Genomic DNA, 72,089 nt, shown 5'->3' on the forward strand with positions numbered 1-72,089 from the left:
GTGACGTCCACTTGTGAAAAGTAAATCCTAACAGTTCATCACTCATTTATGCTATTTTTAAATGGAGTTTGGATATCTAGTCTTATTTTTCTATCATTTACGTGATTAGTTTGAACTCTAAAGTATAAGATGTAATCCCATGTTATTAAAGTTTTAAATTACATTGTAACATTTATGTTGTGCGCGAGCAAAGAGTTTTATTACAGTAGTTTTTCGGGCGGTGGTTTTTTTTGAAAATAGTGACGGTCCGTGTCACCAGTGCTGTTTGCGGTTGTGGGCAAGGATTGTCTTTTGCTAATGGGTATACTTGGACGGTGGTTTAAAAAAATGAATTGAAATGGAATGAGTTTCCTTTTTTTTGAACAATGACTTTCTTGTGTGCTAGGCCAACAGACTCTTTAATTTTTGTGAGTTCCGTTGCCCCTCTGTAATCGGATTATGTTATCTTAACCGAGCCTACACTGACTTCAAAGTTTGATTTGGGCTTTGTTAGATTAACAGAATTAATAATCTTTCTTACACATGATAAAATTTAAACATCGCTAAAATACCCCATAAAATCTTTAGCATAAATACGGTTGCTTTCATGAACCTTCAATCAGTTAAAAAAAAAAATTGATAAACCATTACAAAATTACAAATGAACAAAAATCAAGATCACAAACAAAAACCAAGTACATAAAGTCATAAACTAAAATCAAGATCAAAATCAAAGAGACTGTATTTTAGGAATGAACAAATTCGGGACTGGTACTGGTACTGGTACCGGTAGCGGTATCGATTTGGTACCGTCGGTACCGAATCGGTACCAACGTTTTGAGTTTCGGTACCGGTACCGGTACGGTACGGGACCGGTATTTCCCGAAACTTTACCACTAATATCGGTCTCGTCCCGGTCCCGGTCCCGTACCGGTACCGGTATCGAACCGAATATTTCGGTACCTATACCGGTACCAAGAATCCGTGATTTTTGGGGACTGGGATTTTCGGGACTGGGACCGGTCGGTACCGGTACGGTCTCGATCTCATCTTATTGTATTTTATTTCCATTAGAAAATAGAATAATTTATTTTTCATCTTTTAATAATTAATTATTCAACTTTTGAAATCACGAAAATAGAAAAAGAAAAGGTAAAACACCCAAATTAGTATTTGGTCCCCATTAGAATGTGCTCCCAACCACAAAATCAGGAAACCTATTAACTATTATCACATGATGCTCTGATCAAGAACTTTTTGAATTTTTTTTGTTTCTTTCGTTAGAATCATTAAGAGGGAATATTCATTAACCAAGTTCTAATATATTATTTGTAAATATTATTTATTGCTTTAAGTTATAAAATAATGTGGTGATATATAATATTTAATTTATTGTTACAAAGTTTTTCTTATTATCTGAGTCACTATCGAGAAAATATATTATTTGATTACTATTTAGTTTAAACTTGATTAATAAGTAACTTTATAGAATCATTAGTGATATGTTTCTTAATTGTTTTAGGTATTAAAAACACCCACAAAAAAGGACGTAAAATGAAACTTTTTATTGTGTAAAACGATCTATTAGCATCATCAACTATGAAAAATATATAAATATAAGAACATAGATTATGGAGTTTATAGAGAGAAAGAGAGAATGAAAGAACTCATTCAACTTATGTGTGTATAATATTATATACAAGAGTCACTATTTATAGAGATAAAAAGTTAATACAACATGATGGTGTGATAAACCATATTAATAACACTATTGATATTGATAACCACTTAAATATTGTTTATATAGCAACCCCTTGGTTCTCGAATTAATGTGCTGAAGATGTTGCCTCATTAAAAACATTTTCTTAAAAATCCAGTGGGACAAAACCATGACTAAACTGCTAAAGGAAAAAAGTGCACCATGTGTATGATACTCTTCCTTATTTATACATCATTTAAGTGACATGTTTTGATCTTTTGCAAAGGTTTATCTAAGACTTTTCTAATTAACAATTCGCCACTTGATCTTAAAGCGCATAATTCCTTATGTCAAGTAATTATGTACTCTCTTCATGTATGACTTGTAGCTTTGTGACTTTGTTGTATTGCGTTCCCTGCATTATTACGACCAACAAAACATTTGTGTGGGTTAGTAAAATATAAATTCATATCTCTCATACCTTGGAGCACCGTTTTGAGGTAAATTTACATCAATAGACTTTATTCTTCTTCCGTTCAAAAACTCCAAAACCGTAGTTTGAAATTCAGATAAAATTTAATGATTTAAGGTTCTTTATTTTCTTTTTTTTAACGGGAATCCAATAAAAACAAATAGTGCGAAAAGTGGAAACGGTAATAATTTTCTGAAATGAGATTATTCTATCAAGAGATTAATAAAATTCAATTTTGCTATAGACAAATAATTAATTTTTAACTTTATACCAAATGAATATCAAGTGCATGCGCCTCTATTTCTAGTAGCTGTTTGTTTTGACTTTCATGATGGGATTGTATTGTCATGCTATAACTAAATCAATCATATAACGTTGAAATAAACAAATTCGGTACAAGTGTCCCATGTTATGTTGATTAGCGGTAAAGATGAGTTACGGAGTTACCCACATGAACACATGATTGAATCAAAGCCCAACATGGCATGGGCTCAATCTTAACAAGTCCAATGTGTAGTTTTGACTGACTTGAGCGTCGGAGCGGTACTGGGCTTCAACCCGATGAGCCCTCTAGCAAGGTTTCTATGGTTTCGGCCGGAATTATGACCCTAGAAGAGAAAACCGACACCAAATCCACACTAACACGATCTAAACTGGGTAAGTCACTCTCTTGGATTACTGCGATTTTTGGTAGCAAGAACTGGCGAATCCTAAATTATTTGTATCATTCTCATTTGAAAATATCTAATGATTCGGGTATCAAATATGTATCTATCAACAGTATCAACAACTATATAACAAATAAAAAAAATTAATTTGTATCTTTATATTAATCATTTTTTTCATTTTGACATTAAAAACAAAGTTGTAGTTGTTATTATTAGAGCTTTTAATGAAGTTTGGCAAGTTTTGGTTCACTCATAGCTTACGTGGTGTTTGTTTATTAAAAACTCTTAAAAACCTTTGACATCAGGATTAAATATTTTTAAACTTCAAATGGTCTGTTTTAATTTGTTTTTGATTTAGACGTTTAAAATGTGAAAAACGTGAAATAATTTTTTAGACCTTATAACATCTCTAATATACGATTGGTTTGATTTGTGATTTTGTATATATTTGTGTTATTTTAGTGTATTTATAAGTGGAAAAAAACTTGAAGAACATTTTCTTTTTATATTTTAATTTGAAAAAAAAACTTTAGCGATAAAATAGGAAGGAAATTTTGTTAGCATAAAGGGCATTTTAAGGTTTGGTAATTCGTCGTTAAAAAGAATATATAAAAAAATTAAATTTGTAAGTATTTTTTTTTCCTTTTTAATCCGAGTTTTAGCTTAAAGTATCAACAACAAGGTTTGCGGGAGGTCCAGATTAGGTGACAAATATGTAGACTTGAGATGGCGGCATTTTCTTGTTGTAGAGCATGTTTGTAGTGACGAGGTTTGCAAATACAAACATGCAACGGGCGAGTCTTTTGCCCACCACTATCACATCTCTCTCTCTCTCTCTCACACACACATTTGTATAACGTCATTTTTACTCTGTGTTAAGCCACTAAGCTTGTCAATCACAAATACCCAAGTTCAAGCATTGAGACATAATTACAACCCTCCATTATTAATTTGACGCTATATATATATATGTGTGTGTGTGTGTGTGTGTTATATTATTTTAATAGAGTTTGTGAAGGTTAGTTGTTGTGGATGCTCTTAATGAGCTCACATTGGACCAGTCTTGTTGTAAAAATTGGCCTAGGCGGCCGAATACTCGTCGTGTAGTCCTTGACTAGACTGAGTACACGCATCTCTCAATTAACCGACTAAGCAACACCTAGCGACTTCTGCAACCATGCTGATTGGACTCGCTCGAAACTCAAAATAAGCTCGTTCATGGTCATACCCGCAATGTAGTTTGATTGTAAGTTTACCTTTATGATATCAATACAATCTAGTTTGGTTATATGGATTTTTATAGTTTATTAGGATCAACTCAATAATAGAGGCATGGGCGGCTATATTCAGACTACAAAAACGACTCAACTAGAATGAATATGAAATCGTTGGGTGATTATTCAAGTTTTACCTAACGTAGAACTTAATTATGAATAAAAAAATTGACTAAATTATAACCAAGTACCCAATTTGTTATTTTTATATTTGGCATTCAGTTAAAGCAGTTATAAATAATAGAAATTCAGCCCATTTTCACGTAAACTGGGCCTATAGAGGATGCTACAATTTTTAAAACAAAATGGGTTTTTTCCTTTAGCTATTTGTTTTCCTTATATGTATACTTGTTATAAATGTTGGGTGCAACTTACACTAGCAATTAGGGAGTGTTTTCAGGTTTAGGCTTTTTCGGATCAGGTTATTCAGGTTTGGGTTAGTTTGGGTCGGGTTGTTCGGTTTTCGAGTTTAAATGTAAAATGAAAAAAATATATATTATTCACAAAATATAATCATTGTACTAAATAAATATAATAAAATTTCACACATCATATTATAATGTTCAAAAGTCCCCAAACAAATATAAAATATAATATTTTAAGGGAAAATATCATAAAAAACCAACCAACTTTCTTAATTTTCTCACAAAAGTCCTTCTACTTATTTTTGCATGTTAAAGTCCATACACTTGATATTTTTAAACAAAAATGTGAAGTTACCTGTGATAACAGGTTAATGACCCACAACTCATTTTTTATATAATAAATAAAAAAAATGACACTGTATAATTATATCTTCTTCTTCTTCCTCCGACACCTACACCACCGTGAATCCACCGTCTCCACCATACTTATAGAGGTAAGATACCAAAAAGACCCAAATACATTTAAGTACCACCCGCTGGTCACAAAGGAACATCTAATAAACCACCCGCGGGACATATGAATCACCCGCATATCACGGTAGAGGAGGGACGTCCTCATACCACGCGCGGAAGCATTCTGGCACCCTCAGAAGTCATCCGCAGAACAGGTCATCGGTCCGCCTAAAACAACTGGAGGACAGTGCCAGCGGGACAGCTGTCACCAATTAACTACTCTCTAGAAGAGGGTTCACGATTCTTACTTGGGGAATACGTGACATATTAACCAATAAACAAAGGACACCTGGCCAGGTTGTTATAACCGTGCACATGGCCAAGGTGTGATCCGCCCTATCACTAAGCGACACGTGTCCAGGTTGTTATACCCATGCACATGGGACGTATAGCTCAGCCTACCACAAGAGGACACGTGTCCAGACGGTTATCAAAGATCTTCTAGAAGGGGACAGCTGGCCCAATCACCTTCCTACATCCTTCAGCTATAAATACCTTGTCAAACGGTATGAGGTATTCATTCACTCACCTACATTCTGACTACACTTAGTCTTTATACTTCAGTACTTTCCTCACTACGAACGTTACTGATTCTCACGACGGAGGGTGGTTACAGGAAGACCCCCCCTCTTGTCCTTCCTGTAATGAGACTCATGGTGTCTGTTTTGCAGGTTCCAGTCACTGGACTTCGGGAAGTCTTGTTCATATCGTGTTAGTAGTTATTGTATTGTACCCTGTGACTCATTGGATCCAGGACCCATACCCGGGGAGTGGATCCGTGTTTCTTCATTGGCGCCATCCGTGTTTGTTGTTAGAACTGCTAAAGTTTTCGTTGGTTTTTTTTTGGTTCGCTTTATATGAGTAAACTTCCTGAAGGGCCGACGGGAACCCCTGCAACTGAGTCACGTGTAATTAACACAGAAGCACTTCAGGGTCTTAGTGTTTTTGCACGTATCACGACTCCAAGTGGCCGTACTCTTGAGCGTGTCATAGCTCCGGGGTCACGGAACATTGAGTAACACCTGGGGGTTTACCTCTAGAAAACGTCACAGCACCAACCAGTACCACCCCCCGGATATGGGATGGGCCTCGGCACCGGGAGGTTCTAATTTGGGCAACCTCAGACGGATTACAGAAGAAACTCGCCGAAAGCGGTCGGTGTTGGATCTGGAAGATGATTCAGGTGACTCTGACGTGGTGAGATCTCATCAACGTAATTCCAGATCTAGAGGACATTTAACTCCTGAGGAGTGGCTTCGTGTACAGCAACAAAGTTTGGTGGCCGAATATGAGCGCAGAAAACGTAACGAACGATTTCATGCTCGCACGTTGAATTATGAAGAATCTCCCGGGAAATCTCTTTCTCCTCCTCCAACAGTGAGAGAAAGTCAAACTCGTTACAGTCAACAGACGGAACAAGAGTTTGGCGAACTCCCGAGGTTACGCCCTCGTCCTCGCATAGACATGCGGATACCATCTTATTTGGACGAGTTCGACAGTTACGATTCATCTTACCACCCGGGAGATTACAGTATGTGTACCGGAGATAGTAGGATGAGCTCACAGGCGAGAAGCAGTCGTCCGCATAACATAGTCCGCCACACTGAGTACCATAGCAATGCGGAGCGAGACTTTACCAAACCATACCGCCTAGAAGCCTTTGCTGAGAAATCAAAGTTCATCGCAAGCATTGCTACAGCACCCTTTCCTGTTAATGCTAAAATACCTACATCGGTGGGTAAGTATAATGGTATGACTGATCCAAGTGATCATCTCCAGAACTTTATTGCGGTAGGTGGTGTTAGTGGTTGGACGCTTCCCTATTGGTGTCACATGTTTGCATTGACACTAACATGGGCAGCAAGAGAGTGGTTTGAAAAGTTACCTAACGGTGAAATTTCTAGTTGGGACGATCTGGTGAAAAAATTTTCCCAACACTTCAGCCAGCAGAAAAAACATACGCGAGACCAATCAGAATTTTAGATGTCATCCACCGTGATAATGAGTCTATAGAAGATTTTATCACTAGATTCAATGACGAAAGTTTGAATGTCGGCGGAATTAGTAAAGACATGCTTCGCGGTGCCTTCCGCAAAAACATCAAATGTGATGATTTAGTCCGCACACTTACTGGTAGGGATGGAATGCCAAAAGAGTGGGACGATCTTATGAATGCGGCAAAGGTGTATGCTAACACCGAGAAAACATTGAGGAATGGTAACCCGAAGCAAAAAAAATTTAAAGTCGAATTTCAGAATCCGAGACCTAATGGACAGGCGAAAGGCCCTATCTGGTCAAGGCTTCAGCCAAGTGCGGAAGTGTCAAAACCATTTGATACAAGATCCCTCATAGGCAACAAGAACAAAGCGGGACCCGCAAAACGAGGTCCCAACAATTGGAATCCTCTTTCAAAGACTCCCGATGAAATTCTCACTACAGAAAATATAAAATTCAGAAAACCACAGCCACTAACAAGAAGATCATTCTTGGATGCTACCAAGCACTGTTCGTATCATGACGACATTGGTCATAATACGAATGAATGTAGATCATTGAAAAATGAAATTGAGACGGCTGTGAAATCTGGAAAACTTGGACATTTGGTAAAAAAAGGAAAACTGGAAAACGGAAAAGCACCCGTTCGAGACAACCAAGGTCCGAGCAAAAAACAAGTCAAAGATTTGAATGTCCATATGATACAAGGCGGATACAGCACAGAGAAAAAGCGGAAAGAGTCTGAAGATGAGGAATGGAAGAATGAGCCAGTGATCTTTCCGCGGATCAAGGGAGGCCCGAACAATAAGAATCCCTTGATCATTACTGCCGTCTTCGGACATTATTGTTCCCAGTACGTCTTCTTCGATACCGGTAGTACATTGGACATTATGTACGAACAATGCTTTGAACAGCTTGACGAAGAAGACAAAGAAAGATTGAAACCCATTCATGCTCCAGTATCAGGGTTTGGAGGGGAGATAATGCATCCACGGGGGGTAATTTCCTTTCCATTCACTCTAAGTGACGGAACCCATTCGAGGACCGAAGAGGTTGAATTCTTGGTGTTGCCTGCGACGTCAAAGCATGATATCATCTTAGGACGAGAAGCAATTGGGGATTTCAATGCTCATCCGTCCACAGCTTACGGTGCAGTGGGAATTCCAACTTGCACTGGCATAGCAATAATTCATGTTAATCGGCATTGCTTTGCAACTGAAAGTTCAAAACCTAGCAAGATTCCAAAACAGTCTCTGAGGACCGAACCGGAAAAATGGGTTTTGAACAAAAAGTTTCCTGATCAAACTGTAACAATAGGACCTGCTAATTCTGAGATAGTACGGAATTTTTTGAAACAGTTATTATAAAAAAATATCGATATTTTCGCGTGGCAACTTGCGGATATGACGGGTGTCCCGCGGAACATTGCGGAGCACAAACTAACGGTAAACCCGTTGTTTACGCCAATTGTTCAAAAACAACGTAAGATGGGTCCGGAACAAACAAAAGCAATGAACGAACAAGTCCAGGACCTCTTACAGGCAGGGATCATCCGCCCAATCCGTTATCAAACTTGGGTCGCCAACCCAGTCATCGTTCCCAAAAGCAATGGGGCATGGCGGATGTGTATCGATTTCAAAGATTTAAATAAAGCATGTCCCAATGATTGTTATCCTTTACCCGAAATAGATCTCAAGGTTGATGTTGTGGCACCAGTCTAATTTAAGTGTTTCCTGGATGCTTACAAGGCTACCATCAGATCCGCATGGCAGCGGGCGATGAGGACAAAACAGCATTTTGTACCGATCAAGGCACCTTTTGTTACAAAATGATGCCTTTCGGACTGAAAAATGCGGGAGCTACGTATCAACGACTGATGGACATAGCGTTTAAAAGTCAAATTGGAAGAAATTTAGAGGTGTATATGGATGATCTCGTAATCAAAAGTGTTGAGGAAGACTAGATGTTGAGAGATATTGAAGAGACTTTCGAAACATTAAAAAGTATTAACATGAAGTTGAATCCGGCCAAGTGTTCATTCAGAATGGAAGAATGAAAGTTTTTGGGAGTGATTGTTACGGATGCGGGCTTCAAAGCTAATCCAGATAAAGTTCAAGCTATAGCCCGCATGCCTTCCCCGTCCTCCCTCATGGAAGTTCAGACACTCAATGGTTGCTTTGAATCGATTCTTGGCAAACCATGCAGTTAAATCTCATCCGTTCATCTCGACACTAAGAAATTGCCTTAAGAAAGCACATTTCAATTGGACTGCGGAAGCAGAACAAGCTTTTGTGGAAGTTAAAAAATGTTTAATGGAGCTGCCCACGTTAACAACACCCTGTGCGGGGGAACCTTTAACGTTATACCTATCAGCTTCATACATTGCCATCGGGGCCGTCCTGCTGACAGATCAAAAGAATGTCCAAACACCGATCTACTACGTCAGCAGAACACTGTCAGACCCAGAAACAAGATATTCCATGCTAGAAAAACTTGTTTTGGCACTAGTCTACGCTGCCCGACGCCTCCGCAGATACTTTCAAGGGCAACCCATTAATGTCCTAACCGGGTACAAGCTCAAAAACGTTCTCACTAAACCAGAATTGTCTGGGCGATTGGCCAAATGGGCCATCGAGCTAGGCGAACACGCAATAGAATACAAACCTAGGCCAGCAATCAAAGGTCAAGTGTTGGCGGACTTCGTCACAGAAGTTCCGCAACACAAAGAACAAGAATGTTTGATCGAACAACAACCCCAAGCACCGCCGGAACAAGGACAAGTTTGGTCATTGTTTACGGATGGAGCTTCAAGCAGCGAAGGATGTGGCGCAGGCTTAAGGTTAGTCAACCCTGAGGGGCATGAATTTACATACGCCATCAAGTTGGACTTCAAAAGTACCAACAATGAGGCGGAGTATGAAGCCTTCCTGGCAGGCTTGCGGATAGCCAAAAAACTTGGGGTTAAACATTTGGAAGCCCGAGTAGATTCCATATTGATTGCGGGACAGATCAATGGCACATACGAAGCAAAAAATAATATCATGGCTTCATATGTGTCACAGGCGAAGGATTTGATGCTCCAGTTCTCTTCTTGCAAAGTCATTTATATAAAGAGAAGTGAAAACAAATCATCGGATGCTCTCAGTAAATTGGCTTCAACAAACTTCGAACATTTTGCCAAAGACATCTGCATCGAAGTATTAGATCGCCCGTCTGTTCCGCAACATCTGGTTTTAGTGATCCAAACGGGAGTAGAATCTTGGATGACACCCATTATAGCATACTTGTCATCTGGAGCACTTCCGGAAGGAAAAGCAGCTGCCCGGAAGATAAAACACAAAGCCTTGAACTACGAGATACATGACGGTGTTTTATACCGACGTTCCTTCTTTGGCCCACTACTCTGATGTGTGGATGCCTAGGATGCGAATTACTTAATCAGAGAAGTTCATGAAGGCATTTGTGGTCTTCACGCGGGTCCGCGGATGGTCGTAGCAAAGGTAATGAACGCTGGATATTACTGGCCAGGGATGCATATGGACGTTGTACGTGAAATCAGGAAGTGTGATTCATGTCAACGCCATGCTCCTAACACGCTTCGACCAAAGAACGACTTAGTCCCAGTCACTTCAGCTTGGCCGTTCCAGAAATGGGCAGTTGACATAATGGGACCTTTCCCTGAAGCCCCCGGACGTGTCAAATTCCTGATAGTAGCCATCGACTACTTTACAAAATAGGTGGAGGCCAAACCAGTTGCTTCTATAACAGCAGCAAGTGTTAAAAAATTCTTGTGGGAATTCATAATATGCCGTTTTGGCCTCCCTCTAGAGCTCGTTAGTGACAACGGGACACAATTCGCGGACAGTGGGTTGCAAGAATGGTTAAAAGAGTTACACATTTCTCAAATCTTCACCTCTGTAGCCCACCCGCAAGCGAATGGTCAAGTCGAAAGAACCAATCAGACGATCAAAGAAGGAATCAAAATGAGATTGGGAACAAAATGAACGGGATGGGTGGATGAATTTCCCCACATACTATGGGCCTTCCGCACTCAAAGGAATTCCAGTAATTCCGAAACACCCTTCAGTTTAACATATGGCACAGAAGCCATGATTCCCACCGAGATTGGTATCCCATCCGCCAGAGTTCTTATGATTGAGGATAATGATCATGAACTCCGAATGAACCTTGACCTCCTCGAGGAAATGAGAGAAATGGCATCGATCCGCGAGCATAATTACAAACGACAGTTGCAAAAATATTACGACCCGCGGGTTCAAAGATGTGAATTCGATGCGGGAGACTTTGTCTTCCGCAATAATGAAGCATCCGGGCAAGAACCTCCGGGCAAGTTGGCCCCTACATGGGAAGGACCTTATAGAATCCATAAAGTTCTATCTAAAGGTGCCTACAAACTAGAAAGGTTGGACGGGACAAAGGTCCCTAGAACTTGGAATGGGGCCCAATTGAGGAAATGCTACATTTAGTAGGTTTGTCTTTTGGCCTGCGTGCCTAACTAGATGTTGAAAATCTTTGTAATTTCGTTTCTTGTAATTCGGCTTATGCCACAGTTATGAAAATTTTCCTTTCTGTCATTTGAGACTTGTATTATTATATAATCCTTTATTCGTACACAAAGAAGATCCTCCGAAGACACTTATATTATAAAAGAATATATATATATATATATATATATATATATATATATATATATATATATATATATATATATATATAAACAAAGTGCACCGGATGCAATAAAAAGCCTTCTTTATTCATACAAAAAGGGATTACAAAATATGAAGGAGCCTAGTTAAAAAGAAAAAATAAAAATCTATCTATGGCACGACATCTTCATGTTCCGCATCGTTACCTCCCGCATCTTCCTCCTCTTCTTCTTCTTCTTCTTCTCCATCAAGCTCAAGAAGATTCTTTAGCTGCCGGATACTGTCTTCCTTATCAGCAAGTTCAGATATCTGATCAGTCAAAGAGAATTTCAACGAGTCGAAATCCTTTGATTTCTGCTTAAGGATGGCAACAGTGTCTTGACCAGCTAAGACATACTCTTCAGGAAGCCTGGAAGTTGAGCCAAACTAGTAGCCTTCTTGGAAACCCAGTTGACGGCCAGCTTGTTTAGAAGCTTTCAAGAGGATGGCAACACAATTCCCAAGCTCATCACTTGCTCGAACATCAACAATGACCTGTTGAAATAACCATGTATAAAAAACTCTAAAAACCTTAGATTATTTATAAGAAGTAAAAGGTACACACCTTGGGAATAGCTTCCGCTAAAAGCCATTTTTGGTCCGCCTTGGCCCGGACAAGCTCCATTTTGTGTTTGGCGCATTCCAAGGCTTGATCACGGTTTTTGACGTTGAGAGCAGTCAAACGTTTTTCCTTGGCCGCCGATTCAGCTCGAAGGACCTCCATCAATTTAGATTGTTCATCCAATTGCTTTTGGAGTGCGATCCTGGCTTCCTCGGCGGCAGACCGAGCAGCCTTCTCCGCTTCCAAGGCCTGGCTGGCTTCCCTAGCTTCATTGATAGCCTTAAGGGCTTCTTCTTTGGCATCGGAAGCAGAGGCCGCCAATTCGTCCCATTCCTCATTCATCGCTAACCAGTCTCTGGTTATTTCCTGGCTAGTGCAAAGGGAATTTGCCAAGTAGTAGGAATGAGAGTTCAGCAGTTCTTGGCGAATGCTAAGGCGACGCCTCTCCTTTTCACCATGCGGAAGACTCTCCCGCAAAAATTCAAAACATGTGTCCACGTTACGGAATGTTGAATCCCGACATAAGTACCAGTTAGGTTGATGCGGGGTAGGGTCTTCCTCCTCAGGAGTGGGAGAGAAGTTTGGGAAGCGAAAGGAAACGTACTCACACCCCCTTGATCCATGAAGTGGTAAACATTATAAGAAGGCGACGTATTGGCATGAACAGTTGTGTCGGCCTCCTTATTCTTCAAGGGGGAGTCGTACGCCACAATAACCGGATTTGTAGCAGTGTTATGAAATGGTGGTGGCAGACGAACAAGCGAATTTTTCAAACCGGAAATACCCTCAGAAAGGTTATCCAGGTTCACTGAAAAGCATTAACAATGGGTTAGGAACATTCCAATTCAAAACAGATAAAAGAGTAAGATAAACTTTACGTACCTAGCGATGGGTCCTCCGCATCAAGTTGTTCCAACCGGGCTTCCAAGGTGGAAGGATTTGTCTTCTTCGATTTTTTCTTCTTCGAAGCAATCTTCACCGGGTTAACCTTGCGCTTACTCGCCGCCTTGAAGGCACCCGCACCAACGACAGGATGTTTTCCCTCAGCGGCAACATCACCACCCTTCGGACTCTCAACTTCCGCAGTAGCGTCAACGTCATCCTGGCCCGTTGCCTGAGTAGTCGCGGCTCGTTGACGGGTGAGACCTGCAGTTGAGCCCACAGCTTTATTAGCATCAGTTGAATAAACTTCCTTTTAAAGTGATGACTCCTCGCTAGATGAAAAGAGTACAATCACCCCGCTAGAAGTAACGGCAGTTACAGGCCGGGGTTGTAGAATGTCCCCACCTTTGAGTATGGCTTCTTCAACATACTTCTCACCTTTGGCATACATTGGTTCGGAGACTACTGGTTCCGGACGAACGGCAGTAGGGAACAAAAAATTGGCGCGAGTGCGATCCAAAAAGGGTCCATCTTGTGAATCAACCGGACAACGAACCATCATTCCTTCTTCTTTGTCCAACAGAGTGCTGAAGGCAGATCCTTCACCTACACAAATAAATAAAGTCAGAAACTTTTCATATCAAGAAAAAGACAGAGGCCACGAGCAAACTTTCTCTTATCGGTTTTCTCATAGTACGGCTCCAATTGGGGAAATGGCCACAATCGGCTCATCTCCGCACTCACTATTGCGCCCTCGTGAATGGGACGCATGGGAGAAGGAGTAGACATCAGCGTCTTAAACCATGAAAGACCTTCATGAGCGGCCGCAGGAACAACAGGCGAAGGAGTGTCCGCTTTGCGTTTGGTCATCTGGAAAGGGATGACGTCCTCCCGGATCCAGAAAAATTTTGGCTTCCAGCCATGAAGACTACGGAGCCACTCCGTGCCAGTGGTCCTCTTATCAATGGATGCAAAACTGTACCATCCATTGCGGAAGGTCATTTTATAAAAACGGCAAACATGCCAACAGAGGGCTCAAGGTTGCGAGCCTGACAACAGAATTCGAAATGTCGAATCCTCAGCATCCCAAAGGGATGGATCTGGGAAAGGTGAATCCCGTAAGCCGTCAAGACCGACTGGAAAAACTTGGTTACTGGAATCCGGAAATTCCCCGTTGTAAAATGATCTACATATACGACCATTTTATTTAGAGGAGGACTAGTGGCAATAGAACCGCTAGCAGGACGTTCCGGCTCCCACTCCGTCGCCAATCCGTACACGTTGACAACGTCATTATAATCTTCTTCCTTGAGGCAGACGGCAACCTCACCAATAGCAGGGGTACTCTTTTTCTCTTTAGCCATTTCAATTTCAGAAAAGATTAAGAAGGGTGAAGAGATCTCAGAGAATATTAAAAGGTCTCAAATGTTTGAAGGAAATTTGAAAGCGATAAAAGTTGAATGAAACCCACAAGTGGTTATATTTATACTCATCGCAATTAATGCGATTCATAAAGTGCCAGAGGAGAGAGAACCCGCGGACCGCCAGATAGCTGACACGTCAGGCGGGAAATTCAAAATAATGCAAACAGACTGTCAACGACGTCACACACGTCTTGTCAGTTACCATCAAGAAATTTCTCTCTCCACCACGTCAACATAGATATCCAGAACTTTCAAGCACTCAAAAAAGAGATGTAAAATATCAAAAGTATTTTTTAAAGATATTTCCATTAGACAAGTAAAATATCCACAAATGAAAAAAGAAACCGTCCTCATTAATTATCCAAAAAATAATTACAAGAAGGAAAAGAAAAAATTACAAGATAAGGAACATTAAAGCTTATCCTAAGGGTTTGAGGTCGCTGGGTCCTCCGGAGCCTTCAATGATGTATCTTCCGCAGAATCGTCCTCAGATTTCTCCCCAACATAACTCTTTAAAAGTTGTACGCCGTCGTATACGGAAGCAAACTCCGGAAGCATATCTTGTAAAGGAAACACTAAAGTGTCATGCTCCTTGACCCGGTCTGCACGATCTTGTTTGATGTTTACACCATATAGCGGATGGTCTTTGAATGTGCGGTTGCTTCGAGTGTAACTCACTCCTTCGTGAAACACCATAACATGCCCGAGGGATGAAGAAGCAGCCATCACATTGGCAAAGCTATCATTCAGCTCCTTACTTCCTTTGATATGGCGGACGACCTGTTGAGACAAAAACATAAGTTCCAATTATCAAAGGTAAAAGTGAAACAACAAGTGATAAAGTATAACTTACAGCATCAACTCCCCGAGTAAGGAACCATTGACGGTCCTGCTCTGCACGCTCGGCCCGCGCTCGGAACTCCTTTGATTACGCAATAGCTTCCTCATGATCTTGGAGGAGAGAGTCATAAGCAGTCTGAATTTCAGCGGCACTTTGGTCTTTGAGTTTGGCTCACTTTTTCTGCAATTTTAGCTCCGCCTCAAGATCATGAATTCGTGCACCCTGAAGGGCCACTTGATTCTCTGGTATGGAGTTAGCTTCTTGAGCACGAGCCAACTCGTCTCTTTTCCTCTGAGTCTTAGCTCGAGCAGCTTCAAGAACGGAATTTTGCTTTTCACAAGCTTCTTTCCATCGGCGAGCAGCCTCAGCGTTGCGATCTTGCTCACCCTTAAGAGCGATTTCTGCCTCGGATTGTTTCCATTTAGCGGTTTGGGCAGCAATACGATGCTCCTCAGCCTCCTTCTTGGCAGCCTCGGCCGCTCGACGAGCTTCCCCTACTTTCCCTCCTAGAGTACGCCACCTCACTTAAGATTTCCTGGCTACCCGCCAAGGCGTTAGCCAGATGATAAGCAACATTAGTATGAAGGTCATGGCGGGAAAGGTCACGTTGATATGTCATCTCAGCGGGTGGATTACAATGTTCGATAAAGTCCATATAGGTCCTAGGATGAGAAAATCGGAACCCATTGGTAATATTCCATGGAGGAACAAACAGTTCATGATTGTCACCCAGACCCGTATCCGTAGTAACGAGAACCCGAGGGTTTGAGGCGAGCTGGGGTAGAAAAAGGTTGTTGTGGAGGAGGAGACTCCACATTCCTAACATTTTCCTCATTTACAACAGGGTCATCTTGTTGACCTCCGGTACCACCCCCAGTCTGAAAAAGATAATCAAAACGATTATCAGTTTCAGACTGAATGTTAGCTTCCTCCGTCAAAATATCAGCTGGCGGGGTCAGTACTCTATCTTCCACGGTAGTCTCAGTTGGAGGAAGGTTCGACTGACCTTCCATATTAAGCTCACCCGGTGGAGTAGACAGCTTAATCTCAATGTCTTCCCTCGGAGGAGATGGTGGCTTTCCAGTATGAGGAGTTGGCATAGGTAGCTTTTCGAATATGTCCTCACTAAAGATCAAAGGATCTACATACAAAGCTTCACTTAGCCAAACATCCTTAAAAATTAATAAAAGTACCTAAAAGGTCAGCACATACCATCTACAGTGTCAATACGATCGGCAAGACTATACTGTGGCTTCTTAGGGCGATGAAATTTCCGTTTCTTCTTTGATGGCCCCGCATCAGGATCCACAGTCTTCCCGCCCGCAGAACTCTCCTGAGAAGCAAAGAAAGATCCCTTTTTCTCCAATTCTGTCAATAAAGATGAGACAGAGGAAAATTCAGGCATATCTTCCTCAGAGTCTCCCTCCTCTCCAGAAGGAGAAAAATCAAAAGTATCACCACCATCATCGTCTGATGATATGATGGCGATCATCCCGTCGGGAGTAATGGCAGTAAGAGGGGGAGGGTTTAGAACATACGCACCTGTTTCAAAGGTGGCATTTGAAGTTACAGGTTCAGCCCGAACCTTCTTCGGAAACAAAAATTGAGATTTAGTTTTGACAAGTATAGGTTGGTCCCCCGCCTCGCGAATACTCTTGCGGACGCAACCCCTGTCCCCAAAAATAACATTAAACATGGAACTCCGACTTGAAAAATAAAAACTTAATCATCAAAACATTCAATAAAGCGTAAAGACAACACAAGACAACATACGCTAATTCAGATCTACAAAAATGGGCTCCAAAAACTCCGTTGGCCACAACTGGCTCATGCCTGCCCACACTAAAGCTTCTTCCGACAAGAACACGATACCACTCTTGACCCTCATGAGCAGCTGTGATAATCTCCGGAAGGGCGGAACTAACGAGGCGACGAACCATTGATAGAGATACCACATCCTCGGATACCCAAAAGAATTTGTTGCGCCAGTCAGTGGACAACTTTTCAACTTCATACCCAAGGCTCCGGTCGGAAAATCCCTGACACGTGTACCAACCATTGCGGATAGTAAGACGGTAAAAAAACTGGAAATCGATCAATGTGTGGCACCATGTCACATGCTATGCATACAAATTCATAATGACGAATCCGCATCATAGCACGGGGATGTAGTTGAGATAAGTGGATCCCATAAGCAGTTAACACCTTATGAAGAAATCTCGTTATGGGTAATCGGAAGTTCCCATAAATAAAATAATCAGCATACACAGCCATTTTCCTAGGCGGTGGGAAACTGGCTATGGATCCAGGGGCTGGGAACTCTGGTCCCCACTCCGGTGGGATGCCGTAAGTCTCTAGCAGTTTCTCGTAATCAGAATAGTCCCATGAAACTTCTATCTATTCAACCTCAGTTTGAACGTTCGACATTATAAAAAGATTTATGGAGAAAGTATAAGAAAGTTCGATACTTTATCAGAGAGAAAGCAAAAAGATGGTTAGAGAATAAAGACGATAAAACTTCAAATAGAAAGAGTCTCTCCTTATTTATACCCATCGCAATTAATGCGATGGGATATGAACAGTAGAGAGAGAAAAACATCACCCAACCAGTGACTGCCACGTCACGGGGGAAATTCGAAAAAGAGAAAAATTTGTACAGTCGGGTACAGTGACAGCCGTCAAAAACGTTCCATCACCTGTTCACGCGTCTGCGAGTGGTCAACTTGTCCTTTTTTCATGATTATCCATACCAACAGAAGATATTTTCTACCTAACTTCAAGATTCAAAAATCCCCAACATACAGTAAGTCCAGAATTTCACCCGCATAAAGACTTCACATGGAAGAAACACTGGACTGGGGGGACTTATATAGGTAAGATACAAAAAAAACCCAAATACCCTTAAGTACCACCCGCGGGTCACAAAGGAACATCTAATAAACCACCCGTGGGACATATGAATCACCCGCATATCACGGTAGAGGAGGGACGTCCTCATACCACGCGCGGAAGCATCTTGGCACCCTCAGAAGTCATCTGCAGAACAGGACATCGGTCCGCCTAAAACAACTGGAGGACAGTGCCAGCGGGACAGCTGTCACCAATTAACTACTGTCTAGAAGAGGGTTCACGATTCTTACTTGGGGAATACGTGACATATTAACCAATAAACAAAGGACACATGGCCAGGTTGTTATAACCGTGCACATGGCCAAGGTGTGATCCGCCTTATCACTAAGCGACACGTGTCCAGGTTGTTATACCCATGCACATGGGACGTATAGCTCAGCCTACCACAAGAGAACACGTGTCCAGACGGTTATCAAAGATCTTCTAGAAGGGGACAGCTGGCCCAATCACCTTCCTACATCCTTCGGCTATAAATACCTTGTCAAACGGTATGAGGTATTCATTCACTCACCTACATTCTGACTACACTTAGTCTTTATACTTCAGTACTTTCCTCACTACGAACGTTACTGATTCTCACACCAGAGGGTGGTTACAGGAAGACCCCCCCTCTCTTACCCTTCCTGTAACGAGACTCATGGTGTCTGTTTTGCAGGTTTCAGTCAATGGACTTCGGGAAGTCTTGCTCATATCTGTTAGTAGTTATTGTATTGTACCATGTGGAATCATTGGATCCAGAACCCATACCCGAAGAGTGGATCCGTGTTTCTTCAATACTGCCCGTCACCTACCACGTTCATGTCATGTCCACCATCTTTGTTCACCTATAGTATATACGTATCTCTCACTCTCTTAAACACACACACACAAATGCCATGTGGTCATAAATCTTACGGTCACCAAAACCTTTCATTTCTTCTTTTATTACTTATTCCATATCCATTGTCCCCAAATTTGCTTTAACTGAGCACCTTTAAGAATCCAATTTAGAGGATTCAATCAACTGCTCGATTCCGTTGTCGTTTTACAGTGCGCCGGAACTAGAGTAGCTTAAGATTTCACACAATAATATTTTCGGCAAACAAAATTCTGGTAAATGCGACAATTGATTTGTCATCTAATAATATGGCAGGAGCAAGAACGATCCCCTTATCTCCTTCAACCATTTCGTCGAACACCTCCGGTGCATCATCAAAAACCAAGTTCAGAAACGAACACAATTGTCGGAATTGTAGCCAAGATATTAAATTGACATAGGCAATCCCTTATCTTTTAAAGCCGTGAGATGTGTGACGGGCAGCATGGTGGAGACGGTGGTGTAGGTGTCGGAGGTAGAAGAAGAAGAAGATATAATTATACATTTTTTTATTTATTATATAAAAAATGTGTTGTGGGTCATTAACCTGTTATCACAGGTAACGTCACATTTTTGTTTAAAAGTATCAAGTGCACGGACTTTAACATGCAAAAATAAGTAGAAGGACTTTTGTGAGAAAATTAAGAAAGTTGGTTGGTTTTTTTTATGACATTTCCCCATATTTCAAATACCAATGACTCCAAACCAAACACACATCTATATAGAAAAGATAATAAATGTTCGGGTCTTTTTTGGGTTTCAAGTTTCGGGTCGGCCCATTTAACATTCGGGTTGGTTGGGTTCAGGTTATTCGTGCTTGGGTTTTTCGGGTATTCTTGGATGGCTTCGGGTCAAGTTCAGTATTCGGGTATAAAACTTCTACATTGGCTCAAATTTCACAAAGATAATCAACATCTCCAAACATAATATTTATGTTACTAACAACATATTACAACCTTATAACAGGATCATTCAACATAACTAACATAACCGAAAAACATCAAACCAACGTTACCTATTATTATAGCTCGGGATCTGCCCGCTTTTACTCATAAGTTCCAACATCGCCACCGCCTTCATCTTCCCTCGTTTCGTCCCATTTCGTGATATCTCCGACACATGCTCATACACCCCGTACTGAAGCGCCACCACGAGGTTATTATTATTATTTGCACAAAGTTTTAAAAGGACCGAAGCCGCACATTCCTTATTCTTAGGGGTCCCCTCGCGCATAAACCTAACTAATGTTTCAATAAAACTAAGCTGTCCAAGCTCTTTTTTCCCATCAGGATGTTCAGCTAGTAACAATAATATTGAAAGTGCCTCATCAACCATATCTAACCCTTTGTTTTCCAAAATGTTTAGCAAATGTTTAATCGCGCCCGCTTCGATAGCTTTGGTTTTATTCGTTTGTAAAACGGTTAAGTGAAACAAGGCAGTGGCCGCGTCTTTTCTACCTCTAATCGTGCCATCGGCTAATAATGCAACCAATGGTGGGATCCCGTTTAATGAACCGATTAACGTTTTGTTTTCGTCGAGCACTGATAAACTAAACAATGCGGCTGCCGAGTTTTCTTTGGCACCAGTCGTCCCGTGTTGTAATATTTCTATTATAGCGGGGATGGGTCCGTGGTCAGTTACTTGCTTTTTTATATTTTCGTCGATAGAAAGGTTTAAAAGTGCGGTGACCGCGTGTTCTTGGATTTTGAAATCTGGGTATGATAGAAGGTGGACAAGTGGTGGAATGCCGCCTTTTTCGGCTATTAAGACGCGGTTTTCGGGGGATTCGCGTGAGATCGTGCGAATTTTCGTGACGGCTTTTCGTTGTACCTCTAGTTCACTTGAAGATAGGTTTTGAATTAAGATGATTACTTTCTCACTGTGTGCTTTTTTAGGGGGGTGAGATGGGTCTTTTTTGGGGATTTGGTAGTTGTTGTCTAGGCACCATTGTTGTATTAACTTGTGTAACGCGACGTTTGGGGCTAACGCGGTGTGGGTTAATGGGAATCCGGTTTTTGGGCAGGTTCGACGGTCGGAGTCTAGCCATTGCTGTATGCTTGCTCTCTCATATGTCTGTATTCAAAGATGAAATTTTAATATTTAGACAAAAATTGGTTACAAAGTTTTAACTAAGGTGCATTGGTTTATCATGTCAACAATAGAGTCTGAAGTATTAAACGCATCACAAATAAGATTTTAAAAAGAGAAAAAAAAAAGATTTTTTTTACCTGTCCGGTTCACAGGTTTAACCAGTTCGACCCATAACCGGGCGGGTTATATGTCCGGTCCAGTTCTGAAAACAGTGTTTGAAAGTTAAAAGGAGTACAAATGCATATGAACTTACCTGCCCAGTGGCAACAATAACAGGATCCCTCATTATCTCCAGCGTGATCGGGCACAAGAACTCAAACGGGATAGCGATTGAAGTGCATTTTTGCAGCGATCTATTAACCGCTCTATTGCAAGGAACCGGATCATCAAGAACATTAACCTGTTCGATTCCCGCAAATCTTTTAAACCTATCAAGAAGATCTATAATGTTTTGAGTTCCTTGTGCATTCTGTCCTCTTCTTTCTTTCACAAGTCTCCTTATTGCAACTGTTTCAATCCTCAAATCCTCAAGAGTGTTTAATGACAATCTGTTTGCTAGCTTTTCAATGCTCTCGCATTCAGCGATCCGGTCACTGTCAAATGACAATACTGCCCTAATGTCCGAGGTTAGTTCCATGTCTTGATCGTCTATTCGTTGTTTGGCTCGCTTCAGTTGCATGCACATTAGCTCTAGCTGCAATAATTGGAAATTGTGTCATATATATGATCCTGAACATGAACACGACACGAGTTTTTACAGGTTGACATAGACACAACTAGAGGTGTAAACAAGAAGAGCCGAGCCTAAGCTCTATTAGGCTCGAGGTAGACTCGTTTAACTTCCAAGAGCTTTAGGTTGAGCTTGGCTCATTTCGAGTTCTAAAGCTCGAGCTAGGCTTGTTTATTATTTATTAACTAAGTTATATACATTATAGTTAAAGTTAATTTTTAAATATTTTAATTTTAGTTTTATATATAGCATAAAAATATGTATTATTCATATTTTTTATCAAAATTTTATAAATAAAAATAAGTATTATATAAATATATACTTAATATATTAAAAAACATTGTAGAAATAATATGCTCATTTAGGCTCGCAAGCTAGCTAGAGCTCGATAAGTGAAGCTCGGGCTAGGGATTGTTTATTAAACAGCCTTACTTTTAGGCTTGAGATAGGTTCAGTTCAAGCTTACGGTGAGCCGATCTCGAGTTACTTACGAATGGCTTGGCATGTTTACACTATAGACACCATCCTTTGACAAACTTTTATTTTATGTTATTTTTGGCGTATCAATAATTTAAAATAACAAATTTATAAAAAAAAACTATACAAGTACATGCAAAATAATTACTTTTAAACTATTTCTCTTTTAAAAAATAAATTCTAGGACAAAGTATCCAATGTGTTTTAAGTTATGACATATGACACATTTTAGAAAATAAATGTAAAATTAAACGGCTCGGTCAACCCAAACAAGACATGTTTAGGTAAACGTGTTCGTGGTTTTGACCATCTAGAGTTTAGACTAAACGCAATCCCAATTTCGGAAATATTATTTTAGGCATAAATTACCTGTTCTCTAACTTCTTCGGAAATTCCAATTTCGTCGTATGGAAATCCATTCATTGCCTGACTCAGTTTATCATAAACAGCATTGAATCTGGTTATCATTGCATCAGCCTCCAATACCTAAGTTAAAGGCACAAACAAAGAACATGTTCTTACAAATGTGTTCGTGGACGTGAATGTTTACGCCAGTTTATGTTCGTTGGTTCATGCTTGTTCATTAAAGGATTTTAATACTATAAATGTCTTTTCTAATCTTATCAAACAGAATTAAGCAAATTTATTAACCATAAAACAAAATATATATATATATATATATATATATGAGTATTATTTGATTAGTTTATATGTAAAACTAACACATGAATATGAATGTTAAAACACCAACACAAACTTGGTAACATGACCAAATCGTTGACATTGATCATTCTCGGTTAGCCAAAAATCAAATAGAACATTGTTTTGTGTTCATTTTACCAATTTTGACCGAACTTTGACTTAAATTTGCTCAATCTTGACTGAAAGTTAGGGATGACAATTGGTCAGGTTTGGGTCGGGTTTAGGTATTCCCAAACCCATATCCACCCGGTTGTTAAAGTCCGTCCCAAACTTGTCTGGTTTTAATCAAGTAATTACCCATCGGGTTTTGATAAAATACTCATCGGGTATACTTGACTCAAAACCCGTTCGGTTTATACTGGGTTTTGACAAAATATAACTATTGACAAAATATAACTAATCGATTACAAAAATGGTTACCATAAAGATAAAATATCTCAAATAATTAACATAAACTAGTTTCGACATATAATATATTTGAATATAGCATATATATAATATAATAAGCTATATCGGGTACATCGGGTAAATGGGTCTATGTTATCGGGTAATCGGGCCGGATAATCGGGTATATTAGAAATCCAAAACCCGTCCCAAACCAGCTAAAAATTTCAAAACTAATCTCAAACCCGTCCCAAATCCTAATGGGTCGGGTATTACCCATCCCATTTATGTCGGGTTTCGGGTTTCATTGCCATCCCTACTGAAAGTTGATCACTTTTAAAAAAACCCATTTTCACCCATTTCGACCGAAATTTGACCCCTTTTTCACTGATTTTAGGGGTTGATTAGGTGAAATCGAATCGGTTATCTGTTTTCCGATTAATCCACGCCTAACTGCGATTTTTACATTGTTGATTCTCGGTTAGCTGGATTAAATAAAGCATTGTTCTGTGTTCATTTGTGTCCGTTAGGTGTTTACAAACAAGTTCATTTCCTTAATGAACGAACACAGACAAAAGTTTTTTTCGTTTGTTAAGTTGATTTACCAAATAGATTTTGCTTCCAGCTTGACAAGTTTTCAACAGTTTCTTCGACAAAATGAACGATTTCTTCAATTTACGCAGACACGAGATACAAATCTCTGGAATATGAGCATCGAGATCACGGAGCTCTTCCAACAACGGCAGCCAATGCCTCAACCGTCTACCGAGGGTCTGGCTTTCTTTCCTCTGCGTTCCACGAAACTCTCCCATCGAATTCGCAACGTCTATGATCCCGATCAGTTCTTCGGCCAAATCTCTAACGACTCTGGCATTCGATAACACGTTCTCTTCGTCCATAGGTAAATCAATGATTCAGGTTCTGTCAGCATCCAACAAAAATCCTCATGATTTGAAACGAAACCCGGGTTTGATGTTTGATTTGGAGGTTGATATTGGTATAAGATTGAGATTGATGAATAGAGGAAAACCATTGCTGGAAGGAAGTTGTATGGATTAATTTGGGAATAAGATTATATGAATCAAACATTAATTTGTGGTGACTTCAATTATTATTATATTATATATTTTAAAAGTTCGTTACATTTACATATGTGTGTAACTAATCTATAGGAATGAATATAATGAAGTGTTTAAACTATTTAAAATCATGACATTTACTGCCCGGATAACGGGTCGGGTTAGGTGGATTTGGGTTCGAATAAAAAATAGTTTTGGTCAAGACTGGTCGATTAAAAAAGTGTTTTGGATCAGGTCGTGACAGGGTTTGAGTCATAATGGGTTGGTTTAAATAATTGGAATAAAAAATAACAACTAAAGAAAATTCAAATAACGGGTCAGAAGGGGTTGGTTACGCGTGAACCATCACCGCGTTACGAATGTATAGCACATCCGGTGCCGAGTGCCCTCGATCCAACGTTACGCGACCCATAATAACTCGTTTGAATAATAACACCAATTTATTATGACTGGTTTGAAAAATAACACATATCCATTCTGACCTGTTTCATTGGAAAATCTTATATCAATCAACCCGCTATAACTCGTTATGTTGTAAGGCCCCGTTCCCGGTAGCCCTACTTTAGCGTCAGATTTACTCATAACACAGTTCTACAAATCAGAGTTTATTAAAACTTTCGCGGAATATAAAACTTTAACCGTTTATTACAAAACAATTAATCTTTTCTTTAAAACTATAACATAAAATATCATATTTAAAACATCGTTTCTTCCATCTTCAGATGCCAGCCGTTCAATCCATGCCATGTGCCGTCCTCATGCTAACTCTATAATCAGCTCACCTGCGTGCATACTAAAAGTCAGCTACGCTGAGTGAGTTCTAGTTAATCAATCAACTTACCATACAACCATTACATGTAATTATATACGTGTCTGAAGACACATAGTCCACTGTCCGACCTGATCACCTTACCGCTTAACCACTTAACTGTCCCCTACGCCTTAGCCACTTGTTTACGGAAGCACATAGAGGCTTACCCTCTCATGCACTCACGTTAAGCCACTTAATAACGAAGGCACGTATAGGCTTGCCCTATCACGCACTCACGTCATGCCACTTTAATAACGAGGGCACGCGTAGGCTTACCCTACCACGCACTTCACGTTATGCCACTTTAATAACAAGGGCACGCATAGGCTTACCCTACTATGCACTATCGTCATGCCACTAACACCCTTACTAGACCCTTGCAACTTCTATCACACTCGACCTCTACTCATCTACAGCACGCTTTCTAACATTTCATCATTTACATAATAAGCAAATCATAGCATTCATACACACAAACAACCACTTGGCAATCACTATCCTTGGAGATACGTGCAATATCCGAAGATCGTTCACGCACCGACAAGCATTATATAATAGCTAACCTATATATCATCTATAGCATACACTTACCACTTAAGGTAAGTGTATTCACGCTTCACGTCGAGTATGCACACAGCCCCGAAAACATAACAAGGAAATGGGGCTAGAAACTCACCTGGATCCTGTCTCTTTCTCCGCTTATAGTTAATCCCTTCTTTAACTGAGCTCTGCTAACTGTATAATAGTTACACGTATCAAATACTCGTTTGGTCTACTCTAGAGGTCTAGTATTAGCTTACTTAGCATTTTATGGTTTTCCCTTTATTTTAACATTCATGTATTTTATCTCCTTAGGTCTTTACGATGCATGCTATCTAGTGTATACACGTATATGTATACATTTACAAGTCGCCAGGTATCCGGGTCTCAATATAAGCGAACTTAGATATATAAGCGAACCTAGATATAAGCGAACTTAGATATAAGCGAACTTAGACTTTAAGCGAACTTATATATTGAGCGAACTTATACATAAGCGAACTTATATATTGAGCGAACTTATATATGGCGAAGTTGCAGCAGGCGAACTTGATCAGCGAACTTAGATGAGGCGAACTTAACAACTCGCGAACTTGGATATTAAGGCGAAGTTACAGCAAGCAGCTACGGGTCCTTTCTCAACCCCCATAATCATCTTCGTTTTAATGTGTAACTCCCTGATATGATTTTAACCTACCCCTTGAATATTCCCATGATCGATTTCGGGTAAAACTCGGCCTAGAAAAGTATAAAGTTGGGACCTTTAAGCTAAAAACGTTCAATACTAGATCTAAGGTTTATTTTAAGCGAGCCATACATAGCCATGAGTTCGTTAAGTCCATTTTAATCTTCAAGTTTGCAACTTTACGATTTTTCTAGACCCGATCTATCATCCTACCAATTTTCATGTAAATCCGTTCATGAAAAGTAAACCTTTTCAACAAAAACGTACATTTGAGGTTTTTGTTTGAAATCACTCGAGATGCTCAAAACCATATCAAACGAACTCTGATTTGAGTGATTCAAGCGGCCACGGAACCGTCTCTTCCCGATCTACAAATCCATCAGCTCAACTTTGCCGGAAACCGCCGCTACAGTCGCCGGAATAGTGAAATAGTGACCGGAAATCCTCATTTTGAGCTGCTACGGTTTTTCTGATAAAAATCGTACTTCCCGACCTCTGATCGAAGATCTCATCGTGGGAAGCTTCATTTATATACCGTGAACACTCAGTTAAAATTTGTGACCGATCCGACGGCTAGATCTCCGGGAATCTTTGTTTCATTGTGGGTGGTTTTCTCAAAAACGGGAATTGAGTTAAGTGTGTGTTTTGATGGTGGAGGCTATGGTGTAGAGATGTATGAAAATGGAAAGGATTAGGGTTTTAAGGGGTATTTATACTCCCTTAAGCTCATGGACCTAAGACCCATCTTTCCTTTTTGGTCCATAATTAACTCCATCTAATTAGCCTACTTATCCTTTCATCATTATTATTTTATTAATTCTCTACTAAGTCAAGTAAACTTTTCCATCATAAATAAATAATATATTAAATATTATTTTTAGAAATTTCGGGATGTTACATATGTGAAAAACAGCCACCTAATATCAACCCATTTTTGGACCGTTGTTGGGTCCACCCAATTAAGAAGAGGAAAATAGTTCAGTGTGACAGTTTGAAACTTTTTAATCCAAAACTTTTAGTTTATGTCAGTTTTTTAAAAAGTAATAAATTTGGTTTATGAACATGCTACACATTTCAAAAGAAAAGAAAAACGAATTAAAGGTAAATTGTAATTCCAAGTTTTGAATCGTGAACTGATCAAACGATCCGTATAAAGCTCAAACTGGTCGAACTTTGTCGAGGTATGAGTTGTTGCGAATTACTGAGTCGACTTATGGCTATTGCGTGGAGCGACTTGGGATACAAGAAACAGGTTATCTTGGCGTGCAAGTAACCGGGTTACTTATGGATAATCATTTTATCGAAAAATCTATTTTAGGTTTAGATGGAGATAATTATCGTGTTTATTTTTTGTGTCCTAAATATATTCTAACGTGTTTAGGTTAGTCAATATATACCATGTTTAGGGTATGAGACAAGTTGTATCAGTTTTACAGTTAGATTTCTTGATCAATAAAGTTTGGGTGTTAGCCAAATATTGTTTCTTTGTTCTTGTTCATAACGAACCTCTGATTACCAGATGAGTTTCACGACAAAGGTTCAACATGATATGTTAGGTCGTTAACTCGTTTTGAAACCGACAAGATTGACTTTTTGAATGTCTCCCACTAATGAGAACTTCAAATGGTTTACCTCTTAATCGTGATGATTTGGTGATGGGATGGTCTCTACCGGCAACCCAAACTATAGTTTGCTCTGACATCTAGTTATACCAGATACCCACGTATATGTTACTGGAGCTTGCGGGGCTAAAAAACCCAAGAGCAAAAGATTCTCCATTAGAGACCAAAATATCCCCATCTTTAACGGGCCAAGTTAGTGTGATGGTGTCTATACACGTGCGAAAACAAGATTAGCACAAATATGAGGATCACTTTCATGAATTTTTAAAACATATGTTCAGTGTTTTGACGTTCCTAAACTACAGACGTGTTTTGGCTTTATAATTGACACAATTTTTTATATTTGAGACCCGACCCATAAAGCCTCGTCACTAGTTAAGACAACAATTTTTTTTAACCGCATTTTGACTTTGTGCTAAGCCATTAGGCCTACCAATCACCAATATATGAGTTCAAGCCCTAAGACAGAGTTTAAACCGTCCATTATTAATTAGTTTGACGCTTTAAAGATTTGAACCCATGACTAGTCCATGAGGAAACCCTTAAGGGAAAATCCCTGGTCACTAGAGACCAGTGATGACATATAGATATAACAATGGACAAAAAACAGTATACAGTTATGGTGAGGAGTAAACTATGCATTGAAGTAAATAGTGCTCTAGGTTTTACTTCTCTCTTTTCCATAATGTAAATGCAAATGCCTCTTGAAAAGTGAGAGAAATAAATAGAAATACACAACAGAACACTTACAAACTAGTAACTATTTTTATTGACTCCTCCCAAAGGTGGTACATGCTAACAGTAACATTAGTTTCCTGCTCTCAAGTTCTAGAATCGGTATATCATGAAACGAAAATTGGATAACTCCCAAAATTTTAGGGCATGTTTGGGGGAGCTTTTCTTTTTTGCTTTTTGCTTTTTGGAGGGGCAAAATGCCCCTCCAAAAGCACCTAAAAGCTTCAATTTGGTGCTTTTAGTTGCTTTTGGAGAGGCATTTTGGACATTTTGCCCCTCTAAAAAGCAAAAAAGAAAAGCTCTCCCAAACACCCACTTAATTATAATATGTAATTATCTAGGGTCAAATGTTAGACACAATCATATTACAATACAATCCGAATTGTAATTATTTAAGACTCTAACCGATCGACTTGTTTTGAGTTCCCATCTAATTTTGCTACCTCCTTGTGGCTTATTCGAATTTAGCCGACAACATTGATCACCTCTAATTTCTCAATTGAACTAAGAAGGTCTTCAACTCCAAGAAAGTTCCTGCATTTCCTTAAACTTGATACTCACGAGAGCTTTTGTTAAGATGTCGGCATGTTCCTTTATTTCTTTCAACACATTCCCGAATAAAGGGTTCTTCACAAGTGAAATTGCTGACGTATTGTCCACCATTTGCAATTGCTTAGACTATGGAAGACATGGTTCTTCATAAGCACCGGGCCGTCTCGTGGATAAGCTAAACGAGACAATGGCTTTAGGCCTCCAGATTTATAGGGCCTCCATTTTAAATAAGAGTTACGTATTATGAGATTTTGAAAGTATAGTTCTTTTAGAATTAGTAACTCAATGATGAGCCACAAGCTAACGATGATTGCTTCATATTTATTATATATAATTCATATTCTATAATTCATGTATACTCTCAAGCGCTATACGCATAAAGAAAAGAATATAAAAAGGCCTCTACATTTTAGTTAGTTTTAGGCCTCCGAGGATGTTGAGATGGCCCTGCATAAGCACTCAATAATCAAGACTAGAAATTGCACAAGACAACGATTTATGATAAAACTATATATATAATGACTCGTTCTTGCTTTTATTTATAGCTTCAGATACAATAAAAAACTGAATACAAAAGGGCCTATATTAAATCTATATTAGCTTAAAGAACACGAAATGAAAAGATTGTAAACAAAAAGTTGAAAGCAATCATGAACTTACTAAAACACAAACTAACTCGACTCGTTAAAACAAGACCCATGAACTCAGGTCCATGACACAACTTTAACCCATCAAGATTAACATACAAGTTCTAACCCATTACAATCATATTGTTCAAACTATTGGAAAAGTTACTAACAAACAACTTTATTCAAGACGTTCAGCATACGTGACATACTATATGTTTTACATGCCATGTTTATGGCTTAAGAAATTAATTATAACATGGTAAAAAATTATCGGGCATGGAGGATGGTAATGGTGTCTTCATTGACAGAGCCAACAACACCACTTGCTGACGTTGATGGTAAGTCCCTATCATAATTCAATTGTCTAAAGATGAATGCTGGTTGATTTGGAGTAGGAAGCATTGTTTCATGATTACTCAACATATAAGCTACGCCTGTCATTATAGGTCGATCACTAGCCAATTCTTGAACACATAATATTGCGACATGGATGCATAAAAGAACTTCACGAGCATCAAATGAATCTCCTAAAGATGAGTCGACTACCTTCAAAGCTTTATCTTGTTTCCACAAACCCAAACCTAACAACGATGTTGATTGTGATAAAATTTGTAAGGTGGGTTGAAAAATCAACAAAGAAATATGTGATCAAAATGAGTCATGTACTTACATGCCCAATCAAATTAAGTGATTTCTCCTTATAGTAGCTGTTATTTTTCCTACCACTGATTATATCCATAACTAAAACTCCAAAGCTAAAAACATCAGATTTGACTGAAAAAAGACCTTCCATTGCATACTCCGGAGACATATAGCCACTAAAAGCATATTATGTCATTGTTAGATAAATGAAACAAATTAATTAAAGTTGATTTATTGAATGAAGAGCTACACATACTAAGTTCCAACAACTTTACGTGTTTTAGCTTCTTCGTCATCCCCTCCAAATATTTTCGCTAATCCAAAATCAGAAATTTTAGGGTTAAAATCTGTATCCAGCAAAACATTGCTTGCTTTTAAATCCTTGTGGATAATCCTTAGCCTAGAGTCGTGATGAAGATATAACAGTCCACGCATAATCCCTTGAATGACTTGGAACCGTTTCTTCCAATCTAAAAGAGATGCTCTTTCTGGGTCTAGGACCGAACCATTTCATTAAAATATTTCAGAGTTTTAAAAAGTTATTTCGAAATTGAAATAGTTGAAGTTTAATTAAGAACCTAATCGTAAGTTAGAGAACAAACCGAATATAAAAGAATCCAATCCTTTGTTTGGTAAGTATTCGTACACTAACATCTTTTCTTCCTTATGGAAACAATAACCCAAAAGGCGGACTAGGTTTCTATGTTGTAGTTTAGCTATCAACAATACTTCGTTTTTAAATTCTTGCATCCCTTGACCTGAACTTTGCGATAATCTTTTGATAGCAATTTCTTGCCCATTTAGTAGCTTTTCCTAAGTAAATCATTTTTTATTAGTTAACAACATTTATATTTAACCAAAAAGGCCATGATAATTATCAAGATTGAAAATACACTACCTTATATACAGAGCCAAATCCACCCTCTCCAAGCTTGTTTAAAGGAGAAAAATTATACGTTGCTACAACTATTGTGCTCAAATCAAACACATCTAAATCAACATTTTTTCCAATATCCTTCTCCATGTAAGACCCTTTCTAAGGATTTCAAGTTATTATTGAAATCAAACCCAATTTCTCCTTCGTTTCGGTTGGCTGCATCAACCCATCAAGACGTAGTGAAAACTTAGTATATTCATGCATATATGTGAGTTTCATTCTTTTTCTTGGAACATAAGTCCAAACAAATAACAATGAAACTGTATTGACCCACTAAACAACCCAAGCCAAATTCAAATCCCACAAAAAAAATGTCTAAGTTTTTGTATACTATGGTTTCATCCCAATTTACACATTTTTTTACAACCTAAAGTAGCATTCAAGTACTTCGGATTATGACCAATCTGATTTGTGCTTACCATTTAAAATTGGTTTAAACCAATTAATAAGAACTATTTGAGCAGAATGTGATCAAACTTAAGAATAATGTTCATACTACATAATCTTCATAGGTTTTCATAATTTATCAACATAAATTTAACAATGTTAAAGTCCCATTGGCCTTGAACCCTTACAAAGATAAAATAAATAAATTTTGACATACCATTTTTCTTTCTTATATAACAGTAAGCGGAGATGCACAAGACAAACCCTGCTGCAACCATTAGCATCCCAAATAACAGATATCGGTCTTTATTCGATTTACTTGGCCTCTTTGATGAATACTTAGCTGTAATTTAATATCACGAAAGATTATGCCAACTGATATGAGCTTATTTTACTTCCATATAATATCGTCATACATTATGATGCGATTGCATATCTTTTACTACACCTCTTTATTTCAAAATAACCCTTGGAAATATTTTACGTCACGAAGTTCTTGTCACTTGGTCGATACTGCTTTCATGGTAGTTATACTAGAAATATCAAAGATGACATGAACTCATGACAAGGCAACTACAAATCTACGTGGAATGGTCGGCTAACGATGTGAATTGGTAGGCCGAATTTAGCTTACGGTTGCACGTGTTTCTTTTTTATTGGTCAAAAGCAAGTACCGAGAATAATTTTTGTGACTTTCGAAGGAACCAACTATGTCTTAGTTGCCTTAGCCTATTAGCCTGACGTGGCTAGCTTTGATTAGCCTTGAAAGGAAATGACTAGAAAGAAGGGGGCTAATTTTCAATGACTACTTTTAGAAAGGGATCATGCTATAGCAGTCTAGCTACACCACCCCATTTGATTTAACACAATCAAACGTACGATCACAAAACACTTAGACAACCTTTACATTCAAAAAAAAGTTAAACTTTGTAAAATATTGGTCCAAATAGTCATTTGAACAATATTGTTCAAACTATAAAAATTGGTCAGAACAACCGTTTTGCGCAATATCCAGATGAGCGTTCTGACTATAGACATTCAAACTTTGATATTTTTTTGTTCAAAACGGACGTCCAACCTCTATCCGGATGTCTGTTTGAAACGTTGTGACATTAGATGTTAGACATAGTGCATATACCTACCCCTTTGAAAATTTTGTGGTCAAAGTTGACTCCTTTGGTATCTTTCCCGGAAACATTGATTTGTCACCAAACAAAATTTATAAATACATTGATGGCATACCTAATTCGTTGGCATCAACCCGAATATAAAATGACTGGCCCCCATCTGTAAATGTCCTTATATCGTTCATGTCCCCATACCATGTAATACAACCTCCGCCCTCAGACGCTTTACTAATATCACCACTTGCATACCCCTTGCACGTGCAATTCCTCAAGCACAACTCCTTACACGCTTCTAACCCCAAACTCATGTTCACATGTGCCATCGATGTGTCAGGTACCTTAACCTTGGCCAACTCAACGAACCCGTCTCCGGCCTTGCATATCTGCGTGCCAACCTTTCTCATACATCCTTTTGAACTGTCACCTATGCGCCAGTCTTGTGGTGAATGTGGCTCGTATCCAGGTAGGCAGTCACACTCAAAAGTGGGTGCTATATTCGGATCACAAATGCCAAAAGGGCCGCAATGGTTATAGATGTCACACTGGTCTTTTGGTGCCGACCAGAACCCAATCCACTTACGATCTGCCTCGTTCCAAATTAACCTCTCTATGGTTCCAGATTCGGTAACGACAAATCTTGTAAAAATGGACGAGTTGCTCATATGGAAAAACAATACCACCTCATCATCATTGTTTATGTAAGTAGGGTGAATGATAGGATCATTCACCATCAGTGGTATGCCACTTAATCCACGACCCGTCCATGAGCCGCCACGCCAAATTCTTGTCATACCTTTAACCAGAAACATTTGAGTTGACCCAAGAAACTCCAATTTCCATGAACAATCCCCCACACCAGGATTCACAGTAGACTTCCAAGACGAAATCACCCTATTCAAACCGGTTTTCCTATCTAAACCGAGCTTCATACCAGGAAGATATGTATTAGAAGGATAATCAAGGCTTTGCCATAAATAAACCTCTTTGTCTGTGACTTGAAACAACACCAAATTTCCCGTATCCAACAACTTAGCTGAAAAATCATGATCATTCCCCACTCCGGAAACGTTGGTTGACCAAAACACAAAACTTTGATCTTTTTCTCGAAGGACGAGTTTCCCAGTTGGATCAATGGATAGGATACCAGATGAGTTGGTGATAAGGTTGTCTTTGTTGGCAACCCAAACTACAGTTTGCTCCGGAATCTTGTGGTACCAAATACCCACGTATCTGTCGCTGGAGTTTGCGAGGCTAAAAAATCCAAGAGCAAAAGTTTCTCCGGTAGAGACCAAAATATCGCCATCTTTAACTGGTCGAGTGAGTGTGATTGTGTCAATACAAGCGCAAAACCTGAAGCCTAGCAAGATTAACAGAGATACTAGAATTCCGCTTTCTTGAAACATTGATTCTGGTAACTGTTTCTCACTTTTGTGTCTTTCTAATAATGGTTTGTGTATGTCATAAATATAGCTTTCATTTAAAACCTGATGTCCATAGGTTGATCATAAATATAGCTTTCAAATACCCTGGCCCAAATTAAATCACCCAACCAGTCCAAAACACATGCATTTAATACATAAAACCAAAAGTTCTCAAAATGAAGGATATTCAACATACTTAAAAATGAACTGCAATTTCAGTATGTGAATTGTGGCACAAAATGTTGTGCCGTTGGCGTTTCTTAATGAACCCACCCTTACATTATCCAAACACATTGTAGAATCTAAAAAGTTTAGGAAGGAAGAAGGTTACAACACACCAATTTCTTCTGTAACTAAATCAACATGTCACATTTTATAACACACCATGCTTTTTCCACTAAAGTTAATCTCTCATCCTTGACACACTAGATCTAATGGCCCATATATCTTCTTAACTTTTTTGAAAACAATCCTTTCTTGTTCTAACGGTTGTTGTTCCATTTTTTTGAGTTAAAAATATGTAGTGTATATATGTTTTTTTTCTTTTAACAGCATGTAGTGCATACATGTATTACAAATATCTCCTATATAAATATACATAGTTCACAAAGTTAAATATATATAGCTAAACTACTTCAAAGAAAATTTTACTCACATGTCAAGGTTTTGAACCTTGATCTTCACTCTCAAAAGTAAATGGTCCAACCAAAGCTTGAATGACACTTAGAATAGTTAGAATCAAGAAATGAAACACATATATCTTAAATCAAGAAATGTAACACATATATCTTCAACATAAATTGGTAGATACGGGATACCCTTGAAATTTTGGAGAGGTCCAATTCTTGTTGAGTGTCATGTGACATGTCACCAATATTTATTAATTAAGACTAGATTATTAACCGCCTGTTAATATGGATAGCCACCCTTATTGCTCATCGTACAAGAACTATAGATATTTTCTTACTTCATAAATTCTAATTCTAGTTGAGTGTCACCATCAATGTTATCAAGACTATATAAAGTGGCCCAATTCTTGTCGAGTGATATCACCAATGTTATTAATACTAGCTTTACTGTTACTAAACATTTTGATGGCAAATTGCTAACTACAAAACAAATTATCCATAATTTACAAAACAGTCAATCATAGGCGTTCGGGTTTACCACCAGTGGGCCTTCAGACGGATGGGTTCTCCCCAGAATTGAGATAACTTGGAGACGCTTAAGAGCTTTGTACGGCTGGGTTGGGCCAACTATGACATTTAGCTATTGTGTCATCCGTACGAAATACATAGACATTTTATGTTATTCTATGTTTGTTGAGAAATTAAAAAAAGTCATGGATGTGGGTGGTCTAAAGGAGTGAGTTGTTAATTTTCTTCAAAAAATTTGTGTTTTCAACTATTAAAGACATTATTATTTTTTATCGACTACCCATGATCGCATACGTATTTCAACTCTTTCCATAATCATCTAGTCTTTGTCCTTGAATAGAAATACTCTAAGGGGGTGTTTGGTAAAGGGAATTGAGGGGTGAGAAATGGAATTGGAAAGAATTCTCTTGTTTGTTTATGAAAGAAAGAGGTGAGAAATGGAAATAAACCATTTCCATTTCTCTGATTTTGTTTCTCTAAAAAAAGCGGAGAATTGGATTTCTCTGCTTTCATTTCTCCCATTTTCCTCCTTCATTTCTCCCATCTTTCATTCAGTCTCAACTCCTCCACGGCCACTCCGAGGAGTTTTAGAAAACCCTAAAAAAGCCTCCAACTTTTGCTTCCAATCAACCTTCGATTCAGGTGCAGCAGATCCTTAATTTTATCACTCTGATTTTCTCTTTATTTATTTATGCATATTCGATCTTCATATATTTATATTTATATATAATAGATCGGTGTTGATGATTTAGCTTAGATGTATGGATGATGTATGCTGCTTTGTTTGTTTCTTTCTATCTCTATGTTCTGCTTTTACTGATTGATTCAAGCAACCTAACTTTTAATCTGTATTGGAATCGACTTCTCATCTAGATGTTTAAACTTTAAAGAATGAATAGATGTTTATTATTCGATTCATAGTACTTGATGATGATGAATGAGTTATTATTATTATTAAGTTAACGAATAAACAAAGACTTTGTTTTGTTAGGACTACTCAACACCTTCAGAATAACTAAGGCATGTAAACTTAATTAAAAAAAAGTTTATCTTTTTGTACTTTGAATATAATTGTTTGAAGTTTTGTTTATGCCTGAGGATTTGGATCTTGGCTCTATAAGCTCAGGGTATGATTATGCTCTGCTTCACTGCTGCTTTTTTTAGTCTTTTTATTAAAGGTCTTTTATAGCTTGTGGAATGGAAGAATGAACTGAATATAGATGATTGTATCTTATGTTATTCATACATGTATATGTTTCACTCATACTTCACACACATGCATTTGCTTATCTCCGTTGTGCATACTAATTTATATTTATTAGTATGACACCCTTCATGTAAATCTTTGTTTTGTAAGTCAGTTGTAAGGTAGATCTGTGATATTGGACATTTTTTGATGCATCTTATAATATGTTAACTCATTGTTTTTTGCTGGTTTTGCTTTTGTGCAGTGCAGTCATTGTTTTTTGCTGGTTTTGCTTTGTAAGGTAGATCTGTGATATTGTCTTTTGATGCATCTTATAATCTGTTAACTCATAGCACCGCAACCCAATTGCCTCCTGTTAATTGTTATCTCGACAGTCACTCACCAATCGGTTGCAACATTCACCTATTCCTTCAATAACCTTTATAATTGCTAATCGATTAGCTGGTGATGTAGTCTATTGGGTTTCGACTATTTTCATTGATGCCTCTTCGAAATAGTCTTAGCTAAATGAAGTTTAGATTTAACAGACACAAAGCAAACTAATATTTGGATTATATTTTGGAGTTATTTGTTTTTCTTGAATTTTCTTATATTTTTATGTGTAGATGGCAAGATCACCTTCCAGACAAAGAATAGTTGCCATAGGTGCATTTTATGTCATTTATGTTACGATTCGTTGGTGGATGTTGTGTACTTATCATTTGCGTCGGTCGATTGAGTCAATGACTTTACGTACAAAATATTTAATGAGTTACCATAATAGGCGTGAAAACATGGTGAGGATGGTTTATGAAAGTGATGTTACGAGTGTTGTTAACATAAGAATGAATATACATGCATTTACAACACTTTGTGATATGCTAGAAACTAGAGGGGGACTAAAGAATAGTAAAAACATGCTAGTCGATGAGCAAGTTGCTATGTTTTTACATACCCTTGCTCATAATGCAAAGAATAGGATACTAGTCAACAGATTTCATCGGTCCGGGGAAACTGTAAGTCGGTATTTCAAGTTAGTCTTAAATGCTATATGTCGATTACACAAAGAACTCTACAAGTCACCCGTGCCAGTGCCAGATACTGAAACTGATGAAAGATGGAAATGGTTTAAGGTTAGTCGAACACATTTTTTATTAAAGATATTTTTTGCTAACATACATTAGTAAGTAATGATTTCTTTTAACTCAGGGTTGCTTAGGAGCATTAGATGGAACATACATTAAAGTTAAAGTCCCTGCTATTGATAGAAAACCTTATAGGACAAGAAAAGGGCAGATTTGTACTAACGTACTCGGAGTATGTACGAGAGACCTTTTATTTACGTATGTCTTAGCGGGATGGGAGGGTTCTGCAGCTGATAGTAGAGTTTTGCGTGATGCAATCAGTAGACCCAATGGTCTTAAAATAACTCCGGGTATGTGATAGACAATTTTCAAAGAATATACATAGATTTAAGTATGATAATTAACATAGAGTTTATGGTTAATTGTAGGAACATACTACCTTTGTGATGCCGGTTATACAAATGGTGAAGGATTTTTAACTCCATATCGAGGTCAACGTTATCATCTTAACGATTGGTCTCGTCCTCCTACGAATGCTAAGGAGTTCTTTAATATGAGACATTCATCGGCCAGGAATGTTATAGAAAGATGTTTCGGAATGATTAAAGATAGATGGGCTATTTTGCGTGATAACTCATATCATCCCATAGAGTCCATGCCACGTATCATCATTGCTTGTTGTTTATTGCACAATTTCATACGAACAACAATGAGTGAAGACCCTCTTGATAACGAAATCCCAGTAAATCACACACAACCTGCAAATGACCATGACAATGTTATTTCTATGATCGAGCCCTCACAAGAATGGACCGATCGTAGAGACCTTCTTGCTAATGAAATGTTTAATAGTTGGACTGCGATGCGTGCGCAGCGTGCCAACAATGTTTCTTAATTATGTTTGACAATTATGTATTTTTTATTTGTAGAACCAAGGATGTTTCTTATTAATATTTATTTATGCACTTTATTTGTTTCTTATTAATGTTTCTTGTTATATTTGTATTTGTAGTTACATGAATTATGATTTTTAATTGTATAATTATGCATTTGTACGTAGACATGGCAGATTCAAATATAGTGAGAGGAGTTACTCGGAGCAAGCATACCTGGACAAATGATGAAGATGCAAAGCTAATTGATGCATTAATGGAGATACATGCATCCGGAAAGTATGCTGGTGCTGACAATGGATTCAAACCAGGTTATTTAAATGGTGTTCAACAATTGCTAGATGTAAGTCTTCCTAACTCTGGCCTCAAAGCAGAACCACATATAAAGTCTAGGATGAAGACATGGAAGACACACTTTAGCATTGTATATGATATGGTGCATACAAGTGGGTTTGGTTGGGATGAACAAAAATGTTGTATTATTGCCGATGATAGTGTTTGGAATGAATACGTGAAGGTATATTCTAAAAAATATATTTTTTAGATTTTAAAATTTTAGTCTAATTTATTTGTAATTGTCTTGTAGTCTCACAAAGGTGCTGTGAATTTTCGTGACAAGTCATTTCCTTTCTATGACAAATTGTGTACCATATTCGGTAAGGATAGAGCTACTGGTAGTAAAGCAGTTGACCTTGGAGAAGAAGATGTTGTTCAAGAGACGCAAAAAACCTCACCTGTTGATGAAGACTTTGATTTTGTTGATGAAGCCGTTCCAAATGTTGATAGATCTGAAGGACAAACAGGAAGTGTAACAAGCAAGCGCAAAAGAGGTAGAAGCACGGATGCAGATGAGATATATCGAGAGTCTTGCAAAGATATCAAGGAAGTTTTGCTTCGATTTGGGGAGATGGTGGGTGAACAACTTAGCAAAGAAGGTATGGAGGCTCGTGAAATCTATGAAAAGGTTAGTGATGAGTTGAAAGCTTTACCAGGTATCACTACGAAAAAACGGTTCAAAGCAGCTCATTTGATTGGTAAAGATGTGGATCTAGGACGTTCTTTTCTTGCGTTGACAATAGAAGAGAAAATTGAGATGGTCGAGTTGTATACCGATGGTTCAATGGGATAGTTGTGTATGGTTGAAGTATGTTTTGTATGTGAATTGGTTTTAACTATGGTTGATGTTTTTTGCTTAAAAACTATGTTTTGTACGTGAATTGGTTTGATCAATGCATATTTTGGTTGGAATTTATGCATCTTTTTATATGTTTTTTATTTTTTAATAAATATTTGTTATGAAAAAAATACTTGTGCTAATGATAAAGTTGATATAATTCTCTGTTTATTTTCTATGTACCAAACAAGAGAAATGATTCTCAGCTATATTTCTCTACTGAAATCTCTGTACTACCAAACAGAACAGTCAATTCTCATTCTCCAGACCAATTCCCTTTCTCTGCAATTCCATTTCTCTATTCCATTTCTCTACAATTCCATTCTCTGTACCAAACACCCCCTAATGGACGGTAGCTAAAACTATATCTACAAAACCACAAATGTGAAACTTACTAGAATTCCTATTTTGTTGAAAACATGCTTTCATCACAATTAGTGGTGTAGTGCCCATTACGCTTTAGATTCAATTTTAGTAAGTCTTATGTACAAATTTAGTCTAATTTCTAAATTGAACTAAGAAGATCTTCAACAAGAAAGTTCCCGCATTTCACTTGATACTCACGAGAGCTTTTGTTAATATGTCGGCATGTTCCTTTATTTCTTTCAACACAATCCCGAATAAAAGGCTCTTAACAAGTGCAATTGCTGATGTATCGTCCACCATTAGCAATTGCTTTTGACTATGGAAGGCATGGTTCTTCATAAACACTCGATAAGCAAAACTAGATTATGATAAAACTATATCATGACCCGTTCTTGCTTTTATTTATAGCTTCAAACACGATAAAAAACTGAATACAAAAGGCCTATATATATTAAATCTATTTTAGTTTAAAGAACGCTAAATGAAAAGATTATAAGCTAAAAGTTGAAAGCAATCATGAACTTACTAAAACACAAACTAATTCGATTCATTAAAACAAGACCCATGAACTCAGGTCCATGACCCAACTTTAACCCATCAAGATTAGCCTACAAGTTCTAACCTTGGCCACTACATACATATTGTTTAAACTATTGGAAAAGTTACTTACAAACAACTTTATTCAAGATGTTCGGCAAATGTGACACACTCTATGTTTTACATGCCCTGTTTATGGCTCAAGAAATTAGTTATAGGATACTATAAAATTATCGGCCATGGACAGTGGTAATGGTCTCTTCATTGACAGAAACAACACCCCCACTTGCTGACATAGTTGGTACGTCCCTACCATAATTCAGTTGTCTAAAGATGAATGCTGGTTGATTTGGAGTAGGAAGCATTGTTTCATGATTACTCAACATAAAAGCTACGTCAGTCATTGTAGGTCGATCACTAGCCGATTCTTGAACACATAAGATCCCAACATGGATGCATAAAAGAACTTCACGAGCATCAAATGAATCCCCTAAGGATGAGTCGACTACGTCCAAAGCTTTATCTTGTTTCCACAAATCCCAAACCTAACAACAAGTTGATTATGATAAAGTTTATATGGTGGGTTGAATAATCAACATGGAAATATGTGATCAAAATGAGTCATATCCTTACATGCCCGATCAAATTAAGTGATTTCTCCTTATAGTAGCTGTTATTTTTCCTACCACTTATTATCTCCATAACTAGAACTCCAAAGCTAAAAACATCAGATTTGATTGAAAAAAGACCTTCCATTGCATACTCCGGAGACATATAGCCACTAAAATCATATTGCGTCAGCGTTAGGTAAATGAAACAAATTAAAGTTGAGTTATAGAATGAAGAGCTGAACATACTAAGTTCCAACAACTTTACGTGTTTTAGCTTCTTCGTTGTCCCCTCCAAATATTTTCGCTAATCCAAAATCAGAAATTTTAGGGTTAAAATCTGTATCTAGCGAAACATTGCTTGCTTTTAGATCCCTGTGGATAATCCTTAGCCTAGAGTCGTGATGAAGATATAACAGTCCACGCATAATTCCCTGAATGATTTGGAATCGTTTCTTCCAATCTAAAAGAGTAGCCCTTTCTGGGTCTAGGATCAAACCATTTCATTAAAATATTTTAGAGTTTGAAAACATTATTTTGAAATTGAAGTAATTGAAGTATAAGAACTTAATTGTAAGTTAGAGAACAAACCGAAGATAAAAGAATCCAAGCCTTTGTTTGGTAAGTATTCGTACACTAACATCTTTTCTTCCATATAGAAACAATATCCCAAAAGGCGGACTAGGTTTCTGTGTTGTAGTTTTGCTATCAACAATACTTCATTTTTAAATTCTTGCATCCCTTGACCTGAACTTTGTGATAATCTTTTGATAGCAACTTCTTGCCCATTTAGTAGCTTAGCCTGAGTAAATCATTTTCATTAGTTAACGACGATTATATTTAACCAAAAAGGCCATGATAATTATCAAGATTGAAAAGACACTACCTTATATACAGAGCCAAATCCACCTTCTCCAAGCTTGTTTACAGGAGAAAAGTTATCAGTTGCTACGGCTATTGTTCTCAAATCAAACACATCTAAATCAACATTTTTTCCAATATCCTTCTCCATGTAAGACCCTTCCAAGGTTTTCAAACTATTCGAGAAATCGAACCCAACTTCACCTTTGTTTCGATTGCCTGCATCAACCCATCAAGACGTAGTGAAAACTTGTATATTCATGCATATGTGTGAGTTTCATTCTTTTCCTTGGAGCATAACTCCAAACAAATAACAATGAAACTGCACTGACCCAAAAAACAACCCAAGCCAAATTCCAAACCCACAAAAACAAGTCTAGGCTTTTGTATACTACGGTTCGATCCCGATTTACTCATTTTTAGATGCACTAGCGCGTTTAACGCTTTCTTACAAATATAAAATAAATAAATTTTGACATACCGTTTTTCTTTTTTACATAACAGTAAATGGATATGCACAAGACAAACCCTGCTGCAATCATTAGCATCCCAAATAACAGATATCGAACCGTATTCGATTTACTTGGCCTCTTTGATGAATACTTGGCTGTAAGTCAATATCATGAAAGATTAGGACAACTACTTCCATATAATATCGTCATAAATTATGATGCGATTACATATCCTTAACGAAAACTATTTAATTCAAATTACTTTACAAAGTTCTTCACTCGGTCATTACTGCATCCATGGATGACATGAACTCCTGACAAAATTTTATGTGGTTTGGCCAAAATAACAAGTTTAGCTAGCTCATGATCTTTAGGCTTATGGATTTAGCCGGCTAACGATTTTAATTGGTAGGTTAAGGTTAAATTTAGCCTACTAGTGACACATGTAACTTCTTTATTAGTCAACATCTATGTCTTAGCAGCCTTAGCCTACTAGTTTGACGTGGCAAGCTTTGATTAGCCTAGAAAGGTAATGATTAGTAAGATATGGGTTAATTTTCAATAACTACTTTTGAAAGTGGGTCATGCTATAGCTACACCACCCCCATTTGATTTCGCACAGTCAAACGTTTTTTCACAAAACACTTAAGACAACCAGTTTGAATAAAAAACTTATAAATATTGGTCCAAACGGGGGCGTTTGAACATCTAAAAGGCCACCATAGGGAGAAGAGGGGGGGGGGGGGGGGTTCAAACCATGTAAATTATTGGTCAGAATAATTGTTTGGTTCAATATCCAGATGACCATTCTCACCATAGATGATCAAACTTTTAAATTTTTTTTGTTCAAAACAGTCGTTTAATCTCTATCCAAATGTTTGTTTGAAACGTTGTGAAATTACATGTTAGATGGGTGCGCATACCTACCCCCTTTGAATATTTTATGGTCAAAGTTGACTCATATGTTAATTTTTCCTAAAAACAATGATCTATCACAAAACAAAATTTATAAATACATTGATGGCGTACCTAGTTCATTGGCATCAACCCGAACATAAAATGACTGACCCCCATCTGTAAATTTTCTTATATCGTTCATGTCCCCATACCACGTAATACAACCTCCGCCCTCAGACGCTTTACTAATATCACCACTTGCATACCCCATGCACGTGCAATTCCTCAAGCACAACTCTTTGCACGCTTCTAACCCCAAACTCATGTTCACACGTGCCATCGATGTGTCGGGTACCTTAACCTTGGCCAACTCAACGAACCCGTCTCCAGCCTTGCATATCTGTGTGGCAACCTTTCTTATACACCCTTTGGAACCGTCACCTATGCGCCAATCTTGTGGTGAATGTGGCTCGTATCCAGGTAGGCAGTCACACTCAAATGTGGCCGCTATATTCGAATCACAAATGCTAAAAGGGCCGCAATGGTTATAGCCGTCGCACTGGTCTTTTGGTGCCGACCAGAACCCAATCCACTTTCGATCTGCATTGTTCCAAATTAGCCTATCTACGGTTCCAGATTCAGTAACGACAAATCTAGTAAAACTCGACCAGTTTCTCATCTGGAAAAACAACACCACCTCATCATCATCGTTTATGTAAATAGGATGAATGATAGGATCATTCACCATCAGCGGTATGCCACTGAATCCAGGACCCGTCCATGAGCCGCCACGCCAAATTCTTGTCATACCTTTAACCAAGAACATTTGAGTTGACCCATCAAACTCCAATTTCCATGAACAATCTCCCATACCAGGATTCCCAGTAGACTTCCAAGACGAAATCACCCTATTCAAACCGGTTTTCCTATCCAAGCCGAGCTTCATACCAGGAAGATACGTATTAGAAGGATAATCAAGGCTTTGCCATGAGTAAACCTCTTTGTTTGTGCCTTGAAATAACACAAAATTCCCCGAATCCAACAACCTAGCCGAAAAATCATGATCATTCCCCTCTCTAGAAATGTTGGTTGACCAAAACACAAAACCTTGATCTTTTTCTTGAAGGACGAAGTTCCCAGTTGGGTCAATGGATAGGATACCAGACGAGTTGGTGATCAGGTTGTCTCTATTGGCAACCCAAACTATAGTTTTCTCCAAAATCTTGTGATACCAGATACCCACGTACCTGTCGCTGGAGTTTGCGGGGCTAAAAAATCCAAGAGAAAAAGTTTCTCCGTTAGAAACCAAAAGATCCCCATCTTTAACTGGTTGAGTGAGTGTGATTGTGTCAATGCAAGCGGAAAACCCGAAGCCTAGGAAGATTAACACAGGTACTAGAATTCCTCTTTCTTGAAACATTGATTATATTAGCTGTTTCTCACACTTTTGTTTCTTTCTAACAATGTGTTCGCATTAGGCTGAGGGGTGTGGGGGGCTCTAATGGGGGCTCCAGTGGGGGCTCCAGCCAATAATATTATGACGTGTGGCAGAGAGAGAAACTGGATAAGGGGGGTGTTGGAGCCCCTGGCCCTGGTGTGGAGGGGCTCCAGCGAATTTTTTTTTATTTTTTTATAAATATATTCAAACAACGTATTTTTTTTATTTTTTATAAATCTAGGTTTGGGTACCAATTTCCAGCCATTTTTTTAAAAAAAAGTTGGGAAGATGGGTTGATTTTGGGTTTTATTTTGAAGTTGTGGTGATTGATATGGGTGAAATGGGGTATTTTATAGATGAAAAAAGGTTTTTTTTTTTAATTAAATAAGAGCCCAACGGCTCATTTTATATATCCAACGGGTCTTTGCACACTCCCCTATGCTACTTTACGCTCTCCTCTGCCGCTAACCCCATCACGCCTGCTTTGTTTTTCGTGCTCGCGCCCCGCTAGCGCCCCCGCTAGCGCCTGGTGGTGTGGTGGTCGCGCCTGGGGGCGCGAGCGGAGGGGCTCTAGCGCCCCCGTTGAAGCCCCACACCCCTCAGCCTTAAGGATGGTCTGTGTATGTCATTCATATAGCTTTCAATTAAAACCTGACGTCCATAGGTCGATCATAAGTATAACTTCCAAATACCCTGTGTAACACCCCGACCGATGGCGGATTATACATCGGGGCGCTACGAATTGTTTCATTACTCGTGACACTATTTGGGTGTCAATATTTGATAAATACATTTCATTGCGCATGCGCATAACACACCATAAAGTAACATAAATCACATATCATAACTCATAATATTCAAATACATGAATTTGTCTTGTTATATTTTAAACTAGGTCCAAAGTAAAAGAAAACATCCTACGTGCCCTCGAGTTTCCAAAAGCAGCTACAGCAAACCTGAACATGTGTTAAAATAAAACGTCAACACTTGCGTGTCGGTGAGAAATCAAGTTTAATAGATATAAATAGATAATAACAAAGCACTGCGCGCAACATGTGTATAACTGGTGTTCAACATAGTGTGTAAACAGATTGTGATCAAGCCTAAATAGATCATAGCTCAAAGTTCATAGCGTGCTCCAAATCGAGCAAAAACAAATAATCATTCGTGTATGTGCAAACAAACCAAGAAAAATCGTAACAATAGGTCTCCCGTGTTTATCTAATGGATCCATGAAAACTTCGGAATAGGCCGATCAAAGCGGTTAATGATCAACACATACAAATATACAACACTAATAAACGTCCATAACACATGGGTTTTGCGCACATAATTTCATAAACAAGTTTAAAACTCAAGTTGTACGAACACATGAACATCCCAAGACGTTAAAAATAAAAGGGGATTAGGTACGAGATTACTCACTTGTAAAAGGTGCGTTGAAAGATAACGCAAGAACCAACTTTTAAACAAGCGAAAGTTAACCTATAAATAAGAGGTTATTGGTTTAACGATTGGTTTTTATGTCTTGAATATATGCAAGTCACTTAAACAAATTATTTAAAAAAATTATATATTATATATTTACCGAGATTTCTGGGCAGAAAAGAAGAGAAGACGGATTGCAAAGAGGGGAGTGGAGGCGTCGCTGAGGATCTTCGGCTGAGAGTAAGGGAGAAAGATTTTGGGGAGTGTTTAAGTGTTTGAGTGTAGTGTTTAATTATCCAAGAAATTAGTTTTATTTATAGGAAAACCCTAGGGAACACATCCCTTGAATTGGGGAAAAAGATCTTATCAAATCAAAGCAAAAGATATCAAAAGCAAGAGATATGGTGGCAGCTGCAGGGGATGGGGAAGGCTGACAGGTTACTGTTCATAGTATGGGAGGGGTCAGTCAAAGTACTGTTCAAGACATGGAAAAGAAGATTTTTAAAAGATTATGCCAGTTACTTTTTCTAACAACCAAGAGGGTTGGTAAGCAAGCTGCGCCGAAAGTGACTTTTCGGACAGATGTCAGATCTGGCCTACTGTGCCCATACCTTGGCAGGTATAGCACAGAAGATAAGATATTTCAAAAGCATACAGGCTGGCTTAAACTGGAGAAAAGACTTAAGTGTCTAGCGCGAGAAGGCTTGAGTGCGCGAGGGCGAAGGCAGACAGAACAATCCTTAGCGCGCCGCGGGAAGAACTACAATCCTTTGCGCGCCGCGGGAACAGTTCGCCTCGCGTATCGCAGGAACAGCTGGTCTTCACGCAGGCTTCCTTGTAAGGAGTCTGGCGCGTGGAGCTGCGCAGACATCCTTAGGCGGGAAGAACCAAAGGACAAGCAAAGAGTTAAGAAAAAAAGGGGCGGGACGGCGGAAGGGAATTATTATTATTATCATTATTAGTAATATATATATATATATATATATTTGATAAATTTATAAAGATTATAATCAAATTTTAAATCTTAAAATCGGATCCGAAAACGGGTACCTGGGTCGGGTCGGATTTGGGCAGTTGCCACAGTCTTCCCTACTTTAAGAAATTTCGTCCCGAAATTTATCTCGAAGTAGGATGCGCAGAGAAAAGGTGCGGGTATTTGATCTTCAATTGATCTTCCCTTTCCCAAGTGAACTCGGCTCCGCGCTTGGACTCCCAGCGAACTTTGACAATAGGGATGCGACTGCGCTTGGTTTGCTTCACCTCGCGATCCATAATCTCAACAGGCTTCTCAACGAAATGCATAGACTCATTAACTTGAACTTCATCAAGTGGTATGTGGAGGTTCTCGTCAGCTAAACATTTCTTGAGATTGGATACATGGAACGTTGGATGCACATTGCTGAGCGCGGGCGGCAGGTCCAGTTTGTAGGCAACCTTTCCCACTCTCGCAAGAATCTTGAACGGACCAACATAACGAGGTGCAAGCTTACCTTTCTTCCCAAAGCGGACAACACCCTTCCAGGGCGACACTTTGAGGAGAACAAGATCACCAACTAGAAATTCGAGAGGCTTCCGCCTGCGATCTGCGTAACTCTTCTGTCGGCTTCTGGCAGTCAGCAGATGATCACGGACCTTGGCGATTTTATCGGTTGTCTCTTGAACTAGTTCGGGTCCTGTGATTTGGACTTCACCCACTTCGTTCCAACAAATCGGTGAGCGGCACTTTCGACCGTAAAGTGCTTCAAATGGGGCCATACCGATGCTGGAATGATAGCTGTTATTATAAGAGAACTCGATCAGAGGTAGGTGTGAATCCCAATTACCTCCAAAATCAAGAACACAAGATCGAAGCATATCCTCAAGGGTTTGGATGGTTCGCTCAGACTGTCCGTCAGTCTGAGGATGATATGCAGTACTCATGTCCAAACGAGTTCCTAACGCAGATTGGAGAGATTTCCAAAAGCGAGATATAAAACGGCCATCGCGATCGGATATTATGCTCAAGGGAGTACCATGACGGCAGACAATTTCTTTGACATAAAGATGCGCAAGTTGTTCAACACGGTAGGTTTCACGAATGGGCAGAAAGTGGGCAGACTTGGTCAATCGATCCACTATTACCCAAATGCTATCATGTTTGCTTGCGGTCGAGGGTAACTTGGTGATAAAGTCCATTGCTATACTTTCCCATTTCCACGTAGGAATTTCTGGTTGTTCGAGCAAACCAGATGGGCGTTGATGTTCAGCTTTTACCTTAGAACAAGTTAGGCATTTAGCTACGAACACAGCAATATCCTTTTTCATACCGGGCCACCAATAAGTAAGGCGCAAATCTTTGTACATTTTGTCAGCGCCAGGATGAATGGAATACCGAGTTTTGTGCGCTTCACTCAGTATGTCAGTGCGAAGAATCTCATCATTGGGAATCCAGATGCGATTGAGATAACAGAGAGTTCCATTCAGGTTAGGGACTAGATGCGCTTCCGCACCACACGCTAACTCGGCGCGTAGGTTGCCTTTGCTGATCGATGCGCGCTGCGCGTCGCGAATGCGCGATTCAAGATTGCTTTGGATCGGCGCGAAGTGAAGCTGCGTGCGCGGCAAAATACAGTTGAGTTGACTGGGTTTGCGGCTGAGCGCATCGGCTACCACATTAGCCTTTCCAGGGTGATATCGGATCTCACAATCGTAATCGCTGATGAGTTCGTTCCATCGGCGTTGTCTCATGTTAAGTTCCTTTTGATCAAAAATGTGCTGAAGGCTTTTATGGTCGGTGTAAATGATGCACTTAGTACCATAGAGGTAGTGTCTCCAGATTTTTAAGGCAAATACAACTGCGCCAAGTTCGAGGTCGTGAGTCGTATAATTCTTTTCATGAATTTTGAGTTGCCTTGACGCGTAAGCGATAACTTTGCCTCGTTGCATAAGTACACAACCGAGACCTTGGTTGGAGGCATCACAATAAACGACAAGGTCGTCAGTACCCTCTGGTAACGTTAGAACAGGAGCTTCGCACAACTTTCGCTTGAGCGTTTGAAAGGCTTCTTCTTGCTTCGAGCCCCAAATATACGGTTTGCCTTTGTGCGTTAATGCTGTTAAAGGCAAGGCGATTTTTGAGAAGTTCGAAATGAATCGCCGGTAGTAACCAGCTAAGCCCAAAAAGGAACGGATTTCGGTAGGAGTGGTCGGTGTAATCCAGTGCTTGATTGCTTCAATTTTGGATGGGTCGACATGAATACCCATCTTGTTTACAACATGACCAAGAAACTGTACTTCGTCAGACCAAAACTCACACTTGGAGAGTTTGGCATAGAGTTGTTCGGTTCGAAGCTTTTGCAACACCAACAGAAGATGTTGTTCATGCTCGGCCTTGGTTTTGGAATATACCAGAACGTCATCGATAAACACGATCACGAATTGGTCCAAGAAAGGCCTACACACCCGGTTCATTAGATCCATGAAGACAGCGGGTGCGTTGGTTAAACCGAAGGGCATGACCAAGAATTCAAAATGACCGTAGCGGGTTCGAAAGGCAGTTTTGGGAATATCTTCTTCGCGGATACGCAACTGGTGATAGCCAGAACGGAGATCGATTTTGGAGAAACAAGAGGCACCTTGGAGTTGGTCAAAGAGGTCGTCAATACGCGGTAAGGGGTACCGGTTCTTAATGGTGAGCTTGTTCAGCTCGCGGTAATCGATACACATGCGAAACGAACCGTCTTTCTTTTTAACGAACAAAACCGGAGCACCCCACGGCGAAGAGCTAGGGCGAATGAATCCTTTGTCGGTCAACTCTTGAAGTTGACTTGCTAATTCTTGCATTTCAGCGGGTGCAAGTCGATAAGGAGATTTGGCTACGGGGGATGCACCAGGAACAAGATCAACACGAAACTCGACTTCCCGAGCGGGAGGTAAACCAGAAAGATCTTCGGGAAAGACTTCAGGAAAGTCACGCACGATGGGGATTTCATGAAGTTTCTTCTTTCCTTCATCGGGTTTGACCACATGAGCTAAGAACGCGACACATTTCTTTCGTAAAAGTCTTCGGGCTTCAGTGCATGACATACGTTTAAGACCGTTAGATGGTTTCTCGCCGTAGATATGAAGATCTTGACCATTTTCCCGAGGAATGCGAATCAATTTCTTGGCGCAGATTACTTCGGCGCGATTTTGCGAGAGCCAGTCCATACCAATAATAACATCAAAACTTCCAAGAGGCATGGGAATGAGGTTGATTAGAAAATCGTGTTCATTAAGGTTAAGCGTGCAATCTTTGATCACGGAGTTTATTATAATTGTTTCACCGTTAGCCATTTCAACTGTAAAGTTTCCGTTTAAGTTTATTCGCGGTCGCGCAAGTTTTTGTTCAAATGCGCGAGAAATAAAACTCCTATCGGCGCCAGTATCAAAAAGTATAGATGCATATTGTCCGTTAAGTAAAAATGTACCATTAACCACGTCATTATTCGCTTACGCTTGGTGCGCGGTTATATTAAAAGCTCGTCCGCGCGCCACTTGGTTTGAAATTTGGTTAACCGGATTAGCTTGCGTAATTTGTACTTGCAGTCTCGGGCACGCGTTCCGGAAATGACTGGGGTCACCGCAGTTATAGCACGACCTGGGTCGTGGATTATGGTAGGTTGATTGTGGGTTTTGCGGGTAGGTTGGTGGTGTTTGCGCGATTGGGTTGGCGGGAAGGACTCTACAGTACTCAGCAGTGTGACCAATACGGCCACATCGGTTGCATTGTCGACACGGGGCTTGAGTTGGGTGATGAAGTTTACAGGTTGGGCAAAAGGGTTGGTTTCCTGTGTAAGGTTTCTTAGTTGACGGGGCAGGGAGCGCGGAATTGGTTAAGGCATAGTTATGGACTACAGGGGGTGTTGGGTAGGTTGACAGTGGGTTAGGAGCGTGTACTGGAGGTTGGTAGGCGGGTTGCTGGACAATGAGCGGGTTGGTAAGCGCGTAGGCTTGATGATTGGGTTTGTGCCTGCGTTTGAGGTTGTTACGGTTTGAGGGTTCTCGCTTGGTTTCTGTTGGTTCTGGGACAGTCTTGGTGAGTTTGGTCTTCTCGGCTCCCCGCAGGAACAGGGTTCCTGCCCTGATATGGTTGTCGCTGAGCACAGCGGCCAACTCGATGGCGTCAAAGAGGGTTACTGGGTTCCTGGCCCATACAGAATCTTGAATTTCCATGGGGAGACCCCCAAGAAACTTTTCGATGGCGCGGCGGGAAGGGGTAACTAGGTGCGGGACAAGCAAACTTAGTTCGTGAAAGCGCGTAGCGTACTCGCGCGCTTCGCCACTGTACTGTTTCAAGTTCCAAAATTCCTCCTCAAGGCGCTTTACTTCGTTGGGAGGGCAGAATTCTCGAGTCAAAAGATCCTTGAATTCCTCCCAGAGCATGCTAGAAGCAGCCTCTGCGCCACGCGCGTGAGCTACTCCGTTCCACCATGTAAGCGCCCTTGATTCCAGGACACTTGAGGCGTATAAGGTTCGTCGGTCTGGAGGGCAATGGGTATGGAGGAAGGTGTTCTCAATTTTCTCGAGCCATTGGAGCATTACGGTGGCTCCTTCGAGCCCTGTGAATTTCGGAGGGTTACCCGCATTAAAGGACTTAATATTGTATCCGGAGGGGTTGGTATTATTTTGATTTAAGGCTTGGGCTATTGCGGCGGCCATTTCCTGGGAACGACGCTGCATACATCTGCGCGAGGCTTCTCTCTGATGACGGCGAGCTGATAGCGGAGGCATTCTATAAAAGTTTTAGTTTTTGTTAATATCTTGGTATGGGAAATCGTTTTAGCGCAAAGTATATCATTGTAAAGCTTGTTTCGCGGAGTTAAATGCTATCAAATTTTGAAGTAAAATATGAATTTAAATGCAAACTTAATACAGGTAATGAATTCGAATTGAAAATCGACAATTCATGCATCACCATGACTTTTCAAATCTTCAATTTAAAATATACGAGTAAATGAGTATTGGAGGTTGACAATTCATGTATCACCATGACTTTTCAAATCTTCAATTTAAAATATACGAGTAAATGAGTATTGGAGGTTGACAATTCATGTATCACCATGACTTTTCAAATCTTCAATTTTAGAACATAAAGTTAATGGGGATTGAAAATCAACTATTCATGTATCACCATGACTTTTCGGATTTTCAATGTAAAGTCCCAACAACAAACGAATATGTAAGTAAAGAAACGAATTGAAATTTAACAATAAAAATCGAAAGATCGCGGATAAAACATGAAATCATGTGCTGCGTATGCGCAAGCATATTTTATAAATATCGAGTAATTAACAATTAGCGCGCAATCATGAGATTTTTCTCATGCGCAAGAAGGGACTCTTAGGTATTCTAGGTCGTTACGTCTAACCACCTAATCCTAAAGTCACGGAGCTCTGATACCAATCTGTACGAGATTACTCACTTGTAAAAGGTGCGTTGAAAGATAACGCAAGAACCAACTTTTAAACAAGCGAAAGTTAACCTATAAATAAGAGGTTATTGGTTTAACGATTGGTTTTTATGTCTTGAATATATGCAAGTCACTTAAACAAATTATTTAAAAAAATTATATATTATATATTTACCGAGATTTCTGGGCAGAAAAGAAGAGAAGACGGATTGCAAAGAGGGGAGTGGAGGCGTCGCTGAGGATCTTCGGCTGAGAGTAAGGGAGAAAGATTTTGGGGAGTGTTTAAGTGTTTGAGTGTAGTGTTTAATTATCCAAGAAATTAGTTTTATTTATAGGAAAACCCTAGGGAACACATCCCTTGAATTGGGGAAAAAGATCTTATCAAATCAAAGCAAAAGATATCAAAAGCAAGAGATATGGTGGCAGCTGCAGGGGATGGGGAAGGCTGACAGGTTACTGTTCATAGTATGGGAGGGGTCAGTCAAAGTACTGTTCAAGACATGGAAAAGAAGATTTTTAAAAGATTATGCCAGTTACTTTTTCTAACAACCAAGAGGGTTGGTAAGCAAGCTGCGCCGAAAGTGACTTTTCGGACAGATGTCAGATCTGGCCTACTGTGCCCATACCTTGGCAGGTATAGCACAGAAGATAAGATATTTCAAAAGCATACAGGCTGGCTTAAACTGGAGAAAAGACTTAAGTGTCTAGTGCGAGAAGGCTTGAGTGCGCGAGGGCGAAGGCAGACAGAACAATCCTTAGCGCGCCGCGGGAAGAACTACAATCCTTAGCGCGCCGCGGGAAGAACTACAATCCTTTGCGCGCCGCGGGAACAGTTCGCCTCGCGTATCGCAGGAACAGCTGGTCTTCACGCAAGCTTCCTTGTAAGGAGTCTGGCGCGTGGAGCTGCGCAGACATCCTTAGGCGGGAAGAACCAAAGGACAAGCAAAGAGTTAAGAGAAAAAGGGGCGGGACGGCGGAAGGGAATTATTATTATTATCATTATTAGTAATATATATATATATATATATATATATTTGATAAATTTATAAAGATTATAATCAAATTTTAAATCTTAAAATCGGATCCGAAAACGGGTACCTGGGTCGGGTCGGATTTGGGCAGTTGCCACACCCTGTCCCAAATTAAATTACCCAACGAATCAAAAACACACTCAATACTTAAAACCAAAAGTTCCCAAAATGAAGGATATTCAACTTACTTAAAAATGAAATGTAATTTCAGAGTATGAATTGTGGCACAAAATGTTTTGCCATGTTGGCGTTTCTAATGAACCACCCCTATAATATACACACATTATATAAATGAAATAAGTGGTTAGTGTTTAAAAAGTATAGGAAGAAAGAACGTTAAAACACACCATTTTCTACTTAGATCTAGTGGCCCATTTTTTTTTTTTTTGAAAACACTCCTTTCTTGTTCTAACTCCACGGTTGTTGTTGTTCCACGTTTTTGAGTTAAAAATATGTAGTGTATATATGTTTTTCTTTTTGGTTTTTCTAACACCCTATTTTAAGACGTCTTATTACATTATTAATTTAATAATATATTTTAAACCGGTCTCATAATTTTTTGAGTTAAAAATATGTAGTGTATATATGTTTTCACCTATCATTACTCATGCAAATAAAAATCATGTTTACACATGCTCTATCATCCAAATAATCTTATGACTAAATTATATAAAATCTATGAAGAGTCGTATGAACTCACTAGACGTCTAGATAACTTCTCCGGTGAACCCTTGTCAACTTCTTTTTATCTCTTATAACCAATATATATATATATATAACCTCGAAAATTTCTAATCACCATGCCGGATATAATATTGCTATTTTTATGCTAGCAAAATACCAAATATATTCAGGTGTAGTGTTTTACCTCTTGACGTTGATGACTTGAAACACTCATTTGAATCCCAAATATTTATTACGATGCAAGGTCAGCCACTAGCCCATAATTATGTTTTACGCGGTCGCCCAATCCTATATGAACGTAGTCTTCTATTTATTTTTTAGAAAACCTCACCACCTATATATCTCTTGATTTATTTGTTTGTTTTCTTTTATTTTTTAATTTTCCTTAAAAATTGAGATGGCAGGGAGTATAATATTCTAAATTCATGATGAATAATTCTACACGTGTCATGGAGGCAAATATCTAAAGAATACGTGGCATCTTATTTCACTTATGAGCTGTAGCTTCTGCCCAAACATTTCCAAAGGCTTTTTAAGCCATATTTATCTCCACCCATCTATATATTATTATTACTAGACGGGTATCCACGTGATACAGCGGGTGTTTGCACCTGTTAATCACGTAACAAATATAAGTGTTTATGGTTGGTTAAAACCTTGAAATCGTTTAAACCGGTCATTGATTTGACTTCTTGTTTTTTTTTTTACTTTCGGTTTGTTGGTCGGTTTCAAAATTTTCAAAACGTAGTGAACTGTTGGTTCGCGGTTTATACTGGCAACCGGCCATATGAAACCAGACTAGACTGTAAATGTTGAATGCATTTTAATGTTTTTTATTATTAATTATTAGATATGTTTGTAATATATATTAGATATAGTTAAAATTCAATTGAACATAATCTTTTTATTACAAATAACTTGGCTATAAAACCTTAAATTAATCTAATTGCAGTATAATTCATTTTGTGATCTTTGTTGTTATTATTTTACGTCCTTGATCTTCCATTAAAATTACCATTTATATGGCTAAAATTATCATTTTTTATTTATGATCCTCTCAAGTATCATATTATGTTAGTGTTTAGTTAAAATTGATGGTACATTTAAATTAACAATTATTTTAAACTAAATTTATTATTAAAGTTTAAACTGTGAAACCAAACTGGAACCAGGCCGTTAGTAACAATTCGGGTTCAACTTTCAATGGTTGAGTTTGGGTTTGGACGACAAAAAAATCAGTATTAACGGTTGGACTAACAAGTTTAACTAAAAAATCATCCAAACCGACACTGAACACCCCTACGTAACATATTAATTTATTTAAAATGAAAAAAATTATAACAATATCATATCCAAATTAAAGAGAATAAAATGCTCGTTTTTATGGTGTAAATTTTTTTATAAAAATATTAACGTTTAAAAAGGCTATTATCGTTTAAAAATCATGGGTGAGAAGTTAGTTTACAACTTAAATTAAAAACATAATATGGTTAAATATGAGGGATCAAACTTGTAAGTTGAATGAATTGTAATTAAAAGACAAGTTTACCCTTACTAACACATATACATCATGCTTTAAGTGTTGTAAATTACTTAAAAATGAGTGTCTTAATTTACCCTTGTTTGATGTATTATATATACTATAGATAATATATTTTTATTAATACGTAATATGTAACCAATTTAAATAACAATAGTATTATATATATATATATATATATATATATATATATATATATATATATATATATATAAACGAAACCATAAAAATCCTACGTGTCGCGATGTGGTCGCTTCCCCCTTGTTTTGGATAAAAATCTACCAAGGATAATGTATCCAAATCTGTAAAGTGAGGTCTAGTGCTAACACGATAACAATGAATATATTAACGAAAATGGAATGAACAACACAATTTGGTACGAGGAAAAACCATTTTATCTTTTTCAAATAAAAAGAAAAAAACCCCGGGTGATGACAACTCGTTGATCACCAATTTATTAATCACAAAAAAGGGTTACAAGTGTTTGGAGATTGTGATCGATGTTACAAAGTAAGCTAGTGTGTAGAGAGAGTTATTGATTCTGCTCTAGTGTGTTTGAGAATACAAGTGAGTTCTAAATCGATCATATCTCGATGTTTATAAAGAAAATACAAATAACAACAAGTCCTAATTATCTGCCACTATTCCACAACTCCTCCAACGTTCATTGACCACGTGCTGGGAGCCTCCAGTAGCGAAATTTATGGTAGACCAAGTCACAAAGTCGTTACTTCTGTTGAATAATAACCTACACACGTGAAACAATTGCTAATGATACTAACATCTGAGGATCCTTGATCTTCGACAGAATTCTGGAGCTCTTCAAGAGGATAACTGATCCAGACATATCTTCAAGGATAATATATCATCAGCAGAGAAAATATCAGTCCTAACATCCCTTTTTTTGGAGTCACCGGATTTGCTTGATTTTTAAATGAAGGCTTTTCATGCATTTGACCCGAATTCACGGGTATTAGTCTCATCAAACCCAGATATTTCTTAAACGGTTTATAACATCTCACTAAATTAAAAACCAATTTCACCAAATATTTGATATAAAAATACTATAAAGTAGGAATATACTAAAAATTAAAATATGATTTATTTAAAAAAGATATGTATTATTTACAATTAAAAACCAATTTTATAGTAAAAAAAATAAACGGGTTTTGGGTCTCATCAAACCCATATAGTTTTAAACCGGGTTATAACATCTCATTTATTTGTGAAACAATTTATTATCAAACTAAATAAATAAAAATTTAAAAAATAAATAAATATTAAAAACAAATAATATAAACAACCCCGTAATAAAAAGGAAAAAAACTAGTATATATATATATATATATATATATATATTATAAATTAACCGAGTGAACATCTCTTCATGCTAGTAACCATTTATCATTTATCTTAAAACTTACTTAATAATATTAATTCAAGTATGAGAATAAATCACAATTATATGATAAGAGTAAAATTACATCTTAAATAATAAATTACCATAAAAAAAATATGGTGGTGGATTGTTGATTAAAATTGTGATGTGAAAAACATTATTATATTTCGATAAACGAACTCACTTAGCTTTGCTAATGTTATCGTAAATAATGTTTTTCAGGTGAATTACCTTTGCATGAATAGAAATGTTTGATCGAGCCTTGGTACGTTGAAAGATCGAACATGATGTATATAACCCATGTTTGAAGTATAAATTATGGGTTAGTGTATATATATATATTATATATATAATAATATAAATACAAATCTGAAATACTTATTTATATTATGGAAACAAGATGTTACAATTTTTTAACAGCATGTAGCGGAAACATGTATTATAAATATCTCCTATATTAACATAGATAGTTCACGAAATTATATATATATATATATATATATATATATATATATATATATATATATATATAAACTACTTCAAAACAGTGACAGATCCAGGAATCTATTTTACAGGGGTCGCAAGTATTGGGGATTAATTGTCTATCACTGTATATTAAAAAATTTCGGTTCATCCAAGACGGATCGGGTCGGGTCATATAATAAAAAGATAAAACTTTAGTTATAAACACATAAAAAAATCGTCAATCACCAGACTGACCTAGATGGCAGTGCCCTGAGCCCGAGTTGCAAAATTACACTAACTTACATATGCGATATAATAGAGATAAAGTTTATGCATCACTTAATAAAATATATACAAGTTATGCACAAAATAATATTTATAATACATTTAATAATGGACAAAATACATATTATATAAATTCGTAAAAGTATAAAGTTGAATAGTAGTATATTTGAAATCAAATTAATGATTACTTACACGTTAAATTTAAATTGATGTTGAGCCTGGATTACATTCAAATCACATAAAAAACAATGTAGTTAAAGACAATTTATATTGTTTGGGTGTATAATGAAGAAGACATAAACTCTTAATGAGAAACTCATTATATATATGTTTACACAACTAACGTATAATAACTTTTTATTAATTTTTAAAATTATTGAGTAGGATAATAAAGTAAAAGAGTCAAGTAATCAAAACTATCATTTTGGTTTTTTCTATTATTTACAGTATAAAGTATTTATTAATTTTTTCATATCTTTATTTGAAATGATAAGAAAAAGAAATCTAAAGTACTTGTAAATTGAATAACCCTATATTTTATATCTTTGCTAACCTACATAAAAAACAAAATAGTAGACATCTTGGTTCCATTTTTCCCACTCAATTGCTACATAAAACCTGCAACTATAATTCTTGCCGGAATAAATTCCGGTGGGTTTTTAGATCATTTTTTTTATTCTTCTCTACTTTTAAACATTTTACAGGGCGTTGATGTTGAAATTTAACAGGGGTTGGTTAGGATTTTATTGTGTATATAACACTAAATATTTTTTTCTCATAGAAAATGGCCGACCCCTGCACCTATATTGTAGGTCCGCCCCCTGCTACAAAAAAAATCTATTTACACATTAAGGTGGGGTTTTTACTTCCATAAATTCTAAATCTTGTTGAGTGTCACCATCAACGTTATTAAGACCATATAAAGTGGTCCAATTCTTGTCGAGTGATATCAGCCTATCACCAATGTTGCCAAACATTTTAAAGAACCTTCCAAACTAAAAATTTCGGTACTTTTTAAAAGCTAAACCTTACTGGTTGAACCTTTTAAGAACATTCACATTTTACTATTAACAAAATCACTAAATTTACACCCGCATTCTATTATCTAACTATTATCTAAAATATAGATATAGTTTAGAAAAGTTAAACTTATACTCTTTTCAGTGGCGGAATAAGATCTTTACGGTAGGAGGTTCAAAACTAAAAAGATATCACATTTATTTTAGCTAAACTGAAATCATGACTAAAATGATATAGTCAACTCAAACTAATAATTGATAGCTTATTTTGACTTTCTTGAAAATTGAAATTATTCAGTGTTGATTGTATTTTGCTCATAATAAAACAGAAACACAATGAGCCAAATCAAACCGAACTGCAAAATTAAAGTAAATCAAAAATTGTTTAAATATTTGAAATACCCGACCTTAGACAGCTCTTTTTGGTAACTTTTGGAGGAGGCCGTGATAATTTTGAAGAGGAAAAGAAAAAGACAAAATCCTTTTGATATCACAATTTGGTTCCTTACACCCAACGTAGTGGGGCGCTTCTCACCCTCAAGGTGCCCCATAACGCTGGGTACATCACCATCGGGGCGCTTTTTTTTTTGGGGGGGGGGCTCTTAACACAACGCTGATCAACATCTCTTTTCCCTACTGATTTCCCCACTTTGGTCAATATGACCGTCATTCAACGATTATTTAATATATATATATATATATATATATAACAAAACATCTAAACTTTCTAAAACAATCTCTACAAATTCCTCACACTTTTAAACTTTCTCTGCAAACTTTCTATTCAAACCACCAACAGAATGGATTCTCCCTCCTCGTCCGACATAATCAATCGATATTTGCAAATTAACGAGCATACGGCCGACGACGAGGCGGAGGAGGAAGCGGTACAAGTGAAGGTACGCTTGCGGCAAAGTATATTCAATCTATTTATTCTCCTCCTCAACCGGTTTTGAGAAGAGAATATGTTGAACGAGACCATGAGGGCGCCAACACGCGTTTGATGGAGGACTATTTTGTTGACTCGCCGACATACAAGAACCCGAAGTCTCTTAGACGTCACTTACGGATATCTAAATGTTTATTTTTGTGCATTGACAATGATTTGGAGCGCGAGTATGATTACTTTAAGCAAAACAGAACGCACGAGGGATGTTAGGATTCACCAATTACCAGAAGTGCACGACAGTGTTATGCGTGCTCTCCTACGGAACTACGACCAACATCAACGACAAGTACTTAAAAATGGCGGAAAAATGACACGAGACACTTTGGAGTATTTTTGCCAAGGGATTTATTAAACTTAATATTGCTTTATTAAACTTTTAAAAACACTATATTGCGTTTGTTGGGCCTAGTTTTGTGGTTTGAGCTTATTATGTATTTTGTTTTTCTATTTGGGCTGGGTGTTTTGGGTTTGTATGTGAGCCGAGAACACTTATGTGTTCTCGGTGGGCTTTTGGTTGTTTGGGCCGAACTAGTCAGTTGGTGTCCCTATATATAGATATGTTGTGTATAGGGTTAAGGGTTGTTCATTCCTAGTATTGTGTGATCGAGTATTGTAAGTGCTTAAGCACCCGACGTATTCAATAATATACGTGTGTTTTGAAGCAATCGTGTGTTACTTCTCTTGTTATTATTTGTGTTTTTGAATCACCGAGTGTTGGTATTCCGCACCAATACTCGTTTGGTTGATATCATATTGTAGTGATCCAGATTCGGGACTTACAATTGGTATCAGAGCCTTTGACGAATTCAGGCTCGTTATTGTGTATCAACAGATTCAAGACTTCGGCTTGTTTGGTGTTCAGGTGAGTTTTCCGGCGAGAAGGTCATCGGAGAAGAAAAAGAATTATTTTTGGTGAAAGATTGGTTGTGTTTTTGGAAACAAATCAAATCCCACTAAACTCGGAAGGTTGTTACTGCCAAAAGTCAAACTGTTTGACTAGTTTTCAGCCATTTCAGCTAGTTCTCGGCCATCTTTCAATAGTTTTGGCCAAGATCAGCTCCTCACTAAACTTAGTTCTCGGCCAACCTTGGTTTTCGGTCAATAATAAGTGTTCTCGGCCAAAAAACTCTTGTTCTCGGTCAAAGAACTGGTCAATACTCTAGTTCTCGGCCATTTGGTGTTCTTGGTCAAGGATTGGTCAACATTCTAGTGCTCGGCTTATTTACTAGTCAACATTTGTGTTTTCGGTCAACCTTAGTCAATACCTTAGTTCTCGGTCAATTTGTTTCACTGTACTCAGGCCAGTGGGCCTGTTCTATTTGGACTTGGTTATTGGACTTATTTTTAATTGGACCCAAAACAATCAGTAATCAAATTGAAAGACACAATTAACAAATGGCAGCAATTCCATCAACTCATCTCTTCACCAAGAGCTTGATTCCATCATGGGTACTGCTACTCGTGTACCTCGTTTATTATCCCCCGAAGGGTTCAATGAATAGAAATTCCGTTTTGAACACTATGCCAAGATGAAAGACTCAAAAATTTGGAAAAGCATCGTGAGAGGACCTCAAAGAATCACTTATCAAAAGGATGGACCAACCGAGGTCCTTATAAAACCAGTTGCTCTATATGATGATGCTGACTTTGAAAAGGTTGAAGAAGATGAGAAAGCTCTTTCAACTATAACTATATAACTCACACCCGAGATTGCGCTTCAGTTTAGAGAACTCCAATCAGCTAAAGAGTTGTGGGCCGTACTGATAGAAGTTTATGAGGGAAATGAGGATATGAAAAGAAGTCGCCAAGATCTGCTGCGACAGAAGTTTAATATGTTTAATCATGTTCTGGGAGAGGCACTGGAATCCCAACTTCAAAGTTTTATATCCCTTGTAACTAAAATGAGAACTGCTGGAATCTTTCTACAAACCTCAGAGATTAACAACAAGTTGGTAAATTCTCTGCCAAAGAATTGGGACATGCATGTTGCAGTTATTAAAAAGACCAAAGATCTTAACAGAATGAGCATGAATAAAATGATTGCAACTATTAAAGCCTGTGATATGGATGATAAACAGCGGGAAATAAATCATGCTAGCTCTTATAGCGCTGCTGGATATAACATTGCATCTAACAGTGCCCTCATGTCTCAAGATAGCTTCTCACTATTCAAGCCCACTCAACTACCACCACAGGGAAACTTTCAGATGTTCTCATCTACCCTTGGTCAATCATCATCATCAAATTCACCCAATCCAGCTCCAGTATTTTTCACCAAATCTGGTCAGTCTACCAGTGATTCTGGAAAAACCACTCCTAGTGTAAACTCCACCCAAATTCCCACTATACCTAAAGAAACTCAAGAAAATATTGCTCTAATGGCGGGTTTTATGAATTTGTATCATGCCTTTCTGGCCGGAGACTTGGTTCAACCAGTGGTTACTGCTGAACTTGATCATATTCATCCTGATGATGTTGAAGAAATGGACATCTCGTGGCAAATTGCCACGGCAATTTTCCGTGCAAAGAAGTTTACTAGGAGGACGGGTAGAAATAACTGGAACATGCCTAATAACCAAAATGTGGGTTTTAACAAAGAGACCCTCAGATGTTACAACTGTCACGAGCCGCGTCATTTTGCTCGTAAATGTACTAATCCAGCTAAGGAAGGAAATACTGAAAGGGCATTGGTTCCAGTTGGGAATGCTCGGGGTGAGGCTGGAGGGAGTTCGGGAAATGGTGAAAGGGGTATGGTTGCTCAAACCTTCTCGTGGGAAGGGAAGATGGCTGCGCTTAACATCGGAAATCAAACAGCAAATTTTGCCACAGTTGAGGAATCTGAAGAGGAAAACACCGCTGAGAAAAAGGTCAAGGAACTCCAGTTTGCATACATGGCATTCACTTCTCCGGATTCATCTGAGGTACGTTTTCAACCATGTTCTCTAAATTGTGGTGAGAAAATTGAAATGTATCAACTTCATAATGACAGTCTAAGTAGAGATATGGAAAGAATAAAATCAGAAAATTTTAAGCTTAAGAAAAATGAAAAAGGTTTTCTAGACAAAATAGAATCTCTTAACAAAGACAAAAAGCTTAAGTATGATTTTAGCATAAAGAGCTGTCACCATCTTGATGCTAAACAAGAAATCGCTGAGTTGACTGCTAAATTGGAAGCCTCCAAATCAGAAATTTTAAATCTAACCAGCAAGTTTGAAAAGCCTGAATTCAATTTTAAGAAATTTGATGGGTCTAGTAAAGTTGTCAACTCAATGATTGAAAATAAACTTTGGTGAAAAGAAAATGAAGGTGAGGGGATAGGATTCAGTCAGGTTCCCCCACCATACAACCACAATTATGTCCCTACTCCTGTCACCAAAGAACAGGAAGAAAAGAATAAGGACTTGAAGTATGGTAAACAAGATAAGGGTGAGGGGACCGGCTCTACAAACACCGGTCTATCTACTTCAAGTATGAATGATTCTAACGTGTCTACTTCATGTGTAGAAAAAGTAATTGTGAAGGAGTGGACCGATGAGGATGACGACCATTGTTTTGATTTTGATAATAATTTTATTTCTAATGTTTCGTTAGAACAAAAATGTTCCTGACGAAATAACATTCTTGTTTTCCAAAGTTTCAGAACATAATGCGATGCTTTGGCATCGACGACTTGGTCATGCTAATATTAAAAACCTGAATCGTCTTGCTAAAACAATTTAGTGTGTGGTTTACCAATCAAGGATTTTGTGACTGTTGAAAAATGTGTGGCTTGCGCTTTGGGAAAACATCATCGAAAATCTCATAAGCCTAAGTTAATCAATACCATTTCGTCCATTTTTCAGTTACTTCATATGGACCTCTTTGGGCCTGTTCATGTTTTAAGTTTGTCTCGTAGCTGTTATTGTCTTGTTATTACTGATGACTACTCACGTTTTACATGGGTGTTTTTTCTTGTCAAATAAGATTGAAACTGCAGATCAGATCAAGAAGTTTGTGGTGTTAATGGAGAATCAATTGAACTTAAAGCTGAAAGGAATCCGTTGTAATAATGGAACGGAATTCAAGAATGCAGTTCTGAATCATTTTTGCTTATAAAAGTGGGTGCTTCGTCAGTACAGTGCTCCATGGACGCCTCAACAAAATGGTGTCGCTGAAAGAAGAAACAGAACTCTAATCGAAGCAGCAAGAACGATGTTATGTGATTCTAAACTGCCACTGTTCTTCTGGGCAGAAGCCATTAACATAGCTTGTTATGTTCAGAATCGGGTAATAATCAACAAGTCCAAGATGAAGACTCCGTATGAGATTGTTTATGGTCATAAACCCACTGTCGCACATTTCAGAGCTTTCGGGTGTCCGTGCACTTTACTAAATCTAGAAACCACTCCAAAGTTTGGGGCCGTGGCAGATGAATGTTACTTTGTTGGTTATGCGGGAAATACATCATATAGGGTCTACAACAAGTCAACCAAGCAGATTCTAGAGTCTTATGAAGTTCGTTGGTTAGAAGAAAATGAGACTGACGCCCGTGTCGGTCCCGATTGGTTATTCGACTACAATGAACTCTTCAAGCCATTCAATGTGTTTCCAGTCATCAACTCAGAATCTCAAGGTGGTCCTACAGTGGAAACTACACAAGACAGTTCTCAGTCACTGTCTCACATTTCTCCGTTACTGGATGATGATGTTACTGAGCTGACCAGTGTTTCGACAACAACCGATAACCAGCCTAAACAATCTTTAGAGACCGATTGTTCACCAATCCCGTCTGAGAATACTACAAATGTTGAGGGGGAGATTTCCGTTCGTCAGATATTTGGGAGCACACTGTTTTCCGACGCCATTCCGGATGAATACGTTGCCGGCACCTCGTACTCTCACAGTACAACAACGTCTGGGTGGAAAAACCCTCTTATTGATTCCGGGGAGAATGTGACAAATCTTCAACCTAACAGTGATGTTTCCGATCATGTGATTCCATCAAGAACTCAAAAGAATCATCCGATTGAGAACGTCATAGATCCCATTGAAGCAGGCGTGTCCACCAGAAGTCAGACTGGACACCTAAACAGTTGTATGTTTTCCTGTTTCATATCTCAAATCGAGACAAAGAATGTTGAGATGGCCCTTCAAGAGCCTAGTTGGGTTGATGCTATGCATGAAGAACTGAATCAGTTTGATAAATTGAAGGTATGGAGATTGGTTAAGCTACCAGAAGGAAAGAAAGCTCTTGATACAAGATGGGTTTTTAGGAACAAGCAAGATGACACCGGGGTTATTGTTCGTAATAAGGCACGACTGGTAGTTCACGGGTTTCATCAGGTTGAAGGGTTAAATTACACAGAGGTCTATGCTCCTGTAGCTAGATTTGAGGCAATTAGAATTTTTCTGGCCTATGCATCGTATATGGGGTTCACAGTATATCAAATGGATGTTAAAACAACGTTCTTGTATGGTGAGGTCAAAGAGGAAATTTACGTTGATCAGCCACCGGGTTTCGTTGATTCTAAGAAACCAGATCATGTTTACAAGTTAGACAAGGCTCTGTACGGGTTACATCAGGCTCCACGGGCGTGGTATGCTACACTGACCGCGCACCTTCTTGACCACGGCTACAAGCGGGGAACGATTGATCAAACCTTGTTCTGGAAAACTGTCGGAAAGGATTTGATTCTGGTCCAGATATATGTTGATGACATCATCTTCGGTTCCACCAGTGATGATCTGTGCAAAGAATTTGAGGGTGTTATGAAGAAAAGATTCGAGATGAGCTCGTTGGGTGAAATGACAACATTTTTGGGTTTACAGGTTCGCCAAAGTCCGACGGGAATTTTGTTGCATCAAGGAAAGTATGTTGAAGATATGCTGGCTAAGTTTGAGCTTCAAGATTCCAAGAGTGCTAATACTCCAATGGCAGAAAGACCGCTATTGTCATCTGATCCTGAAGGGAGTCCCGTAGATCAAACATACTATCGATCGATGATCGGGTCTCTGATGTATCTCACAGCTAGCCGTCCTGACATAATGTTTGCAGTCTGCCAATGTGCTCGCTTCTAGGCTAATCCTAAACTCTCTCATTTAATTGCTGTTAAACGTATTTTTAGATATCTGAAGGGACAACCGAAGTTAGGTCTTTGGTATCCCAAACAATCAGAATTTGATCTTTATGCCTTTGCTGATAGCAATTATGGTGGAGATGACATTGACAGGAAATCCACGTCAGCTAGTTGGCAGTTTCTCGGGGATCGCCTCATCTCATGGCAGTGTAAGAAACAACAAACAGTGTCCACCTCAACTGCCGAAGTAGAATATGTTGCCGCTTCCGCTTGTTGCTCTCAGGTTATCTGGATGCAAAGCCAGTTGCTAGATTACGATTTGGAATTTCTTGACACTCCTATTTTCTGTGATAATGATGCGGCTATAGCCATTGTAAAAAACCCAGTCCAACATTCTAAAACCAAGCACATTGATATTAAATTCATTTTATTCGTGACTGTTTCGATCGGAAATTGATTCATCTTGAACAAGTTCACACCGACAACAACTTGGCGGACTTATTTACAAAACCGGTCGGAACAACAAAATTTAATGTGCTTGTGAGTTTTCTTAAAATGCTTCGTTTCTAGGATTGAGTCTTTTTGGGGATAAATTTGTACATATTAGTTTGTTTTTGCACAAATTTAGAGGGAGAAAAACCAAAAAGACAAAAATAGTGTGCGTGCGTTTAAAATAAAAAAAAACAAAAAGAGTGTGTGTACGTTGTATCTTTTATAAAAAAAAATAAAAAAATTTGAGTTTTTCAAGATTCATCTTCGCTTAAAGTTATGTCGGTTGCTTAAGTTTGAAGGACATATACTTGTATATGGTTGGTCCTGTGTTCTACTTGTAGCTTCACAGGATAGCCATTTACCTAACGACTGAAAGCACCCGGGGAGATTATGATATGCTTTTGTGTTTTGTGTTCTTTCACTTAAAATTATGTCGATAACTCTGAGTTGGAAGGACATGTGTTTTCATGCATGTTTGGTCCAGTTAACCACTTGTGGTTATAATGGATAGCCATTTACCTGAAGACTTAAAGTGACCGGGGTGACTGAATGCTTAACACGTGTGCTATACTTAACTACCTGGGAAGTGATATTACTATTCAGTTAACGGCTTTTTAGAAGCTTTAAAATATTTTCAAATGAAAATTGATCCAACCTTTGGAAAGTGATAGATAAATTGTTTCTATATGCCTAACGGGTGAAGTTATTAAGCTTAAAAGGCTCTAGAACAGTCATTGATGTGTATGGTACTTTCCATGATGCGTAAAAGTTAAAGTGATATAAACTAAATCTGTTAAACTTAATGTGGAGAGTCATTTTGAAGACAGGTGCATGTTTCCAGATACATCTCTCCGAATGATAGGAAGAAAAGCAATTACCCAGTCATACACGAGCCCGTTAGTGTCTTGATCACCAAAATTATTGTACCGTTAAGCTATTATTATTATTATTATTATTATTGATTCAGCAAAAAAAAATAAATAAATAAAAAAATAAAATTTTATTACAGTTGCTTATTTCTATTTAAGTTATTTCATTTTCAAGGCTTAATGGGTCAAACTAGAACTACAGAGATGGGGACACACAAGTAAGTTCTGTCATGTCTCGAATGAAAGGCATGTCAGTTCACTTGCACTAAGTCCAACGTTCAACCTAAAAAACTAAGCCTGCTTTGTATAAAATCTTTTGATCAAGCACTAGGGGGTTGGAGTCAAATTGGGGTGATCCGGGGAAAGCCAAATACGCTTTGAGAAGAGATAGGAGGCATCACAGGTTCATCAGTGATGTCCATCTAAGCTTTATGCCTAACTGAACCTTAATCATATCACTGATGCGATGAAAAATCATGCTAGGTATGGGATACACGCTATCAACCTGTCTCTTGTTGTCATAATAACGCTGAACATGAATCCTTGTGACAGTACCTTAAACAATATGATTCCATGTTCGGATCTTTTCTTAAAAAGGGGGCGACAGTTTTACTAAGAACTGAAATTTGATCCCGACTTAAAAATAATAAAGGGAGTTGTCTTTCGTTATTGTGTGGATTTACCTTTCTTGTTTTGATTTTGTTAGATTTTACTTTATTTTATTTTACTTTGTTTTGCCTAATTCTATCACTTTACCTCGAAATTACGCTCCTCGAAATGTTCGTGTAAATTAAGTTTTCATAACCTTGGGTTGAAAGATTTGGGTCAATGGGGCTCTTGAATCTTAGATTTGGATCTTGAATCTAATTGGGCTTTTGAATATTATCTACCTTTTTTGAGCCCACTAAGGGTTTTCGGCCCGCTGATTTTGGTATACGTATTTTTTAAGGGTTTCTTCTTCACTTTTATTACTTTACAAACTTCAAACCCTCTGATTATCTTAGCCGAGATCCTTCTCCTAATCATCTTTGCCGAGATCAAAACCTTCTTAACTAATCAAAGTTTAAAGGTTTTTGTTGTGTGACTAGCAGGTACTGGACTAGATTACATGAAGTTTTTATGCCACTGAGGCTTATTCTGGTGTTGCCATAAAATATTCTCCTGGATGGTTTGATGAATTAACCATTGGTCTTATGAGTAATTAGGATTTTGATGGTTGTATTAGTCTTGAATTAAAGTTTTCGGTTGAGTTTGATAAATATGTTGCAGGTTTTATGGAGGTTATTAGGGATCTCGTTGGGTTGAAGATGACTACACATATTCCAAGGTGGAATCCTAGGGGTTCTCTGCCCCAGCTGGCAAAGAGTTCTCGGTTTGACTTTCGTTGACCAAGAACTCCCTTTTTGATAAATAATCTCGTTCTCGGTCACCTCTTGACCGAGAACTCCTCTGTTCTCGGTTAACTGTGTTGACCGAGAACCTCAGTTCTCAGTTGACTTTCATTGACCTCTGGTTGACCGAGAACTCGCTTATTTTGACCGAGATCCCTCTCGCCTGGCCCAATTCTCACTGTTTGGGCCCAGACCTTCAGTGGTGTAATTTTGGGCCACTTCAATATAGTTTGGACTGTCACATAAGTTTTATTTGGGCCTTCCTATACTTAATAATCCCAGTGTATTTTTAATCATGGTTCAAATATCAATTACTTTTATCTAACTTGATAAGTTTGGTGCAGATATGGCTGATCAGAACTCGTTGAAGTATGTTGATACTCATAACATAACTGGCCACTTGTATGATCCACCATTGGCTCACAAAGAATTCAAGTCGATGATAGTCGGACTCAACACCTGCAGGATCTCTCACGCTCTTCGGGAGAACCCTGTCATTTGCAAGAAGATGATTACCGATTTCTGAAAATGCAAAGATCAATTCTCAAGGGGCAGATGGAGTTATTTCAATCGACTCCAAAATACAGACGAAGCCAGTTACTGTTACTGAAGCCATTATCAGAGAGGTAATTTTGTTTTGGGGATCAACCCGACTACCCAACAGAGTACCCTGCAGCTGAAGTCACTGAAGTTCTTGCAAGAATGGGGTATGAAGGTACTTATCCACCGGCAATCAAGAAGTTGTTTCACCCTTACTGGAGATACCTACTGCACACGTTCTTTACATGTATCTCGGGAAGAAAGGGAGGTTCAGATGAAATCAGTCACACCCAAATGTCTGCCGTTGCTGCTCTGATCATGGATTGGAATTAAAACTATTCCAAATTTGTTTTCAATGAAATGATGAGCAATCTAAGGGCAAAGAAGAAGGAGATGTTCTTGATGTATCCAAGGTTCTTGCAGATGATTTTTGACACTCACTACACCGATGTGGTTAAATCTGTTGAGACCTTGGATATGAAGTTTATGAGATCCAATTCCTTTGGGTTAATGAAACAGTCGAGAAAGGGAGCCAAAGTGGTCTATTGGGGATTGAGAGCCCTAGTAAAATTTGGTCATTTTGCTGAGACCGAAGCTGAGCCTGTCATAGCTCAGGTTGCTGACGAGCATGTGGTACCCACTCAACCACGTGCTGCAACATTTGAAATTTCAGATGATGAAGAAGACGAAGAGGAACATCGTGAATCAGTCACTCTTACTGAAGATGAAAGAATGAAAGCTATTGAAGCTGCTAAACTATTATGTTGAAGAACCAGCTGCTAATCTAATTCATCGTAAACGAAAAAGGGATGATTTGAGATCCAGCGAGCTGGACAGTGAAGTCGAAACAACCAACGTGACACCAACACCAACACCCACACCAACACCAGAATCAACCACCAGTCCTCAACAACACACCGATAAACCAGAATCGCATGCTCCAGAATCGCAAGCTGTACCAGTTGCACCTACTACTGAGCCATCGTTTATGGAGTTGTTGTCCAGCGATTTTGGTGATGATTTTGATTTTGAAACAGATATTCCACATATTGATACTGCAGATATTCCCTCTGGGTCATCAGGTCAAATTGATCAAGGTCAGTCAAGTTCAGGTGTTTCAGAAAAGGTTGCTCAAATCCTTGCTATGCAGGAAAAATATTTTCAGAACAAAGGAAAGGGAGTGGTTCTTGAGAATGCTCCTGTGGATGTTCAGGCACTACAACGTCGAGTTTTTGAACTCGAGCAGGATTCTGTAATCAAAGATGTCTGCATTCAGGAAATTAAGGCTAGCAACTCAGATAAAGATTCCAAGATTAAAGAGCTGCAGTCCGGCATGGGAGGTTTAACAGCTATGTATCTCTATCTCCAACAAAAGCTAGTTCAGAAATTTGGAGATGAGTTCAAAAGTAATGAAGATACGGTTTATCAAACTCCTACTGCTAATCAAGACAAAGATTATGATGTTCGTCCAGACGTTAACATTGGTGTTAATCTGTCACACCCTCAAAATCCACTAACGGAGTTTTACCGTCAGAGGGTGTGAACTGGCAGGATCGGAATCATTAGTTATAATCAAACCAAAGAAAAACGTTTAAATGAAAGTAAGTGCGGAAGCGTAAAACCTTAATTCAAAAGTTGCGTCACGCAGGACGACTTAAAACCAAGTGTAACTGTTAAAATTAAGTTTGCAGAATAAAGATGTTTTCAATTAATGCATGCTCCTAAACCGCGCGCCCGCCTCGGCTACCTGAGAATAACATACTAAAAGTGTCAACACAAGGTTGGTGAGTTCACAAGTTAAATAAGATAAATCGTTTAGCGTTTTGCGTAACCTCGTTACGACGATTCAGTGTTTTTGCGTAACCACGTTACGACGTTTAAGTGTTGCGTAACCCCGTTACGACGTTTAAGTGTTGTGTAACCACGTTACAACGTTTAAGTGTTGCGTAACCCCGTTACGACGTTTAAGTGTTGTGTAACCACGTTACAACGTTTAAGTGTTGCGTAACCCCGTTACGACGTTTAAGTGTTGTGTAACCACGTTACAACGTTTAAGTGTTTTGCATTACCAGATAGTGTTATGTCAAATTATATATCGATAGGTAGCTAATCTATACAACAAGTATCGCTAAGTGGTTCGCGACCGAAGCTGACTGTTTA

At 38.5% G+C, this 72,089-nt stretch overlaps 2 protein-coding genes and 1 pseudogene across 3 annotated transcripts; all 3 read right to left on the reverse strand.

Moving 5' to 3' along the window:
• Positions 1-19,993: 19,993 nt before the first annotated feature.
• On the reverse strand, positions 19,994-24,462 carry LOC143624523 (U-box domain-containing protein 15-like). The gene is made up of 4 exons (XM_077095143.1): positions 24,136-24,462; positions 22,814-22,930; positions 21,491-21,931; positions 19,994-21,219 (listed from the first exon to the last, which is right to left on the reverse strand). The coding sequence occupies exons 1-4, from the start codon at positions 24,427-24,429 to the stop codon at positions 20,158-20,160; spliced, it is 1,914 nt and encodes a 637-aa protein (XP_076951258.1). The 5' UTR covers positions 24,430-24,462; the 3' UTR covers positions 19,994-20,157.
• A 5,830-nt stretch (positions 24,463-30,292) lies between these two features.
• LOC143624535 (G-type lectin S-receptor-like serine/threonine-protein kinase RKS1) lies at positions 30,293-34,716 on the reverse strand (annotated as a pseudogene). The gene is made up of 7 exons (XR_013152134.1): positions 33,392-34,716; positions 32,367-32,492; positions 31,724-31,918; positions 31,428-31,638; positions 31,082-31,319; positions 30,850-31,001; positions 30,293-30,764 (listed from the first exon to the last, which is right to left on the reverse strand). The product of XR_013152134.1 is annotated as a G-type lectin S-receptor-like serine/threonine-protein kinase RKS1 (transcript).
• A 6,106-nt stretch (positions 34,717-40,822) lies between these two features.
• On the reverse strand, positions 40,823-45,384 carry LOC143624534 (G-type lectin S-receptor-like serine/threonine-protein kinase At1g11410). Its single transcript, XM_077095153.1, has 7 exons — positions 44,046-45,384; positions 43,046-43,171; positions 42,590-42,783; positions 42,295-42,505; positions 41,953-42,190; positions 41,729-41,876; positions 40,823-41,640 (listed from the first exon to the last, which is right to left on the reverse strand). The coding sequence occupies exons 1-7, from the start codon at positions 45,331-45,333 to the stop codon at positions 41,326-41,328; spliced, it is 2,520 nt and encodes an 839-aa protein (XP_076951268.1). The 5' UTR covers positions 45,334-45,384; the 3' UTR covers positions 40,823-41,325.
• Between the last annotated feature and the right edge of the window lie 26,705 nt (positions 45,385-72,089).

The sequence above is a fragment of the Bidens hawaiensis genome, unplaced genomic scaffold, assembly GCF_021521415.1.
Source record: "Bidens hawaiensis isolate Kalapana, Puna unplaced genomic scaffold, B.hawaiensis_p1.1 tig00003857_1, whole genome shotgun sequence".
Classification (NCBI taxonomy): domain Eukaryota; kingdom Viridiplantae; phylum Streptophyta; class Magnoliopsida; order Asterales; family Asteraceae; genus Bidens; species Bidens hawaiensis.

Bases quoted from the DNA above. Each gene is read 5' to 3' on its own strand.
- LOC143624534 (XM_077095153.1), bottom strand. From the start codon at position 45,333: ATGTTTCAAGAAAGAGGAATTCTAGTACCTGTGTTAATCTTCCTAGGC. The intron at 42,506-42,589 runs GTAGTGTCTTTT...TGATTTACTCAG, and splicing joins GATTTGGCTCTGTATATAAG to GCTAAGCTACTAAATGGGCA. The intron at 41,877-41,952 runs GTATGTTCAGCT...ATATGATTTTAG, and splicing joins CGTAAAGTTGTTGGAACTTA to TGGCTATATGTCTCCGGAGT.
- LOC143624523 (XM_077095143.1), bottom strand. From the start codon at position 24,429: ATGGACGAAGAGAACGTGTTATCGAATGCCAGAGTCGTTAGAGATTTG. The intron at 21,932-22,813 runs GTAATTTATGCC...CAATTATTGCAG, and splicing joins CCGAAGAAGTTAGAGAACAG to CTAGAGCTAATGTGCATGCA. The intron at 21,220-21,490 runs GTAAGTTCATAT...CTTTGAATACAG, and splicing joins TTATTGTTGCCACTGGGCAG to ACATATGAGAGAGCAAGCAT.